Genomic DNA, 72,089 nt, shown 5'->3' with positions numbered 1-72,089 from the left:
CGTTGTCGAAACCCTAGTTTTTTTTATTAATAATCAAATAGGGTTTTTATGTGTTGTTTGTGGTTTTGAAGTAAAGAAGCATTTGAGACCGATTACATGTAAAAGTGATATTCTAGGTAAAATAAATAATACTTTTATTAATATTATAGGTAGAAAATGATATTATAGTTGTATAAATGTGTCGATACTTGGAGTATTGAGTGTTCCCATTTGTTTGAAGGAAATATGGATTAGGTTTTTGGGTTGGTTTGGGGATTTCGAATTGAAGCCAAGAAGGATTTTGGGACTGATTATATAATATTCTAGGTAGAAAATAAATATGGATACCTGTATATAATATTATAGGTAGAAAATGATATTTAGGTTGTATAAATGTGCCGAAACATTTTGTAGTGGCCATTCAAATTCTTTTGAAGAAAACCGTTTTACTCAAGAGTAGTTATCTATATTTGTATATTGAATAAGTGTATGTAACAAGTATTTGATTTGATTTGCGTAAACCGATATGGAAGGAAAAATGGAGTCAATGGGTGGAAATATTGTTGGTGGCGCATATGACTTTGAAATTGAGACCGAGACTCGAAAGCAACCAAATGGTGGATATGCTTCTAGTAAGTATCAATGTCTTTTTGTTATTGTTGAAATGATAATTGTATTAAAGTATTTAAAACTTTAAATTGATGACAAATTTTAAATGTTGACAGTATGACCGAATGCAAAAGGATAAGGAAGATGGCGAACACATCGATTCGGTATGTAAATTGAAATTCACATTGAGTATTATTTAGTATGTATTGATTAAAAATGTTTATGCTTAATATTAGGTGAGAAATGATGTGTTGGGAGAAATGGAATTCGATGAGTGATGCTGAGAAGGAACCTTACATCATACAGTCAAAGATGGATAGTGAGAATACAAAGAATGGAGGAAAACACTGAAAAGAAGGTATTCATTAAACTTGTAAATACGTTGATACAAAATATAAAGAACTATAACATTATATATTGTTAAAAAATGTAGAAGTGTCGACAAGGTGCAACCATTAAAAGTGTGAATTCATTAGTTATACACCTTAAGGAGAAGGGTCAGTTGAATGTGCTGAGAGAAATAAGGTTTGGATCGTTGGTAGGAGTAACATCGACTTATTCGGAGGGAATTGTGTTGATCTTGATGGTGTATTTGATGTCAAACAATGTATTACTGAATATGGTGATTTTTATTTCCTCTCGGGATCCCATGTGTTGCAGCCGTATTGGGGGTAGGAAACGAAGGCAAAAGTGTTGTAGAGTCTCTAAGAAAGACTGGAAAGCACTTGCCTCCAAATATGGTTTGAAGCAGAAGGTGACATATGTTTGAACTTGAAGAGGAATCAAAAGTGGATCTTATGAGGGATGAGCTAAAGGCCCGAGTTCTATTATACCTTGTCGGGATCTTTCTTTGTCCAACGGGTGATACGTCAACGAACAAGGACTATATGAAGCTCATTTACGATGAAGGATTGAAGGGTGAATTCAATTGGCTGAATATGTCCATTCGAAATTGATTCAATCAAATCACCTTTAAAAGGGCAGCCAGAGATACCTCAAAGGGTGCATAACAATCTTAGATGTAAATGAGTTGAAGACATTTTTGTTTTTTATATAAAATAAAATTATATAAAATTATAAATTTTATTATAAATGCAGATTGCACTGTTCGATTTTTGGTCGGGCTGTGAGGCAATGCCAGCTTATGAAAGAACCGGAGTGGCACGCATCCGTGCATGGGGAAGGAAGAAGTTTAGATTAATGGCGAAGTTGAAGTTGGATACCGAGAAAGCAAGAAAGGGAAATAAATGTAATTAAATAATATTAAAAATATAATCAATGTCTTAATATTGTAATTTAATATTGAATGTATTAGCAAGGATGTAGTGGAGGCAGTGGAGAAAAATTGATGGTTGTATTGGGGGATGACAGTGAGGGGGATGACGGTGAGGAAATAGAGTAATTCAACATTTTGATGTCTGAATTGGCTGATATAAAAAATCTAATTTGATATCATGCAAAGACAATCAAGAGTCGAAGAGAAACTTGAGGAGTCGAAGATACACTTGAGAGGCATAATGGGAAGTGGAAGGAAAAATAATGGAGTGGTGAAAGAAGTTGAGGTGTTGAGTGGTGAACTTAAGATGGTGAGGGTGAAAAAATTGATGGAGTTGAAGGATTTGTGGAATTGAGGAGTGAACTTACTGGGGTGAAGGGGGTTTTGATGAATACTTGGATGAAGGGGGAAATTGAATGGTGAAATAAAAGAGATGAAGAGATATGTAGAGCAAAAATACGATAAACTGAAACAATATGAAGAATAAAGAGGAGGAAGAAGAAAAGAGGGAGAAAAAAAAGAGGGAGGAAGAAAAAAGAGAGAGGAAAAGAAGGGATGAAGAAGAAAGATGGAGGAAATGAGGAAGAATGTCGATGTGATCTATACACCGGAGATGTTATAGATGCAGATTTAGATTCAGAATGTTCTGCACCCCAGAAGAAGAAGCAGAAGGTAAGTTGAATAAAGAAAACTTAATTTGATCTTTATCATGTTGTTGTGACAAAATTTGTATGCAAAATTATAGGTTGAAAAAGCGCATATTCCAAGCGGAATTGATGACATCGAAGCTGTAATTTGTGATTATTTATGAATAGTGGGTTAAAATCGGGGTAAGTGAAATATATTACTTTGTGAGTGATATTTAAATATTTCATGACAACAAATTAATCCTAAGATTCATACAGATATTCTGTAATCTCAATTGGAAATCAATTAGCTAATATATCCGACGTTGCAACGTGAAGCCTACGGAATGGGTTGGCGGTGTGTAAGTAGAAAGTACAAATGTTAAAACCTATTGAATATGTTCTGATTATGTAATTAATTTTGTTAGGTTATTGATTTGCTCTCCTAGACAGTATGCTACGGTTCGAAAAAATCACTCCGGAGGATTGGCTACCTTCCACCACTTAGCAGTGAGTTAATTAATAAATGTTGAAAGTAGTGTTATAGACGGTAAATTAATAATGATTATCATGTATTTGCAGCAACAGGCGTTGGATTCCAACAACAAGTAAGTGTTGAGAGTATTGCTACCTTTGGTCTCATATTGTAACTATGTGAATTCACCGACTGTGAGAAGGTAAGACACCATACGAATTGCAATGATGTTTTGGATACAGAATGTTGAATTTTGTCAAATTGGGGTGAAATTTGTTGCAGATCATGATCACAATAAACTACCATATTATTGGTATCTGGTTGGTGTTGGATATGGTAGATCATGTTGCAACAATATATGATAGTCTGTTTACATCTGAATTAGCTAACAGTGAATGATGCTAAGAGATTGGTATATATGAAAGGAATTATGTAAATTATAATGCATATTTTTGTTTGGATCATAACTTCACATTTTTAATGCAGATGAAATTAGATAGTTATAATAAACACAATTGGGTAGAAGTATGGATCTCTAGGAAATTTCCCCTTGAAAAATTTTAAATTTGTAGAGCATAAGAAGAATGAGCAATTGAATGGGTATGAGATGTTATCATAAATAAAAAACTTAATTTATGCAGGTATCATAATTGACATGTGTGGTTTTTAAATTTTTACAGATATGATTGCGGCATGTATGTGATGATGATGTGGATGGAATTGATCGGTTCTACATGGGCAACTTGTTAAAAGTCGTAGATTGATGAGTGGTTTACAATACTTAACGTACTGACAATTTGAATATAGGTTGTTGGAGAGGATCGATCGCGAATATTAAACGTCTCGTAAGCCACAATCAAAATCAACGAAGACAAGAGATAACAAAAGCTATGAGACACAAAAATAACAAAAGTAAGTAATGATATAAATGTAGAGTTAATTTTGTATAAGATTATAATTTTGTATACGATTTATAATTTTGTATATGGATGTAATTATGTATGAGATGAAAAAGTTAGCAGTAGTTTGGTAAAAATAAATGTAGAATGGTCATTCCATATTGAGGGTATGTACAATAACTACAAAATTCAATAACTTTAAAGTAAAAGGTAAATTTACAATGTAGACGCAAAAATAGACTTTTTAAATGAAAAATTAATAACACAAAGATTCGTTTCCAACATTTTGTCCAGTATGGTTCTCAAACGTTAAGTTTCCAAAAATAGGTAAGCATATGTGTCGATACATTTATAAATGTCGATACATTATAAAACGTGTCGATCCCAAAAATATCGAAACAGATAATTATAATGTAAAAGGTAATTTTGTAATATAATCGGTATAAATATACCGGTTTTATGTGAGAATAGGTCTACATAATGTATCGACACTTTTTTATTTTGTGTCGATACTTTTTGTCCAGAATGAATGCCAAAAATGATGAACGAATAAAGTGTCGATACATATATAAAAAGTGTCGATCCCAAAAACATCGAAACAAATAATTATAATATAATAGGTAACTTTATAATATAACCGATATAAATACATCGGTTTTATGTGAGAATATGTCTACATAATGTATCGACACTTTTTTATTTTGTGTCGATACAGTTTTAAAAAGTGTCGATCCTAGAAACATTGAAATCTATATATATAATGTAATAGGTAATTTTGTAATATAACTGGTATAAATATACCGATTTTATGTGAGAATAGATTTACATAATGTAGCGACACTTTTTAATGTTGTGTCAATACTTTTTGTCCAGAATGAATGCCAAAAAATGAACGAATAAGTGTCGATACATTTATAAAAAGTGTCGATCCCAAAACATCGAACAGATAATTATAATGTAATAGGTAATTTTGTAATATAATCGGTATAAATATACCGGTTTTATGTAAGAATATGTCTACATAATGTATTAACACTTTTTTATTTTGTGTCGATACTTTTTGTCTGAAATGAATGCCAAAAATGAAGAACGAATAAAGTGTCGATACATTTAAAAAAAGCGTCGATCCCAAAAACATAGAAACATATAATTATAATGTAATAGGTAATTTTGTAATATAACCGGTATAAATATACCGATTTTATGTAAGAATAGGTATACATAATGTATCGACATTTTTTATTTTGTGTCGATGCTTTTTGTCCAGAATGAATGCCAAAAAAGATAAACGAATAAAGTGTCGATACATTTATAAAAAGTGTTGATCCCAAAAACATCGAAACAAATAATTATAATGTAATAGGTAATTTTGTAATATAACCTATATAAATAGGTTTTTTATGTAAGAATAGGTCTACATAATATATCGATACTTTTTTATTTTGTGTCGATACTTTTTGTCCAGAATGAATTCAAAAAATGATGAACGAATAAAGTGTCGATACATTTATAAAAAGTGTTGATACCAGAAACATCGAAACCCATAAATATAATGTAATAGTAAATTTACAATGTAACCGGTATAACAATACTGGGTTTTATGAGAGAATAGGTCTACAACATGTATCGACACTTGTGGAATTTGTGTCGATACTTTTTTTGTCTAGAAGGAAATCCAAAAGTTGCACGCATAAAGTGTTGATACATTTTTAAAACTGTCGATCACAATAACATCGAACCGATAATTATAATATGTAAATTTTCAATGTAACCGGTATAAATATATCGGTTTTATGAGAAAATAAGTAATCATAAAGTATCGACAATTGTTAAATTTGTGTCGATACCATTTTAAATATTGCGTGTTTTACCATTGCATTATTTATAGATTATTTATAATGGATATAAATTCCAAATCGATAAACCCTAAACATAAAGGCAAAAGAGAACTCTTCCACTCCGACGAATACTAGCGTTATCATAACAGTGACGATCAGATATTCAGGTAAATTTATCGATATTTTATGGGTTGATTGATTTCCACATTGGAGTTTTTTTCCTAAATGTGTTTGTGTTCCAATGTAATAGCATCCATACCCAAAATGGCTCCAAAACGTCAGCGTCAGAAGCGTGGTCTTTCTCAAAGCTTTTCTCAACCCCGTCTTCTCAACAACAACCTCCTTCTCAAACAATCGCTTCTTCTGAGGAAATCAGGTCGTTCGAAACTCTGAACTTTAGATTCGATACGGAGAAAGAGAGATGGCAGACAAATTTTAAAGTAAGGAAGATTCGTCTCGAACGTGTCATTGACATGTGTTTCTTGTTTGATGATAAATATGCGTTTAGTTTTAAATCCATATTTACATCTTGGGGTTGGCTTAAATTCCTTGGTATAGAACCAAAATATTACCCCAACCTAGTTAGAGTCTTCTACAACAATGTTTTCCTTACAACACAAGCCTAATAAGACTAATATAATAGAATTAATACACATGTGGGGAAGGATATATATATATATCTCCGGAAACTATTGCGGAGGGTCTAGGTGTCGAGAATAAAGGGGATTCAAATGAAAATAATTTAGATACTACAATACAGGGTTGCTAGAAATAGCCCAATCACCTAGATGTAGAGTCGAGAGTGTTTCACAAAATGCTCAGTTTGGAATATCCGGCCTACTGGGGGAAAACAATCAACGCTTCGAGACAACGATTATTGTGGATAGCAAAGTATAAATCCAATAAGGCTCCAAACATTGCTAAACTGATATTTAATACAATTGTATATATGGTTACAAAGAGAGCAACAATTTCAACTTCACTACCATATGGATGTGTTATCACCCATCTGTTGAATAAGAAAGAAGTTGATTTTTCGTATGACGCCCATGTTCGATTAACCCGTAAGATTGACATGTTATTTATTAAAAAAGCGCGATATGATTTTTGAAAAGTCGGTTGGAAGCGTATGAAGGATGTCGGATTAGATCAGAGAGGGAGAAATGGACCCCATTAGCTATGACGACCAATCAATTGGAGACGCAATGATGGAAGAAGCTCCGAAGCTCCAGAAGCTCCAGTGGAGAGGATGTCACAATTAAGACGGTATGGAATACATTATCAATTTTCAGGAGAATATTGATTCCCTTGTGAGTGGAATGCAAGTCGATATTTCATCACTGTGCGATGAAGTCTCCATGTTGGTGACGAATTATGTCAACGAAATCAAACGAGTTAGGTAATTAATTATTTAGTTTTCTAACATTATACGTTCTAAAAAGTATTTTATTTTCTTTTAACAGATGTGGACAACCAAGAGGTCAATGAAGATGAAGATGACGATGAAGAAGAAGATGATGATGATGATGATGATCCAAACAAGTATATCGTATCTGCAACGCCGTCTGCAAGAAAACTTATAATTTTTTATGTCAATGATGTCCTTACCTACATCCCAAGAGAGCTAAAGGTTTTAATTTTGTTCTTTGTATCTATTATTTTAATATATAATGTAGAACTTTAATCTCATTTTCTTCATGTTGTAGATGTTTGTCCTCAGAACATGACTATATGAATTTATGTATTTTTGTGTAGACATTTTGTTGTGTCATTTGGTCTTCCAAGATGAGGTTAGAACTGTTGAGCAACTGAATTACTGTAGCCAAAATCGTTAATATACAATTAATTGTTATAATTTAAACTTGATTACAATCTCAGGCATAACATCGACCCTGTACTTGAGAAATTACATTTGTTGTCTGACCATTTTCTATTCACTTGGGTAAGATGAATCTCATTACAGTTTGCTGACTTTTTTGTCTATGATTCCTACAATTTGTTCGACTGTTTGTGAAGGATCAAACAAATGCAAAACATACGATAATGTTACTACTGTAAAGATCTCAATGATGTTTGGAACGCGTTTCCTTATTTTAACGACCTAAATACACTATTGATCGATGATTCACCGGAAAAAATGATTTATAATCCGGTAAGTTGCATTTATGCAATATGTTTTTCCAGTTAAACAAGTGTTCTACTTGATTTATTAACAATTTAGTGTTTATATAGAAATACAATTACATATATCCCATTCCTTTGACGATGCTTCCCATTCGGGCGACAATGCTCTAGGTATGACACAAATTTATCTATGCTTATGCGATTTTAGTAGTAAAATTGCACCACATTAGTTTGATAATTGAAATTATTTATATATGTCCTCAGAAAAAGGCGGTAACGAGAGTATTTGGAAAATTGTTGAAAGAGCCTAAAGTTCCGGACTTCGTTAGAAATAACCCTTTTTAATCAGATTATTTTCGTTGTAGGTACATTATTTAAACATTGTTATGTATAAATTATTTGAACATTATTATGTTTAAATTTCTTGTGTACGTATGTTACTTGAATAGTATGAATCAATTATGCAATTTAATTTATAAGGTAACAACTTACCTTTTTCAAAACTTATTAACTTAGCTAATATGCTTATCATTGATTATTCCATATTTGCTTCTCTGTATATATATACATTTGAGTATTGTTGAAATATCAATAATAGTTATTAATGTATTTTACATATGCGTTCAAATGTATCGAAACATATTATTAAAGAATCGTTTTCTATAATCTCCATAACAAAGTTTTCATACATAAAGTTTCCAAACTTAAAGTTTCTCATAAAGTGTCGATACAGTTTTAAAAAGTATCGATCTCAGAAACATCGAAATCAATAAATATAATGTAATAGATAATTTTGTAATATAACCGGTATAAATATACCGATTTTATGTGAGAATAGGTTTACATAATGTGTCGACACTTGTTAATGTTGTGTCGATACTTTTTGCCATAATGAATGCCCAAAAGGGTCAACGCATAAAGTGTCGATACAATTATAAAAAGTATTGATCCCAAAAATATCGAAACCGATAATTATAATATAATAGTTAAATTTACAATGTAACCGGTACAAATAAACTGGTTTTTTGAGAAAATAGATATACATAATGTATCGACACTTATAGAATTATTGTCGATACTTTTGGTCCACAAGGAAAATCCAAAAAGGGTGCACCCATAAAGTGTCGATACATTTTTAAACAGTATCGATCCCAAAAACATCAAAATCCATAAATATAATATAATAGGTAATTTTGTGATACCGATATAAATATACCGATTTTACGTTAGAATAGTTCTACATAATGTGTCGACACTTTTGAATGGTATGTCAATACTTTTTGCCAGAATGAATGCCCAAAAGGGTGAACGCATAAAGTGTCGATATATTTATAAAAAGTATCGATCCCAAAACATCGAAACCGATAATTATAATGTATAGGTAAATTACAATGTATCAGTATAAATGTACCTGTTTTTTTAGAAAATAGGTGAACATAATGTATCGACACGTTTTAGATTTGTGTCGATACTTTTGGTTCACAAGGAAAATCCAAAAATGTTGCACTCATAAACTGTCGATACATTTTTAAACAATATCGATCCCTAAAACATCGAAACCCATAATTATAATGTAATAGGTAATTTTGTAATATAACCGGTATAAATATACCGATTTTATGTCAGAATAGGTCTACATAATTTGTCGACACTTTTAAATGATGTGTCGATACTTTTTGCCAGAATGAATGCCCAAAAGGGTGAACTCAGAAAGTGTCGATACATTTATAAAAAGTATCGATCCCAAAAACATCGAAACCGATAATTATAATGTAATAGGTAAATTTACAATGTAACCGGTATAAATGTATCGGTTTTGTGAGAAAATAGGTGAACATAATTTATCGACACGTTTTAGATTTGTGTCGATACTTATAAACAAAACGTTTTTTCTTCATTCATTATTTATAATGTAACGCTACAAACCCTAAATCGATAAACCCTCTATTAGAAATACCAGCGTTCATAACAGTTACGATCAGTTATTCATGTGGCAAACACTTTTTTCACTTCTTGTGCTCGATAGGTATGTTGTCGAAACCCTAATTTTTAAAAAAAATCTTCAGAAAGAGGGGTTAGGTTTTAAATTTTGCTATTTGTGAATGGTTATAGGTTGCAAGTTCAATTTTTGTTTGCGAAGATGATGACCTTCAAATGGAGCCCTAGCGTATCAATATTGAAGAAAATCGAAAGCGACCAATAAGTATCAATGTATTCAAGTAATTGTTCTCGAAATGGTAATTGGATTAAAATATTTAGTCAAATTTAATTGATTCAAATCTTTACAGTCTTATTGAATGCGAAATGATAAAGGAAACTCATAATCATGTTGACAACATAGCCAATAAAACCCCTTGCAGGGTCTAAATGGTAAGCTAGGAATTGGTAAGGCAAGCTTCATTTGATGGTTTAGGGTTTAGAGCCCTCCAACGTAAGGAGTTCATGATTGAATATTACATTTAATAGTTGTATTCAGTTGTTGAAGAACTGTTCTTAATTTTATATAAGGATAGTTTTATTGGCTATGCAGTCAACATGAGTAATCTGGATAATCCCAGTTACAGAACTGACTCCGGCCATGATTGCGGGAGACTATAGTCTACATATTGTTTGGCATTTATGTGATGATGCAGATGAAATATTAAACGGTCTCGTAAGCCACAATCAAAATAGACTAAGAGAGGAAATTTTGTTAATGTATGGTTAATTTTGTATAAGTTATATACGATTTATAATTTTATATGTGAATGTAATTATGTATGAGATGAGAAAAGCTAGCAATAGGTTGTTATAAATGTTTCTTATACACAATAGGAGTCATATTGATACTTATGATATATGGAGATCGTTGTCATCATGTGCGGGACTGAATGGCCATTCTATTTCGTCTTCGAAAAAATCAGTTGATCTAGGCTGTGTGCTTGTATTCAAACTGATCTTGACTTGAGGACATGTTAGTTTGTTATGTCCCTCACCGTTGCAGTACCCACATCACCTAATTTTCTTCTCGACCTTGTTCTTCAAAACTTCTTTTTGCTTGCGTTGTTTTCGTTGAGGGTCGCGAACGTTGTTTACTACACTGCTCTGGTTGATTGAATCATTCAAACCAAACGAGTTTTCAAATTCTTGTATTAGTCTTTTCATCTAATCTCTTGCAGTTTTGAAAGACGTGTCTGTCTTTGATGCAATATAGCATAACCTACTTGACGTTGAACGTAGAACATCGAACCTTGCCATTTGCATCACTTCTGGAGGCACATTCAAGTCAACATAACTGGGTGCAGAAGCCTTCGCATCCTTAGTCTACCTACTTTGAATCAAAAGTCCCAGGAAAATATGTGTAATCCAAGTGCTTCAAAATGTGAAGTTGATGGTGACACGGAAGTCCAATGGTCTCGATTTTTTTGCAGGAGTAAATTAGGGTTTTCGTACGAGAATCAAAACTAATTTCAAATGTTGTATTTTGTCAAAATATAATGTTGACATTCATATGATAAGGACTAAATCTCTTCCTCAATCCGGTACAATGTCTCCCGTTGAAGTTCATCTTGGAACGCACAAAAAGATTCGCGGGTAAAAATCTCAGCAGCATGGTTTTCAAGTTCGACCAATTTTGTGATCTGGAAGGACTTCGTCTGGGAACTTAAGTAATCAGCTTTCAACTCGTTCATACGCATTCTATTAATTCCATCTTCAATTGTACGAACAACATCTAAATATGTCTTATTGTGTTTCAGTGCAATCGCTAGTGAAGCATTCATAGACTCGCACCTTTATGTTGAGCGAATATTGGCAAAGAAATGACCAGTTAGATATGCTTGTGCCCATACATGCTGAGTATTTCCCTTCTCAATCACCCATGGATGCTTTTCGACGTTGAATTCTGAAACAACCGAACGCCATTGAATATCGAATTCCTCAGTTATCCACCAGGAAGCCATGCATTTTGAGAATGCTTTTGTAAATTTTGGGTCACCAATGTTAGCTTGTGCATTGCGAGAAAGATGGCAAGAACATAATATGTGCTTAGCATAAGGGATAATAGATTTGATAGCCCTCTGCATTGCCCTATTCCTATCGGTGACAACTGAAATAGGTGATTTATTCATCATGGCTTCTAAAAAATTCTGTAGCACCCACTCGAAAGATTGGAACGTCTCGTCAGCGATTATGACAGTAGCAAACACAATTGTGTTATGGTGATGATTGACACCGACAATAGGCATAATTGGTCGACCATACAAATTATCTTTGTATGTTGTGTCGAACGCAATTACATCACCGAAGCATGTGTAATCTGATCTCGATGTAGAATCCGACCAAATAAGATTATGCAATGCCCCTGATTCTTCTACCAAGTATGTCATAAAAAAAACCCGAGATCATCATGTTTCTTATAATCAAAGTAAGCAATAAGCGCATTCACATCCCCATCGACGATTTCCTTTGCTTTACCTCTTTGAAGTGCATTGTAGAGGTCTTTATGTGTAAATCCAACATTATGATAGCCCCCTACCTGCTGTGTTAAATAGCTCATTACTTGTGACGTGCCAACACCGACCTCTTTCAATATTGTTATCTCATCGATAACAGCCTTACTTATAGCTCTATTAGAACGCATAAATGGTGTCATAGCAGGTGTGCACAATGCATTATTATGTTTATGATAAGACTTACTTATAACCCAGTGATCGTTTGTATTTGTTGTTGTAACTACGACTTTAGCCTTGCATCCTATTCTTGTGACTGGCGTATGAGCACGTTGACGATCAACAATATTGTCTTTTGATACTCGAAACCCTTCTTTGGTACAACAAAATTCTTGTATCTTCAAATTCCATTCCACGTCAAGCCGTGTTGTTCCCTTACGTGCACTAAACCCATATTCCCGTGCGAATCCCTTGTAAAAGTACCAAGTTTGATCACGTGAAGAGTAGAGCTGACCAACCAATCTGTCAGATTCATCAACATTATGTACTTCATGGCATTCCTCGGTTGGCTTAACATTGTCTACATCAGTATGATCCATGGCAAAAATTTTGTTATGCAAGTTCAGTGGTCCCAGAGTTAATGGAGATGTAAGTAAAGGTTCACTCATCATGTTTCAGTCATGCTTTCAATAGGATGTGGTATTGGTAGTGGTAGTTAAAGGGTGGGTACAACATTAAATTCGCGTGACATATTTAGGTGTGTACAATAACTACCTAAATATATGTCGATACATTTTCTAAAAGTATCGACCCAAAAAACTTGGAAACCAATAATTATAATGTAATAGGTAAATTAACAATGTACCCGGTATAAATATACCGGTTAATTAGAAAACATGTCAACATAATATATCGACTCTTGTGTAATTTGTGTTGATACTTATTGTCCAGAATGAATGCCCAAACGGGGTGCACGTATAAAGTGTCGATACAATTATTAAAAGTATCAATCACAATAAAATCGAAACCGATAATTATAATGTAATATGTAAATTTACAATGTAACCAGTATAAATATATCGGTTTTATGAGAAAATAGGTCATCATATAAAATATCGAAACTTATTAAATTTGTGTCGATATATTTTGTCCATAATGAATGCCAGACGGGTGCACTCATAAAGTATCGATACATTTTTAAAAAGTATCGATCCCAAAAACATCGAAACTCATAATTATGATGTAATAGGTAATTTTGTAATATAACCGATATATTTATACCGATTTTATGTGAGAATATGTCTACATAATGTGTCGAAACTTTTTAATGTTGTGTCGATACTTTTTTCCAGAATGAATGCCCAAAAGGGTGAACGCATATATTATCGATACATTTATAAAAAGTATTGATCAAAAAAATATCGAAACCGATAATTATAATGTAATAGGTAAATTTGTAATGTTACCGGTACAAATATACCAGTTTACTTATAAAATAGGTCAATATAAGCGCTACTTATTACATTATATAAGCGCTACCTAATATGTTATTGTACTTGATAATATTTCCGGTTAAATACATATTTTATTATATAAACGCTACCTATTACATTATATAAGCGTTACCTAATATGTTAATGTACTTAATAATATTTCTAGTTAAATAATATAATATAACCGATCTAAATTTTAATCGATTACTTATTTAACCAATCACAACTTATATTAATCGTTTTTTAAACGTTGCATAAATTACTAAAAATATTCATCGTCATTAATTAACCTTAATTATGCGATCCAGCTCATTAGATTCCCACTAATCAATATTCCCTCAACCCATCTTTCGGCACCCACTGCCCTCATCTAACGATCAATATCTATCCAACGTACCCCTTTATCCGCACCGAATCAAATACTTGTTTAGTTCCCTAGAATACCCTCCCAACGTTTAAATGATCGACCGGTTGAGAGTCGCAGTCATTAAATGGAAACAGAAAGGGTATGATCGTAACATCGACGAGGCGCCATGTTTTTAGCTCCCTGCCCTGCTGGAAAAAAAAAGCTGTAAACAAGTGTTTCTTAAAAATAAAAAAAAGGAAAATTGTCTGAGAAACGGCACTGAAGAAAGCTTTAAGCAAAGGACCTTTTCTCGTCTTCTTTAATGGCAGATCTCTCATTTTACTGACTTGCATTATGAGTTTACGGTCTCGTTTTTTAGTTTGCAGTTGAATAAGTGATCGGAGATGCTGGACGGGATCTTTGGCCGTGGTTTTGCCTCCAAATGGTTTTTATAATCTCTTCGAATTAATGGGCTGTTTCTTTTCTTAATTTTTGGAAAATCAAATTGATGAGAATTTTTTTCTCTTTCTTTTTTCATTTGCAGCAAATCATTGATAAAACTGATAAAGAGTCGGATCGAGGTGATAAGGAGGAAGAAGACTGCGACGCTCAAGTTTTTGAAGAAAGATGTAGCCGATCTGCTCGCTAATGGCCTCGATATTAATGCTTATGGCAGGGTAATTACTTTTTAAATTTGTTATTTCTATTTTTAATCCTTTTAGTCAAGTGTGTTTTTCGTTCTTTCAAAAAAAATTTAAAAAAAAATATAGAATGATAATAGCATTAGCGGAAGACTAAGGTTTCAAGTTTGCTTATGTATTTTTGTTCAGACTTTTTTGAATGTTTGAAAATTGTCAAATTTTGTTTTGAAGTAATATAATTGTAGACGTAAAATTATAAGCGACTATTGTGCTAACTTTTTGCGAGGTTGAAACAGGTGGAAGGATATATTGCTGAATTGGATTCTATTTTGTCATACATCGAAATGTAGTGCTAACAACATAATAAGATATTATTAAATTTAATAATCAATTATGAATTTTACCTATAAAAAATATTAATGATTCATATTAATGTATGTTGTTAGCACTACATTTCGATGTATGACAAAATAGAATCTAATAAAAATTTTATCTAATAAAATTTTACCTTTATTTTTTATTAATTTAAGGACTTAACCCAAATGATGTAAATAAAAAATATGATAAAAATAATTATTTTAATCCTCAACGTTTATAAAAAAAAAAACATTTTAATCCTTATTTTTTTTAAAGATTTAGACCCAAAGCGAAAAAGTATTAGTAATACACGATTAATAAAAACTTTTTTAATTTAAAATGAAGACTAAAATGTACTAAAAAGAGGAATAAAAATTAAAATAATTATTTTATCAAATATTAAAATAATTTAACTTAAAATGAAGACTAACAGCGATTGAAGACGAATCATCCTTTCCTTCTGATTTCTCGACTAGATTGAATTTCTTTTTATTCTGCTTGTGATTTGGGGGTTTTGTTGGCGATGTCTACGGGATCTGCAACTGATTGGAGAAAATTGTTTGCGGCGGGCAATGAGCAAGAATTAGATTTCTTCCCTCCAATGGAGATTGAGGGTTCGCTTATTGTGAAACCTCCGAAGCACATATTCGAGGAGGGGATCTTAGAATGGAGGTATGCTCTTGTTGGGCAATTTATAGGCTCAACCCCCAATTTTGGATTATTGCAGAAGACGATTGACCTGATGTGGAACAAGGCTGCTCCGGTGAAGGTGAGCATTGCGGGATCCAATCTTTTTGTTTTTTCTTTTACTGGTTCGTATGCCAGGGATTGGGTTTTAGAGAATGGTCCCTGGCATATTCAACACAAGCCTCTTTTCCTTAGGAAGTGGGAGCCGAATTTGAAGGAGCTGCACTTCGATTTGGATCGCATGCCAATTTGGTTTCAGCTCTTCAATGTCCCCTTGGAATTATTTTCAAATAGCGGTTTAAGCTACATTGCAAGTGCAATTGGTAAGCCTCTTCACATGGACTCTATTACAGCTTCTAGGGAGAGATTGGAGTTTGCTACGGTTTGTATATAAATTTCTGTAAATTCTAAGATTCCAGATTACATAGATGTGTTGCTTTGCGATGATTCTATTGCCCGAATTAAGGTTGTTGTTCCTTGGAGGCCTTCATCTTGTGTGGAGTGTAAGAGATTTGGGCATTCTGTTAAATTCTGCCCTCTGGGGAAGAAGCAAGAATAGAGGGTAAAGCAAACAGTACATGAAGCTAAACTAGATGATACTGTAAATAATAGTATAGTTGAGGCTGAGAAGCAAAATCCTATAGTAGCTCCTGGAGGTAGCATTCAAACTGAGCAGATTGATCTATGTAATTCTGAAGGTGTTGTTGATACTTGTTTAGACAAGGCTCAAGCTGCTTCAGGGGATGGAGCTAAAGATGGCACTAAACAGATCACTAAGGAGGGTCCTCCTGGTAGCAACCCCCCATTGAAGCGTGGAAGAGGTAGGCCAGGTAAAACTACTATGGGGAGCTCCAAGAATAAATTTGAGATTCTGGCCTCCATTGATCCTGAACATTTGCAGCCGGTTGAGGACTCGGGTAAGAAGCAACGAGCAGCTTCGCTTGGGGTGGCTAAACTGGTCCAGGATTTGAAATTAAAGAAGAAGGAGCAGGTTGACAAAGTTATGAAGATGGAGGATAGAGGTTGTGCCTCTTCTTCCCTAAATCCCTTATGTTAATTTGTTACTGGAATGTTCGAGGATTTAATAATCCTCGCAAGCAAGGTAAAGTGATGAGGTGGGCTGCAAATTGCCAAATTGATGTTCTCTGCTTATTGGAAACTCGAGTTAAGGTTGATAGCTCTTTGGCTATTCTAAGTCGAAATTTTAGTGATTGGGAAGCTTGCTGTAATTATAATCATGCTGCCAACGGTCGAATTTGGGTTCTCTGGCGTAGATGTATGGATTGCTCAGTTGTTTCTGTTTTTGACCAATGTATTTCTGTTAGATGTGCTATTGGGGGTAACACTTTTATTCTTACTGTTGTTTATGGTTTGAATGAGGGAAATTGTAGGAGGCAGTTATAGAGTCAACTCAACTCTCTGGAATGTACTGTGGGAGATCTTCCATGGCTTATAGGTGGTGACTTCAACATCATCTTGAATGTCGAGGAAAGCTCGGTTTATGTTAGTTCCTCAACTTTGGTTGACAGTTCTGAATTTCGGAATTGTGTGGATAATTTGGGGATTTTTGATCACCCCTACAATGGTCCTTGCTTCACTTGGTTAAATAAACAACAGGATACTTATTTGGCTCGTAAGCTTGATCGTGTCATGATAAACCCAAGGTGGATCGATGTTTTCCCAGATTCTGCAGTGGAGTTTCAGGCCCCTGGGGACTCGGATCACTGCCCTGCCTTTGTGTGGCTCCACAAGGCAGCCCCTACTGCAAGGCCAAAGCCGTTCAAATTTTTCAACTTTTGGGCCTTGCACCCGGGGTTTTTAAACATTGTAAGAGATTCTTGGCAGCAACCAATGGTTGGAAATCCATCTCAGGTTTTGTTCCAAAAATTGAAGAGGTTGAAGTGCTCTCTCAAGGCTTTAAATAAAGCTCATTTCAATGACATTTCAAATAAGGTGAAACAGAAGCGAGAGGAACTCCTTAGTATTCAGCTTGCTAATCTTCAATGGGGTTCTGCTGGCAGCAGCATTGAGAATGAACTTCAAGTAGAAAGGGAGCTAAAAAATCTTGAAGAGGCTGAGTTACTATTTTACAAACAAAAAGCTAAAGCCAATTGGATCAAAGAGGGTGACCAAGGGACGAAATTCTTCCACTCAGTAGTGGCTAGCAGAACAAAGAGTAATACAATCAGAGTTCTCTATGACCAAGCGGGGAATAGATTGGACTCTTTTGATGGTATTTCGGCTGAGGTGATTAAATTTTTCCAGAATCAGCTGGGTTTGGTAGATGATAATGTCCTGGGCAGCACTGTTTCTACTATTAGGGGTCTTCTTAATTTCTTACTCCCTACAGGCGCTGACGGCAAACTATGCAGAGATGTTTCTGATGCTGAAATTAAAGAAGCCATTTGGGGGCAAGGCAATGATAAATCTCCTGAGCCCGATGGCTTTAATCCATTCTTCTTCAAGAAAGCTTGGTCCATAGTGGGTGTGGATTTTGTTGCTGCTATCAGGTATTGCTTTGACATATCTTTTATTCTCCATGCCTTTAATGCCACTGCTGTAGTCTTGGTTCCTAAAGTGCCAAATCCTAGCCTTGTCAAGGACTTCAAGCCTATATCATGCTGCACAGTGATATATAAGACCATTACAAGGATTTTAGTGAGACGATTGTCTACTGTGTTCCCTAGCATGGTTTTAAAGAATCAAACTGTTTTTGTTAAAGGTAGGAGTATAGTGGATAATACCCTCCTTGCCCAAGAGGTTGTTAGGGGCTATAGTAGAAAGAACATTTCCCCTAGATGTGCCTTAAAGTTGGATCTACAGAAAGCGTTTGATTCTCTCAATTGTGATTTCTTAGTTGTTGTTCTCACTGCTCTTGGCCTTCCTGCTAGATTTATTAGCTGGATTTCTCCTTGTTTTACCAAGCCTAGCTATTCGATTGTAATAAATGGCAGTTTAGTTGGTTATTTTAGGGGGGCTCGTGGTGTTAGGCAAGGTGACCCCCTTTCACCTTATCTCTTTGTGCTTGCCATGAATGTATTATCAAATCTATCAAACCTGGCTGCTCTTAAGGGGATTTTCAATTATCATCCCAAGTGTAAAAGGATTGGTTTAACCCATCTTTGCTTTGCGGATGATCTCCTCATCTTTTGCAAGCCCTCTGTTGACTCTATTAGTGGTGTCAAAGCTGTTCTGGAAGTTTTCTATCTCATGTCTGGGTTGAAGCTCAATATTAACAAAAGTGAGATTTTTGTAGCGGGGTTAACTGTTGCTCAATGCACTGCCATCAGTGAGGGCACTGGTTTTAAATTAGGCAAACTCCCTGCTCGTTACTTAGGAATTCCTTTGGTGACTAAGAAGCTCACGGAGAGAGACTGCCTTAGTCTCATTGATAAAATCAGAGCTAGGTTGACATTGTGGGGAAATAAACATTTGAGTTTTGCTGGCAGGCTCCAGTAAGTGCGTTCTGTTTTGTTCAGCCTAACTAATTATTGGTGTAGGCAAGTTATGCTTCCTCGGGGGTAATCAAGAAAGTTGAGCAGTTATGCTCTCGGTATTTCTGGAAGGGTGCTGATCTTCCTGCTAAGGGAGCTAGGGTGAGCTGGAGACATATCTGTCTTCCAAAGTATGAAGGGGGCCTTGGTGTTATTGATATACAAGGATGGAATAGGGCTTGTTCTGTGAGGTTGATTCAAAACTTATTGACTGATGAGGGTTCCTTGTGGGTGGCTTGGACTCGGTCTTATGTTATTAAAAATACAGATTTTTGGCATATGGTTCCTCCTACTGATGCTAGCTGGAATTTCAAAAAGCTGTTGAAGATGAGACATTCGGTTAATCGTCTCTTTGTTAACCGTGATTGTGCCCTCAGTACTAGACAGATATGGGAGGACTTGCGCATCGTGGCTCCAAAGGTTGCTTGGCATCATCTGGTTTGGTTTTCCGGGCGCATCCCTAAGCATAGCATAATTCTGTGGATGGCCATTTTGGATAGGCTTCCCACCCGGGTTAGACTGATGCGAATGGGACTAGTAATAGAGAATGATCGATGTCTCTTCTGTGATTTGGTGCCTGAGACTAGAAATCACATTTTCTTTGAATGTGATTATGCTAAAAGCCTCTGGAAGGCCATCATTCTGCTCTGTGGAGTTAACCGAAGAGTAAGCCACTGGGAAGGCGAGCTTTCATGGGCTGCTCACTGCCTTAAAGGAAAGTCCCTTCTCACGAGTGTTTAAGCTTGCTTTGACAAACTATGTGTATGTCATATGGAGAGAAAGGAACAACAGACTGTATTGTGTATGTCATATGGAGAGAAAGGAACAACAGACTGTATGGTGGATTGCTTAGGCCGATGAGTGATATCCTGCTGAGCATTAAAACTGATATCCAGATTCGACTCGATGGTTGGCCAATTAACAGAAGTGACTCTAGGAACATTGCCCTTTGTGTTAGCTGTGATAATTTCATAATTGTGATGTTGTTTTCTCTGTTCCTTGTTAGCCTTTGTTTTGCATATGTTCTCTTTGGTAATGCTTTGCTATTAGATGGATGATGTGTTGTAATGAGTTGGTTTTTTTTGTAGCAGAATTCTGCTTTCTTGGGTAATGAAATTGATTATCCAAAAAAATATTCTAAAAAGAAGAATAAAAAAATTATTTTATTAAATATAAAAAAATATTTTAAAATAATTTTTAAAAATGACGAGAATCAAATATTTTAAAAAATAAGGTCAAAACGTTAGAATTAACCCAAATGATAATCATTATGTTATGGTCTTAGCAATCGCTAGCCCATTTAAATAAAGTCAACATCTCTAATATTATGAGATAAATTATTGGTTTTAAAACTAAATATTAATTTTTAAAAACATATTGATTATTAAATTTTGTTGTAGATTGGAAAAATAATAATAATGTAAGTAGTGAGAGATAAAAAAATTAAAATTTTTATCGAAAATATAACTTCAAAAAATTATATAATTCATATAATTTTAAAATAAATATTATCCATTAATTTAATATATATTATAAATATTAAGAATAACTAACCCGACCTTTATTAGCAGATGAAGGTACTGAAACTGGACCTAAAGGCTAAAAGAATTGAAAAGCCATATCTATGCGCTGCAAATAAAGCTAACAGATACACTAATCGGAAACTAAGCTATAGATTGCAAAAGCTTATACATTGAACTCAACCCATTTTCCCATGCCCACCCTCCTTCATCTTTGCGCAATACTCGAACAAGCTACCGTCGAAACATCGTCGTACCGCTTCTTTCGACAGCATGCCTTCCTCGTCCCGTGCTAGGACATATAGAATAGCCCACTCCAACTTGGTCGTAATCCTACATTCGAGGCATTAGACTAGCAATCTCAAAATCAAATTACAAAAAGGGATTACCAAGTAACAAACCATCCGAAGAAGTCGTATGTGATTCGATTCCCCTCCGTCATTGCCATAGTTCTCTCAGTGTGAATTTGTCCGGTACTGTTCGAGCGTATTTGCTGAACATGTTTTCAAGGTTCACAGGAATGTACCTATAATACACATGTTCCAATGCCTCGGTTAATTCAAATAATTTTCCATCGGTTAGCCAAGTGAATGCTTAATTACCTCCCTTCGGTGTCGTAAACGCCCGAGTCGCTACCGTGCTTGGCTTTATGTATGTTGTGAACGTATATCGGCAAGAACGGTGAAGGTATCCACCCCTGCAATCGAAACATTCACCATTTTTATACCGTAAAACATTATAGATGGTTCATCCTTCTTATTTGGATGAAGAGCCACAAAAAGTGGTACAACAATAACTACAGACATAAAAGATAGTTAACAATGAAAACCACCGGAAGTGTAGGATAGCTCATGGCTCCATTAATAAGAACGGATATAGTCAGAGAGGAGATGGGATTAAATCCGATAGCCCGAAAACCTGTCTCGGAATCGAAATTGGAAGATCCTTTTAATTAGTCCAACAAACTAGATTCAAAACCTATAAATATAACATTTGAGAAAGAATTGTACCGGCGTAAGTCTCCCAAGGATAGACGATCCCGTTGTGGTCCTGGTCGAAAAAAGCGACGTGCTGTTGAAGAACAGTCATGCCATTATGGTTGTGGCTCGTCGTTCCATTAGGGTGATCGACATCCGGTGCCGCCAAAGCTCTGGCCATATCTGATTGCTCCAACAATCAACTTTCAAACTGTAAATTCAAAATTCTGGAAAATAATTTGGGACAATAAAGCTTACAAGGTTTGGGAAGTGTATCTTCCAAGTCGTTTCTCACTCTCCTTCCATAAGTGACTGGTGCATAAGGAGCTTCAGTTGCCAATGCATCGTTTTCCATTGCTCTTCGATTTCTCTCCTTTTTTTGGCCTATTTTCCTCTCTATATATAATGGTAAAAGAGCATCTGTTTTTAACATGAGATAGTATAATTACGTGGAAGCCATGCAGGGAAACCTTATTGGGGTGGAGACATTTGCATGCTTTCCATGACGTTTTCTTTCTTCACCCTAACATTTGGCACCTTCCAAGAAAAGGATAAAAACATAGTAATTCATCAAAATAAGATTTTTTTTTTCTTTTTACAAAATTATTGATTAATCTTAACTTTTGGATCCTCCTCTTTAATCATGAGTAAATGATTTTTCGGTATTTAATTAGCGAAATAGCGAGCACGAATTAAGTAATTAAACAGTTTATTATTGTTATCTCTTAAAGTTTTAAGTTTAAATATAACATTTATAAAGATGTATGAATGTTCATTATCAAATGGTTAAAAGTTTTTTGAACATCTATTATCTTATATTCACCCTAAATTAATAAAAATATATATTTCTTAGATAAAAATTGAAAATCAATAATAAAAATAGATTTTGTATACATTCTAATATTTTATAAAACATATTCAACGCAATTAAATTTGTCATTTATTATATTTATATAATATAAAACAAACTTTTGCCAATGTGTTCTTAATGTGCAAACAAATTTCAAAAATATTGAAAATTTCAGATCAAAGATTTAAATAACAGTCCCATAATACCGCAATGTTTTATGTTTTAGTTTGTTTAGTTTATTTTGAACTAGTATTAATTAAATAATTCAATTTTATGATTATTTTTCTTAATAAATGTCATAGAGCTTCATAAACAATAATTACTATGTCCTACAATAATAATAAAAAATAAAAAATACAATAATAATTATATTATTATTTTTAAATATCTAAAAGTTTGAATAAAATAATATTTGATATCCGAAAATACATAGGACTAAGCGTGGACGGGACACTACTTGAAACATGGCAAATTGCATGTTCACAACGTCACGTGTCTTTGAAACAAAACAATAACACAAGCCGAAGACGGTGGCTCTCTTGGAACCTAGAATCAGCGGATGCAAACCTGACAAGGTCATAGCAAAGCATGGCTTTGAGTATTCACCGTCAATTCATACACACGAAAGTTACAGATATCAATATCTCGATCCCCATCTTCGTTTCTTTAGCAAAAACGCAAGGCGTTGAGGAGTGATTTAAGAGGTATTCAAACAGCTAGTGGAACCCCTTGGGTCTTATTCGGAGACTTCAATGCCATCCTATCTAGCTCCGAAAAGGTTGGCGGAGCTCGCAGAGGAACTGGCTGTAAACTCTTTCAAGAATTTCTTCACCCAGCATAATCTTATGGATTTGGGCTTCAAAGGCCCTCAATTTACCTGGATGCGAGGTGGGGTCTTTGAACAACCGGATAAAATGGTGGCAAATGATTGCTGGAACATGATCGCCCCGGTTGTGACTGTTTATCACCTTCCCCGCATTAAATCTGATCATAGACATATGTTACTTCGTTCCTCTGGTAATCCGACCCACGTCCTTTCGAGACGTTTTCGTTTTTTTGCAGGTTGGACAAAGCAACCTCAGTTTAATTATTTTGTCCAAGATAACTGGAATTTCAAGGGTAACATACAACAAGCTATCAACAACTTTACTGAATCTCTTAAAATCTGGAACAAAAACGTCGTTGGTCACATTATCCAAGACAAGAAGAACCTCAAGAACAAAATTTCGGCTATCCAAGCGACCATGGATAAATATGGAAGTGACCATTTACAAGCTGTGCAGATGGATCTTTGAACCAAATGAATAATTTTCTAAACAATAATTTTGTTATCAACAATGTTATGAGTTGACACATAACTAATCTGCTTAAGCATGACATGTAAGGTTTTAAACGAACCTTTGAAACTATCTTACTGCTTAAAAACCTACCTCAGGTACCATAATCCATATAGTTGAACAGTAAAACCAACAAGAAAAAGTTTGGAAATTACTAAAATACAGTTTGTAAGTGAAAATCAGATAGAAAAGATCCTTGAAGTAGCATTTTGAACCTCATTTTCATCTGCATTTTCACCGGTTAATTCCTCAAGTGATTTGCCCTTGGGTTCAGGCACCAGTAGGGTGAACAACGTTCCAAAGAAATTGATGACCCCGAGCATGATAAGTGAATATCGGACACCAATGCCTGTCTGGTAGCCCGCATCGGTCTTGGCTGGATCGGTGCTTTGAGCTGCGTATAAGAACCCAAATGCACCGACGATGGCACCGGCTTTCCCTGCTGCAGCTGATATTCCATGGCAGGTTGACCGTAATCTTGCCGGGAAGATCTCAGCGGGCACAACGAATGTTGTAGTATTGGGTCCAAAATTGGCAAAAAAGAAGGTTAGTGCATACATTATCACAAAGCCGATTCTATTGGGTTCCAATGTCCAATGGTGGTATGGGATTGCAAGAGCAAACATGAACACTGTCATGAAGAAGAATCCCAACAATTGAATAGAGAATCTTCCGATGATATCAATCAATCCCACCGTTAACCAATACCCCGGAACGGTACTGCATAGGGCGATCAACGTTTGAGCTCTTGCAATTTTGTACACTTCATGGATTGCATTCATGCTTGCAGCCGAAGGAATCCATCCAATCGCACTGAAGATGTCCTTTTGGAATAGGTTTTGGCTGTAAAATGCTATGTCTAATAGGAACCAAGTGCTTGTAGTTCCGAGCAAATGAAGTCCGTGGCGTTTCAAAAATTCCTTGGAGAACAAGCCAAAGGAATTCGCTTTACTTCCCGACATCTTTATAACTTTATCTTCCTCTGCTTCAAGATCTACATTCAACACTTTCGACATGTCCGCCGCAGCCTGCTTCGCGTTCTTCGCGACGAGGGCCGTAAACCGAGCCGTTTCGGGCATCTTCATTCGCCAATAATAAGTGAGAGCGGCTGGGAGTGCTCCAAACATCAAAATTATGCGCCAGACATAGTCAGCCTGCGGTACGGTGGAGGCTGCCGCATTCACAGAATAGGGAGGTGCCTTGAATGCATGATCAAATGAAGCAGACACAATTAGACCTACAATACCACCACCTAAAATCCCGAACCCTTGCATCGCAAAGACCGCTGCAATAAATGCTCCGCGGGTCCTTTTGTTGGCGTATTCAGACATAATCGTAGCTGAAAGAGGGTAGTCGCCACCGATGCCGAAACCGAGCCAAAATCGGAAGAAACAAAGGGTAGAGATAACACCCTTTGCATTGCTTCCAAATGACAACCCAGAGGCAATAGAGCAAACAACCATGAGAAGCAAAGTGATACCATAGACCTTTTTCCGGCCCAATTTGTCGCCGAGCCACCCGAAAAACAGTTGTCCTACTAACGTGCCAACTAAAGCGACACCATTGACAGCGGCCGCAACATTCGGAGGTAGGGTTCCGGGCTTGGGTGCACCATCGACATGGTAATATATACGACCGAGTAACTTGGTGACGATGGAGATGCAAAAGAGATCGTAAGCATCGGTGAAAAATCCCATCCCTGCGATAACTATGGCGGTGAAATGATACCATTGAGTCTTGGCTGCATCCAGTGCGCCCAGCACTCCTAACTGTTCTCTAGCCATGCCTGCACCTTGCAAAATGCCATTATTATATCAGTAACTTACAATTATTACATTAAATTTGGCATTATTATATCACTAAATCAAAATTATTAAATTAATTTGGTCCGATAATCTAATTAACCAAATATTACTTGGTTTATATAAGTAAGTTACAATTATTACATTAAATTTGTTTTTTTAATCAATATGTGTATAATCATTCAACAAATACGTAAAAAGAATATTAGTCAAACAATTCAACTATAATATATATATATATATATATATATATATATATGAATGATAATTTCGTTACGTGTGGGTGACTAAACCTAACTAATGGATAATAAATGAATTATCAGGGCAAAATCAACGAGATAATGCGTTGAATTTTTTTTTCACGAGATACTGTTTTCGCCAGATTAATTACTCAGATGTGGTGATATCTACAGTCTCCATATAGGTCGCTAGGTACTCCGGGCGACGTCGGGGTAGGTCGCCATGCAGTCCCCAAAGGTCACCATGCAGTCCATAATAGGTCTGACTTCATTTTTATAGATCCCGTACCTCATCCTGTTAATCCTAATAATCATTGTTCTGTTGTAATTTGCCTGAATATAATATAAACATTTGATTTGTAGCATTTACTTGTTATTGTTCAGTTCTTCTTTTCTTTGGACTATTTCCTTAATATATTTGTTTTGGTTGTTGCTTAATATATTTACAGTGAGATAGCGGATGGGGAACTGGCCATGGGGACTGCATGGCGGCCTACCCAATCTCACCACATCGCGGGGACGTCGCCCGAAGCACCTGACAACCTACATAGGAACTGTAGATATGACCCCATCTGAGCAATTAATCTGGCGAGAATAGTATCTCGTGAAAAAAAAATTCAACGCATAAGAGAACTTGAAGTGAATAAAAAATATATCACTACTTAGGTCAACGCTGAAAGTGACTAGATTTATGTATAATTAGTTGACTTTATATATGTATAAAGACATAAATGGCTGGTTTCGGACACTTACTTAAATATAAATAAAAATATATATCAATTTAAACTTTCCAATGCGATCCACAGATGAGATCAAAAAATTTATAAAATATCTAAAATTTAAATTCATATTTAAGAGATAAAACCGTGAATTTATTGAATGAAAATCGATTTTATAAATTCAATACTTATCTATTACCTAAGTTTCGGACATTATAAAACTTGACCACGTTTGAATTGAAATATTATAGGCAAAGATGTTTATAGTTTAGTGTTTTGGAACACAATAACAGTAGTCAAGAACATAGATAAGATTTTACATAAACGAAAACATATCATCAACATAAAATAGAAATAAAAATTTAAAGCTTTCGGATGGGAAGATGTATTTTGTCAACTCGTGGTTCATCACTAACCTGTGTTATCTTCAAATAGTATGGCAGTGAAGGATGGAAGGAAAGAAAGAAATGATAAAGAGGAAATGGTGGATTAATTGAAAAAGATGGCGGCCTTTTAAACAAAGGTGAGCATTACCGAGTGTATGGCATCTATTGAAGGATATACCCTTTCTATTCTTTTTATTATTTTTTTGGAAGTCAACTTCTCTTCTTTATTTGTCATTGTCACCAATTGTATGGCCTTTTGGATTAACATGAACTCAATTACTATGGGTGCAAGTTTGGTCGAAGGTTTGTGATCCATGTGCCCACCTTAAAAAAAATGAAAACCTCTTCACGTTAGAGTTTTAAGAGTAATAATGATATGGAATTATAACACAAGTTTTAATTTTCGAACTAATCAAGTGATCTCATTGGTTAAAGGGAGAATTATTCTCTTTAGGATACGTGTGTGTTGTCAATGGTTAAGAAAGATTCTAAACAAATATTATATTGTGATCACACCATATTATTCAAAGAAGAGGAAGAAGAGTCTAATAGTCGATCAAAGGATGTCTCGCATAGTCAAACGTGCTAAGTCAGTTGGTTTAACATGTCACATCAATATTTCGTTTACTATAGTAACAGCTGCTAACATCTAGTGATTAATTTGTTATAAATTGATAACGTTAGTGATCAATTTAATGAAACTTCAGTGGAGAAAATGAAAACTTACTCAAACATTAATGATTATTTGCGTTTGTCTATCATATTATTATCAGTAGTAGAGAGGTCTTAGTGTGAGAATATGTAAAGGAAAATAGGGGGAACACTGGTAGATGATTTACCCTTACACAAAATGGTACAAGCCTATTGCTATTATTTAAACCTCGAGACTTTGTTCATGTTATCGGTTTTCAATCCGAAGATCCTAAGAAAAACAATATTTTCTCTTATCATTAAAATCATTTAATAGGTTTAATATTATAATTTTTTTTAATAATTTAACGTGATTATAAGATATTATATTTTCATAATCTTTCTTCGTTATTGACAACGCACACATCTTACAATTACAACTGTTTAGATTCAAGAACTCAAGAGAAAACAACACTCATTTTAGCCGGTAAAACTAATCAATCATATTATCATTTTTAAAAGTTCACATCAAGTAGATTTGAATACTTTCTACGCTCATACAGATGCAAAACTGGGTTTAGAATCTACTAATATTTAAAGATTATTTAAAATATTTTATATAAATTTGAACCCAAACCTTTTTAGTAAGTTAAAATACATTCCTTTCAACTTTTACAAATTTACAAAAATATTATTATTATTTTAATTTTCACATATTTTTATTCTTATTTTCTATAAATCGTTATGAAACATTTTAATCGAACACGTTTTTTAGTGTTTTTTATTTTCTATAAAAACATTTTAAATAAATCATTATTTAGAAAGAAGTATAATAATACCTACAATTTGACATTCATATCTCAATATATTAAGAAGTTAGGATTCTTTCTCTTATCTTCAAAATAAGAATTTTTTTTATAGTGATAAAATAATAAGTCATTTGAAATAAAAAAACGTAATTGAATTAATTCAAATAATTATATTTTTTTGATTAGATAGAAAAAATATTACATTTTCGAGGTAAATATCAAGATTTGAACTCGTACAAAATGAGACAACATGAATATCATTAACCACTTGACCAATTAAATATAATATTAGCTGACCCTTATTCCCATGTGTAATGGGGTAAGGGGGAGGTAGGATAGTAAGCTACCCCCAACACCAGGTTGAGAACAGCTTCCGTAGGAGACCTCCGAATTATGAAATACCCTCCGTGGGACTCGATCCCACGACCCCAAGGTTAAGAGCCTTGTGCTCTACCAACTGAGCTGGAAGGTTAAGAGCCTTATGCTCTAAAAATAATTATCTTTAAAATATTTTTAGTGAATTATCTTAAAATCTCAATATTTATAATTACTTCAATCAGCCTAAATTAAATACTTCTTTTGTACTAAAAATGAATTAAATACTTCAATTGTCTAAAAAGGACATCATCCTCGGCTTGTCTTCTTACATCCAAATTAAGAGTTTTTAAGCATTAAAAAAATCTACTTACAATGGAAGTTTATAGTTGACTTTTGCTTCCCACAACAATCCATTGTTCCAAATGTGAAACAAACTAAATTATGTTGTTCACAATGTGAATTCTAAAAAAAAGCCAACTTGATGAGAATATTAAATTCTAAGATCAAGCAGCTCTTTTAAGGTATAATGATAAAAAAATATCTATTATGTATGACTAAATAATCACTTTGATCATTTTTCTAGAGTCTTTTGATCTCTAACGTTTTATTTTAGAGCAAAAAATCACATTCGTTGATAACGGTCAACATTCTAAAATAGAGCTCTTTTGTCCTAAAATGAAACGTTTGTAACCAAAATACTTTCGAAAAATATGAACAAAAATGATTCTTTAATTAAACTTTTGTAACTTTGGGGATGTGTAGTTAATTACTAGAACCCAAGGTCCATAGTTCATACAACTATCTTTTAGACTTTTTTTTTCTTTTTGCTCCGCAATTATTAGCTTTATTGATAATAAAAGGTAAACTACATGTTTAGTATTTAAATTATTATTTTGGTGTGAGTTTTTATCTTGAAATTTGGGTCAAGTTTCAGATCAAATAATTTTTTCTAAACTCAAGTCAAATCCGATGATGGGTTAAGGAGGACTATACTCGATTCAAGTTCAAACAAGGTCAAAAACCCGACTAATGTTCATCCTTAGAGAAGGCTAAGAAAGCTAAAAATCAAAACATGCATGCATAGAAGCCAATGTCTGCACGTCGACCACCCTAAGGACAACATATCGAGCATTTGCCGCCAGGCAGCAGAAACGCACGCAGCATTACACCAGCACCAAATGGATAACTTCCATAGTAGAAAAACACCAACTCGACCATGCTAGATCACTTGAAACCACTTTTCAGAGATTTTTTTTTTTGTATTTTTTATTTTTAAAATATAGGTTTTTATAGTTCTAAATAATGTTTTTTAAGTTTCATGGCAATTTCTTAATATTTTTGTTCTAAAATTTTGAAATATTTATTGAATTTTTAGTATTTTTAATGCGTTGTTAGATTGTTTTAATAATTATTTGAATATTATGCAAATTTATCAACTTTTAAAATTTATTCAGTTACAATTGTACATAGTCATTTATTAATAAAAAAAATATGGCATGGGTTGCGTGCTTTACTTCTTATTTTGGCTTTTGATTTATCAAAAAGGTTTTACTTTAATTAAGTTATTACAAATTTAGTACCTTACTGCATAGACATGACTCAGACATTTTCATAATAAAGTAATTGAAGAAGCATGCTGATAATGAAACCTGCAATCACTTATCAACAACTGTTCTTTCCTGCAAATTGATTAGCTTAAACGGAGAAGCATGCTGTCACCTATCAAACATGTTGTTAGTTTTTATTCATAAAATGATATCACACATTAAAATTAATTGCTAATATCTCATTTGATCCATCAATAATTGCTAATAATATATATATATATATATATATATATATATATATATATATATAAAGTTTTAGTTTTCAAATTGGATATAATATTTTTTTTATTTTTTTAGAGTTTTCTAAACTATAGTAAAATAATATTGTTAATGACTAAAATAATATTTTAATTATAATTTAAGAGTCAAATTGGATATTAACTCATTTTTGTCGTACCACATTATTAACTTAACAGAAGCTAATAATTTTGTGATAAAGGACCACATTAGTTATTTTTTTAAGAAAAACTATATCACTATTGATCAATATATAAATTTTGAAACTTCAACGATAAAAGAAATTTATATAAATATTAAAATTATAAATGTAATTTATCGACAATTGTGAATTTAAAAATATTTTTGGGGGTGACAATCAACAAAACAAGTGCAATTAGGTTGATAAGTTTTAGAAAATATCTCTACTTTTGTATTAAAAAAAGTAAAATAAGTGTAATTTATCAACAAATAAAAATTTAAGACGGAGACCAACAACAAAATAAATAACGAACAAGAAAATTTAAATTTCAATGTAAACACGTATCTACTTTTAAGTTTATTTTAGAAAGCTTATAGTTTACCAAAAAGATAAAACCATATTATATAAAAGAGTTAATTACGGCATATATATCTAACCATAACCTTTATTTTAATTTGGTTTTTAAACTTTTGAATATTTTAATTTCATCCTCAAAATATGACTCTCATTCAAAATTAGTCATTAAACATTTGAACATTTTAATTTCATCGTTAAATTGTGACACTCTTTCTAAATTGGTCCCTAAACTTTTGAATCTTCCAATTTTATCCCTAAATCTATCCAAATATGTAATTAGTATCAACCATAGTTCAACCTAAATTTCATTTTTTTAACATATAACAATATAACTTCTCCTAACAATTTTATTAACAAGAGATGTGATAAGTATATATATATAGTTTGGGATGAAATTGGAATGTTCAAAAAGTTTAGGGATCAGTTTAGAATGAATGTCATAGTTTGGGGATGAAATTAAAATGTTCAATATTTGAGGACTAATTTAAAATAATAGTCAAATGTTAGGGATGAAATTGGAATATTTAAACGTTTAGAGACTAGATTAAAATGGGAATCATACTTTGAGGATATGGAATGTAATAAACTGTAAATAAAATTACATATGTTTAAACCAAACATATTCATCTCTCATCCCAAAATTGAACGCTATTTTAGTTCTCTACGTCTCAACTTCATTACTAAAGCTCCAATATCAAAGGCCGAAGCGACTGTAAGACGTAAGAGAAAGAACTGCTAGCCATGAAGATAATGGTAGCCGTAAAGCGAGTCGTGGATTACGCCGTTAAGATCAGAGTCAGACCCGATAAGGTAAAAACAGTGAAAGCCAATGCTTTGAATCTTACAAAATGGGTCATTTTTCATTTTTATTTTGGTAGAGTGGAGTTGAAACCCAGAATGTGAAGATGTCAATGAATCCTTTTTGCGAGATAGCTTTAGAGGAGGCTTTGAAAATTAAAGAATCTGGGTTGGCTAAGGAGGTCGTTGCGGTCTCCATGGGGCCTTCGAACTGCGTCGATACGCTTCGGACGGGTCTGGCTATGGGTGCTGATAGAGCGATCCTTGTTGAAGCTTCTCGGGATTTGGTTCCTCTAACAGTTGCAAAGCTTTTGAAGAAGCTTGTTGAGGTTGAGAATCCTGGGTTGCTCATTCTTGGAAAGCAGGTTTGGTTTTCATATTAGATCTCATTGATCTTTAAGGCTGTTTTTGGTTAAAGATTCTTAAATGTTTGATTTTGGAGTAATTTAATGGTGTTGGTTGCTTGATATCGTTTTATAGTTGGGGGAAAACTTGTCTTCCCCTTAGTTTTCATTGCATTTAAGGATGTTTTTGCTTAAAAATTCTGAAATGCCTGGTTTTGTGTGTAGTTCAAAGGTAGTGACTACTTGGGATTGTTCTATATTTGGCTGAAAGTTTGTTTTTCCCATGGTTCTTGTTTTTAATGATGCTTTTTGCTTATAGATTCTGAAATGTTTTGTTTTGTGCGTACTTTAAAGGTCATGTTACTCGGATTCAAGTGTGAGAATTAGATATTTATGTATCCGGTATGAGTATGTTTTTTTTTTTCCGTAAGTTTTTCCATGGAGGATCCTTGGAGAGTGTATCCTCGTACCCATGTCCAAAAATGTGTCAAACTCAAGTGCCAGACACTAGCAGGAAAAGAAAAATAAAGAGTTTGTGCAATGTAATATGAAGGTTTTGGTTACTTTGGATTGTCTTATAATTGGGGAAAAGTTTTGCTCTTCTAAGTGTTCTGATTTATTGTTTATACAACACTGTAGTTGTCCATTTTGTATTAGAAATGAGCTGCAAGATAGTGATGACTGATTTTGTGAACACAGTTATTTTTAATCTTTAATGGAAGTTAGAGATTCTGGAATGCTATTGTAGATTCAGAGGATGTAGGGCTGGCTATATTAGTCGAACTTGAGTGTGCATGTCTAATACTAGTATATGTGAAATAGGGATTTGTTTAATATTTAAAGGTTTTTCATGTATTTGGAGGGTCATATCCACCCGTTTCCAAAAATGGAACGGACACATACTTTAGGAAAAAGGAAAAAGGAAAATGAAGTGTCGGAGTAACATAGGTTTAGGGTGTATGAACTATGAACCATTTGTTGAAGTACAAGGATTATGTTGCTTAGACTTTTTATTTTTCCTGAAGTACTTATCCATCTCCTACATTGACACTCGAGTATGAGTAACATAGATTTAGATGGTTCTTTTCCTATTTCAAATGATGGATCCAGATCACAAGTGCAGGAACTGATTAAGGATTAAATTATTTTCACTGAATTCACGAAAAAACAATGCATTTACATTTTTTAAATAAAAAAACCTATGGTTAACATATCCTTCAAATGAGAGAATATGGAGTAAACTGAATACAAATGATGTTTCCTGTTTTAAAATATTGCCCTTTTTCCTCCTGATAAGTCTGGTCATAAGCTCAGTTAAGTTGAAGTATTCAAAATGGTCTTTTCTGATTGGAGCTGTTCTCTGGAAAAGATTCCGAATTACATCTTATGATCATCACATTTAGCTATTTGACTTTTTTCAAAGTCTTCTTACTTGAAAAGAGGCAGGTTTAGGTTTCTATAATTCTATTTCATTGACAAGAGAGTTTGATGGGGAAGTTTTTCTCCACGTTTGAGCCTTCAATGAATATGGTGCTGTTAAATTTACCTGATTTTCAGCATTTTTTCTTCCATTGTATTTTTATTGTTTTCAAGTGTATCTGGCTTCATCCTTCTTTTTCTACTACCTCTTTGGTGGAACTTATAAAATCACCGATTCTTATTATCCTGATTCTGTGTAGGCAATTGATGATGACTGTAATCAGACAGGGCAAATGATAGCCGGGCTGCTTGGATGGCCTCAAGGAACATTTGCTTCAAAGGTCAGTCAACAGTCAACTTATTTGGGAACTACTCTTCTATTGCTTCAATGCTTCTTATCTGTTCTTTTGGTTCATAACATTTGTCTTCATAGCCCATATAAAGCTTTAACATAACTAGTAGTCTTGTTCTTGGATGAAAAACTATATTTTGTTTAATTAGAAGGTAAAACCCATGTCTGATTCTTCATTTTTTTCTTGAAGCACCTATGTCTAACACATATCCGAATATCGAAAATATAATCATCCAAGTACAAGGAAAAACTTGGGGAAAAAATAATATTACCTATGTTGGACATACATCCATATCCAATGCTCACACTTGAGTCCAAGTAACATAAGCTAGAGTTGACCAAATGTCAAAGGAGGAAGTTTTGAGATTGATTGTTAGTTGTATTAGATTTCAAGGTGAAAGTGCTGTAGAATTTTAGCATGTACATAAAATAAAGTATCGATTAAATTTGGGATGATATCCAAGCAAGTAACTCTCATTTTGCTGCAGTTTGTGTTTTTTACCTTTTGTATCTATGTTAATTGGGCTCAGGTGTGGTTGTCAGACACATTATGTTCAATTTTTTCCAAGATTTCCAGGTATTTGGAGGTGACCTTGGAGGATCATATTTCCGTATTCACTTCCAAGTACGAGACAAATATGGGTTATTTAAAATAAATGAATGTATAAAGAGTTGGAGCAACATAGGTATCAAATATCTATGGTAGCATGTCCATTGTGTCTGTCATCTTGACTGCTGAATCTTAGTAGGTTGTGTTGGACAAGGAGAAACAGGCGGTATCCGTTGATAGAGAGGTGGATGGTGGTCTTGAAACACTCTGTTTAGGCTTACCTGTTGTGATCACGTAAGTTCCTAATCTGATCAACTTTTTGTGTTCATTATAAGTTATCACTAATCTCTAGTTTGATTGAACACGAACAATTGCTTTGGATACTCTATTCGACAGTAGATAATAGTCAGTCTTCCGCAATTTTCATTTCAAGTTGTGAATATGCAGCACTGATTTAAGATTGAACCAGCCAAGGTATGCAACTCTTCCCAACATAATGAAGGCCAAATCAAAGCCGATAAAGAAGTATACTCCTGAAGAGTTGAATGTCGAAATCAAATCAGATTTAGAGGTTGTTCAAGTCACTGAACCGCCCAAGAGGAACGCCGGAGTGATCCTCTCGTCTGTTGATGAACTGATCGACAAGCTTAATAATGAAGCTCATGTAATTTGAACATTTCCTCACCTCTGGTAAATGGTGTAAAGCTGATAAAAGCTTTTCCAAGTAAATGATCTTCAGAAGTTTACAGAAATGGAAGTCTAAACTTCCTGTTGAATAAACTCTACCTTTTATGGAGTTCAGCAAAAACCGAGCAAAATAGAAACTGATTTGAACCGTAGTGTTTAATTTGCTTTGGTTTTTTCTCTAAAAAATTGGGTAAACTACATGTTAGCATTAACATTAAATTTTTAACGATCGGTGACTAAAATGAAATCAAACTAAAGGTAAAATATAGTTTTAAAAAATAATTAAATTATCAAAATAAAAAAAATAGTAATTGGGGGTATTAAACTTGCAGTTTACCCCAAATAAATGGATCCATTTAGTATGAATCTATGACCAAGGGTCTAGAAAATGACTGAAAATTAATTTGATCAATCGAAAATAACTTATAAGTTAATGAAAAATAAAACTATTTTCTTATAAATTGTCTCACGAAATTTAAAATCATAAAAAAACATTTTATAAGTAAATAAAATATTTAGATCGAAATACAATTTAAAAATATAATTTAAATCAATTTAGATGTACTATGATTATAGCAAGTTTAATTTTATTTTTTTTTAAATATTAAGTAATATATATAATATAATTTTCAATATTATTAAATATACTTAACTATATTATAATAATGCATAATAGTATATTTTTTATTAATAATAATGTATAAACAAGAAATATTCTCAGACTTAACTCAAACTCAATTTCAAACATAAACTTTAAATACATAAAAGTTTTATATTGTATTTTTTAAAAAAAAGATAATAACGTATAAATATTAATATTATTAATAATATAATTTAAAAATTCTAAAAATTTAATATATTATTTTTTCGAGTTATGCACGAGCTTTTCGAGTCTGGTATCAAGTATTTCATTTCGGCTCATTGAGAATTCGAGTTGAATTCGAACTCGAGTCAAGTTCATTTGATTCGAAAGTTGATCAAAATTTCAACCGAATCGATCTCGATTAACTCGTAAATTGTTTATCTCGTTTACAGCTAAAATTCTGCTGTCTTGCAAGTATAATGGTCCTTTCTTTGCGATGAAAGAATGGTTTGATAAAAAAAATTACAATATATACATATAAGATATTTAAACTTTTAAGCTGCGAGAAGTTGGAAAGGGAAACTAGAAAAAAGAAATGCAGGATACAAAGCATAAAGACGTATATGTAGTTAAATTGAATAATTTCGGCTGCAAACTATCCTAATAAGAGGGTGTTTGGTTCAGAGTATATTAATAATATTATCAGGAATAGAATGTCATTCATTCGTTTAGTTAGTAAACATTTCCAACTCCTGATAATAAGTTATTTCTAAGAGTGGTATTTTGGAGGTATATTATCGAGAATATGATTACCCATTCCCTTAGGTATTATTACATTCCTGACGTATTAGATTGAAATGCCCTTACCTTTTTTTTCAAAAATATTCATCTTCTGCGTTGAATAAAAAAATTTACGAATGTTAAATTACAAATTTATCCTTAAATTATTTTAGATTTTAAAAACAATAATAATTAAAATTTTATATGAAGTTCAAAGGTTAAAAATAAAATTTTACAATTTCATTAAACATATTTATCTTTTCAATTTTATAAAAAAAAATATAAATTTTATGAATTTAAATTTTTTAAATAAAATATATAAATTAATTATTGTAGAATTTAACTTGTTAAAAAAATAAATATATAATAAAGATAATTTAGTAAAATATAGATTTCAATAATCTTTTATTCCTTTAATTAAACATTATAATTTTACATTCCTGCTAAACGAACAAAATTCAAAATACAACATACGAAATAATCTTATTCCCGTCAGTAAAACGCACCTTAAATGTATTTCCTTGTAATCTAGAATCACCATGACATCACCAATCCATCGTTTAAAGTTACATGAAAATGGCAAAACCCAGAAAAGGAAAACAGAACTTCAAATAACAACAAAGCATTCAGGAAACAGATTCCTTTGTTCAAACCGTTTTTGTTTTTGGGGTCTTTTTCTTGAGTTGTCTCCTGGGGATTGAGTTCTTCATGTCAATGAAGAACAACAATGCCCCTAACAGCGCCAAGTTCTAACAACAAAACCAAATTTCATTTACAAACAATTAAAGGAAATTTTATCCAAATTATGGAAATATAAATACACCAACCTGCGAGAACTTTGCGAAAAGTAGACCAAATTCCTCCTTTTCCGTGTCGTAGTTGTAGAAGTCATACAATACGGGAGTGAGAATCACCTGGTGCAAAACCTACACATGAACAGTGTCGTTGGCAATTGGACCTCCAAAATTAATATAAAGTATCTGTATATGAAAAAAAAATAGTGCGGATTCCAATATTATATGGATATTCAATTTAGCATCTGAGGAAAATTTAGCATAAAAACTTACCAGGAGATAAGCTCCGATAGTGCTGCCAAAGGTAAACAGTATACCACCAACACCTTTAAATGCTATAGCAGCAGCAACTGCATACTTTATCTGTAAATAACATCCCAAAGAGTCACGCCGTTTGAAAAATTGTATATACTCGGAAAATAATGAGTTAATTGCATCATACGTCTTCAAATCATGACATATTTTTAAATTAGTCCCTAAATTTTTAAATATTTATTTTTATTTCTAAACTATTACTATCATTCTAAATTAGTCATCAAACTTTTAAGCATTTTATTTTCATTCCCAAACTAAATCCTTCATTCTACATTGGTCCCCAAAATTTTTCAACATTTCAATTTCATCTCAAACTATATGTATATACTAATCACATCCCATATTAATAAAATTGTTAGGTCAAACTATATTATTATACGTTTGAAAGAAAAAAAATTAAATTAAACTATGGTTGAAACTAAAAACATATTCGGATCAATGTGGGTATAAAATTGGAAGATATAAAAGTTTGGAGGTTAATTTAGAATGAGGGTCATAGTTTGAGGATAAAATTGAAATGTTCAAAAGTTTAAGAACTAATTTAGAATAAGAATGATAGTTTGAGAATGAAATTAAAATATTCAAAAGATTAAGGACTAATTTAGAATAGAGATCATAGTTTAGAAACACATGATATAATTAACTCAAAAATAATCAAGGTTTATTTTAAAGGTGATAACGCATCAAATTTTGAGCAGAGTTGCAATGAATGTTCACTAACAAAATTTTTAAAATAACAAAGATATCTGAGGATAGATCGAGGAGAGTAGGTCGGGCAATCGATCGCTTGACAATTTTTAAATTATCATATAATTTAGATATTTTTATATTTTCTATTGATAATCTATTTCTTTCTCTCTGAAATTTTATAAATTCATTCCTTAAAACTTTATACATTCGTCATCTCACATGAAATTTTACATCCATCCATAAAGATATCCAAATCAATTCAAACTAATATTTTTTTTTCTAACTTGTCTTAGAGCCGAAATATAGCAATTCTTACATCGAATTCCGGCACTTGAAACCCTGCGTGAGATGACACAGTCTTTGAGAAGACGTCGAGTTTTGGTCTTAGCTCCTTCGCCGCTTTCCCTCCATCAACGCCGAATTCATTGAATCTACATCGAATGAACACATTTATCATAACGATTGGGGGGAAATGTTATTTTTAAGATATATCTTAACCATTAAATCTTTCCGTATTTAAAAAACAACTGGGCATTTTTAATATAACCAAAAATCAATAAACATGCTCTACTTGTAAAAAAAAAAGTGAGTAGAATATCGCATTTCAAATAAAAAAAGTGTAGAAATAGGTATATTTGCTAATTCTTCCAAATGTAAAAATCAAAATTCAATAAACATGATCTACTCTTAAATTGCACTAATTTTTCAAACAAGAACTATTCATTAATTAAAGTAAAAATCAACTTCAAACAGTTCAGAAAATATTGGTTAAGATCTAAACTCAAGAGAACCAAACCCTAAAATAAGTTTGCAGATCTGAAATGAGACTTACTCTTGCCAAGCAGAGAGGATGAACACTGAAGCGAAAAGTACTCTCCCGATGAAAGAAACCAACGCCATTTTCCGATTGAAAATCCTTTAAAAAATCAAAGAAAAAACGTTTTCGAAAACGAGAAGAAATTGCTGTTCGAAAGCGATACAATATAGTGAAGACAAATCAGAAGCCGGAGATTTTTTATAGAGAGGAGAGGAAGATCATGCGAAGTGAAGACGTACTCGCGCGAGTATGGTAGTGTTGAAAAACTCGCGGAGAATACATTGAGAAACACGTCGATCTAACCAATCAGACAAGAAAGGAGTGAGGTGGACGCAAGTGGAGAGCGAGTTGAGGTCCCTTGTCACGGAAATATCCTTTGGAGTTTGCTTTAATTTACGATCGTTGCCATCACAAGATCCGTGTTTTTAATTTAAAAAAAAAATTGCCGGTCTTTTGGTCCAACCATTTGAAATTTGAATGCCGAGTGTGGTTTGGTAATGTTCAAAAAGTTGCCTTCAAAAGCAAAAGGAAATTTACCAAACTTACAATTTTATCACTAAAGTATACTTAAAATAGATTTATAATTTTTGAACAATTAATTAGTCATTATGAAGTATTAACTTTTTTTTAAATAATGTCAAGTATTTGAATCATATAAGAACATAAAATTTTATGTTAGAGTGAATTTATAAATGAACAAAAATATATTATTGATAAAAAATATATAAAGAAAATATATTAATTATATAAGAATTTAAAATTTTCATTGTCTCTATCAACTCTTCTCGATCTATCCCTGATTTAAATTATGTTATTATAAATGAAAAAAAATTAGATTAAAAAATCACGTATATATCAAACATTTGTAATAAGAGATCAGGATTTGTAATATAGACTTTTACGTTTTTATGTTTTTAACACAAATATGTATCATCTTACACATTCAGTAAATGTTCAAAACCCAACTCATTAAATGATTTCAGTGACAAAAGGGAATGTTGTTCTTTCTGGAGGTCTTAAGTTTAAGTAGTTGTATATGCATGATGTGTGAAGTCAGATATGTCTCAAAAGATTGACAGACCTTGTGTTACTTTTTAAAATAATACATCTAAAATATTTTTTAAAAAATATTAATTTGTTAAATTTAAAATTATGAGGAATCGCATCACAGAACTTCTTTCGGATAACAGTGGATAACTTCCATTGCGTTGCAGATATAGTTTCCACTAGAGTATACAAGTTCCGTCATAAAAATGTAAAGTATATCATATGTTATCAAAGTAGGTTTAAACAATAGTTTTAATCATTCATATTTCAAAAATTATAAAAGAATAGTTAAATTTATTAAATTATAATAAAATTATATTGAAATATTACAATGATCGTTAAATCTATCAAATGTTTACACTTATTTTATAATGATAACTTTAGTGATCATATTATAACTTTTGAAAGTAAAGTAACCAAACGGATCATTTGAGCATAGTTTGCCGATCTCTCTGATGCAGTTTATCTAAAAAAATATCTAATGATACAAATTTTGGGTAAACTACATCTGTGAGGAGGGATTCCAATTTGACCATTAATATTTTAATTTTGTCAATTAAATCACTTAATTATTTAAATGATGCCAATTAATTTTTTATCTTTAACATTTAGGTTGTGTTTGTTTTTGAAGAGGTAAAAGGTCTGCCGTCTGCGGACCACATCTGCAGCAGAAGAGGTGGACCAAAAGTGTACAGTCTACAAGAAGAAGACTATTTGTTTTTTAACGTCTGCATACTACTAAAATAAACTGAAATATAAAATAAACTGATTTTTTAAACTTAAAAGAGTTTTGCAATACTGAAATTTAAATAATTTTAGTTTTATAATACTGAAATTTAAATAATTCATACAACTACAATAATAATTTTTTTAAAGTAAATCAATTCATATTTTAAAATAAATCAATCCATATTTTAAAATAAATCAATGCTTATTTTAAAATAAAATTTTTCATATTTTAAAATAAATCAATCCATATTTTAAAATAAATTTTTTCTATATTTTAAAATAAATCAATTCATATTTTAAAATAAATCAATCTATATTTTAAAATAAATTTTAAAATAGATTTAAATGATTTTAATTTTCCCGCAGACTTTTGAAGACCTTTGAAAACATAAAATCATGTCTACACCAAGAAGAGCTCGTGCAGACGTTTGAAGAGCTTCTGTCTTCTAAAAAACAAACGGTCTGCGAAGCCCAATGTATGCGTGTGGTCTGCGCGGCACAGACATAAGAGCTTTGCAGACTTTACACAGTAAAAACAAACACCACCTTAATGAAAGAGTTGAAGTGAGAATTAAAAAATTAATAAAAATATATAAAATATTTTCAGGTAAAGAGTTGAAGGGTGTGCTTAATCCTCCCGGAAGTTCTATGTTTCAATTCTCCTTAATACTATTCTTCTTCAACTTATTAAAACATAATAATATTTAAATAAGAATCTCATCATAATTAAGTGATTATGAAAATAATATTCAAATTGAATATGGATTTGGGTGATTTTATAAATCTAAGGTAATATCTTCCCTCAGATAACGATATTAGTTAGAGATTTGAAAGTTTATTAATAATCATAATAATAAATCAACACTAGTTGGACAATTGCTTACACGTTCTTATTTATGCTCAATATTCAAGTGTGCTCAGGAACGGCTGACTTTAATTATTAATTTAAAAAAAAATAGTTTAATCTTCAATTGTAATAGAATATTTAACTCCCATCTGACCTGAAATAATATTATAGTTCCTTTTTATATATTTAAAGATAATACTAATATATATATATATTTAATAATCTTTTTATTTTAACTAATAAAAAATATTTATATAAAAATTACTTTAACAACATCCAAAACATTTATTAAAACAACTTTGCAACTCAACAAAAATTTTAACTATCAACATTTGGATCAAAACGACTTTAACTACAAATAATAATCATTAAAATTATTAGACAAAAATTATCATAAAAAATAAAATAATTTAACACAAAAGTTTATACTGAAATTAAGATAAAACTTACTTATTAATACTCCGAAAGCTTCAAATCCTGCTGTTTTTTTAACCAATTGCTTCAAATTTGGTTGTTTCTTCAACCAAATCCCTCAACTCTCACTGTTTTTTTCAACCAAGATGATACTACTTTTTTTCTCTACCCGTTGGGGTTAAAAACTGAGTACACGAGTATGATTAAATCGATATAATGTAGAAGTTCCGAGGATTAAATATAAAATTATATTAATTTTATTAACTTATATTAATTTTTCTATTATTTATTAACTATAAATTACTTGATTGATATAATTTACAAAACATCAAAATTAAGGATTTTATTCATAGATTGTAGGACGAGAAATTTGTCATACCTGATTTCTATAATTAAAAAACTCTTCCAATGGAAAACCATTACCACAAATCAAAGGAAAGTAATCTAACTCTCGTTCAACATTAGAATCAAAGAGCCTCAAAATCCTTTTATAATAGAGGTATAAATAAATAAAGCGTTCGACGAATTATTCGTCTTTCGTATAATATTTATTTATTAAACTAAATAAATATGTACATAATGTTTATGTTCATTTAATAAACGAATAAACACAAATAAAAATATATTTGATTTATTTATTTTCTCAAAAATAGATGTGTTTATAAGCTAGTTTACTCAGTTTTTTTAAACATTTTAAATATTAGTGAAGATAAATACTAACTTTAACATAAGGTGAACTTTGGAGTCATACTGTGAAACATTGGGAGCTTAAAGACTAATTCTAATTTCATCATTTTTCTTTAACTTGCAAATAAAAGAGTAAAAAGTGAGCATGTTCATGAATATTAAATGAACATGTTCGCAAATACTAAATGAACATGTTCGTAAACACTAAACATATAAACATGAACACTTTAAAAATTAAATAAACGAACACAAATAAGATATTAAAAATTTAAAGAACGCGTAATAAACATGAACATATTCAAAAATAAATATACGAACATAAAAATAATTTTGTTCATTCAAATTCTATTCATCTACACTCCTAACCGCAACCAATCGAAAATAATACTAAGGAAAAAATCGGAAAAAAGCACCAAAATCCAGCAATACTGATAAACTCACTATTATGCGTCGAGAAAATTCTGGATTTTAGTGGGTGGTGAAAGTAAAAATTATGCTAATATTTTTTCTTACTTTTATTAACATAATTATTATTATAATATATAAAAATGTAAATTCGAATATATTTAAGTATATAATATATTTCAATTTAAAGGTTTGAAAAAAAATAATTTATAAATATTATATCAAAAAATTAATAATAAAATTAAATATTTGAATCTCAATTAATAATTTAATTAACATGTTAAATTTTTTTAACTTTTTATTGATTAAATTCATATGTTGAACTGTTATGTATGGCTCATAAAAAGTCTCGTTGTGGGGTTACGAATTATGTGGGTTAGGGGTGTGGGGGCGCAGCCCCCGCGGTACGGTACAGGGTTGATTTTGTAATTATGTACCAGGGTTTTCTATTATAAATAGAGATGTAACCTAGACCTAAAATATCATTGAATAAAACTTCTAGCGCCGCCTAGGCACCGAGGACGTAAGCACATTGCCGAACCTCATAAAATTCTCGTGTTCTTTCGTTTTCTTTACCCGTTTTCGTCAACAATTGGTATCAGATGTCAGGAGCAAAATTCGAAGTCGCGAAATTCGATGGTCAGGGTAACTTCGGATTATGGCAAACGAGGGTGAAGGATCTATTGGCGCAGCAAGGGATCTTGAAGGCTTTGCGACCTACAAAGCCGGCGTCGATGGATGAGGAAGATTGGGAAGAATTGCAGCAACGAGCGGCAGGAACCATACGATTATGCTTGGCGGACGAGGTCATGTATCACGTCATGCATCTATCGTCTCCAGACGAAATTTGGAGGAAGTTGGAAAGTCAGTTTATGTCCAAATCCTTAACGACAAAACTGTATCTGAAGCAGCGGCTGTATGGGCTGAAGATGCAGGACGATCACGATTTGGCGCAACACGTGAATGTCTTCAATCAAATCGTTTCTGATCTGGCTCGGCTTGATGTGAAAATTGAGGATGAAGACAGAGCGATGATTCTGTTGTGTTCGTTGCCTTCCTCTTACGAACACATGGTGACTACTCTTACATATGGGAAAGAGACTATCAACGTTGAGGAGATTACTGCAGCCTTGTTGGCTCACAACCAGCGGAAGCAGAATGCAGGGGAAAGCTCTCAAGCCGATAGCTTATATGTCAAGGGTAATCGAGATCGTGGACGGAAGCCAGAGAAGGCAGGGTCGGGAAGCGGAATTCCAGATCCAAATCCAGGGATAAGAAGACGATTCACTGTTACAAGTGCAAGGAGGCGGGACATATGAAGCGAGACTGTCCGAAGTTGAAAAAGCAGACTGATGAGAAGCGTGATGGCTCATCCAAGTCTGTGAACGTGGTCGAGGATGATAATTCTGATTGCAGTGAGGGTGATATGCTTTCTATTTCAACGACACAATTGACGGATGCTTGGATTCTTGATTCTGGATGTTCTATCACATCACGCCAAATAGGGAATGGTTTTCGACATACAGGCCGGTTAATTCTGGTTCGGTTTATTTGGGTGATGATCGATGTTGCAATATTGTGGTATTGGTGATGTCAGAATTAAGATGCACGATGGCTTCGTTCGGACGTTGAGTGGTGTTCGACATATCCCAGACTTGAAGAAGAATTTGATTTCCTTGGGCACTTTGCACAAGAATGGTTTATCCCTAAGGCTGACGAGGATAGGGAAACCATTCGGATTGTTAAAGGAGCATTGACTGTGATGAAAGGCAAGATGACTGCAGGGAATATCTACAGATTGTTAGGGAGTACCGTTGCAGGTGGAGTTCACTCTGTTGAGTCCTGTGATGATACGACAAAATTGTGGCATATGCGCCTTGCTCATCTTAGTGAACGTGGTATGGCAGAATTACACAAGAGAAACTTGTTGCATGGTGTCAAAAGCTGTAAGCTCGACTTTTGCAAGTATTGTGTTCTTGGTAAACAGACTAAAGTCCGTTTCAAGACTGCGAAGCACACAACTCAAGGGATTCTTGATTATGTGCATTCTGATGTATGGGGGCCTTCCACGACATCGTCTTTGGGTGGATCTAGGTACTATGTTACTTTTATTGATGATTTTTCACGGAAAGTTTGGGTGTATTTTTTGAAACAGAAATCTGAAGTTTTTGAGAAGTTCAAGCTGTGGAAAGCTGAGGTAGAAAACCAAACAGGACGAAAAATCAAGTGTTTGCGGTCTGACAATGGTACGGAGTACACAGATTCACAGTTCCTACAATTCTGTAAGGAACATAGGATTCAGAGGCATTTTACAGTGCGCAATACACCACAACAGAATGGTGTTGCGGAACGAATGAACAGGTCGTTGAATGAAAGAGCCAGATGTTTGCGGTTGAATGCGGGGCTTCCCAAACACTTCTGGGCTGAGGCTGTTAACATGGCGTGTTACCTTATCAACAGATCGCCAAGGGCATCGCTGGCTGGGAAAGTTGCAGAAGAGGTATGGACTGGTCATGATGTTAGTTTTGATAACTTACGGATTTTTGGTTGTCCTGCTTATGTGCATGTACCTGCTGATGAGAGATCCAAACTTGATGCAAAATCGAAGGAGTGCATTTTTCTGGGTTACAAGAAAGGTGTCAAAGGATTCAAGTTCTGGGATCCAGTTGCGAAGAAAGTTGTGATTAGTAGAGATGTCGTTTTTGATGAACAATCCATGTTGCAGCAGAAGCAAGACACGACAGTGGTGGATTTCGAGCAGTTTCCAGTTGAGAAACCAGAAACTTCTCAACCGACTTCTGGTGGTTCCACTACGGATGATTTGCAGGATTATAGTCTCGCCAGAGACAGGGTGAGACGGACGAATATAAAGCCTCCGAACAGATTGGGTTTTGAAGACTTGGTATCTTTTGCACTTACTGTTAGCAGTGATGATCCAGTTACTTTCATGATGCCGTTACTAGTCAGGAAAACGACAAGTGGATGGCAGCCATGGTTGAGGAGATGGAGTCTTTGAATCACAATCGCACATGGGAGTTAGTTCCCCTTCCTGAGGGTAAGAAGCCGATTGGTTGCAAATGGGTGTATAAGAAGAAACCAGCAGTAACAGAAAAAGAGGGGGAGAAGTTCAAGGCTCGTTTGGTAGCGAAGGGTTTTTCACAGCAGAAAGGAGTTGATTATGATGAAATCTTTTCTCCTGTGGTCAGGCACACTTCAATCCCAGCAGTACTTGCATTGGTGGCTAGTTGGGATTTGCATTTAGAGCAGATGGATGTTAAAACTGCTTTTTTGCATGGTGATTTAGAGGAGCAGATCTACATGCGGCAACCTGAAGGTTTCACTCAACCTGGAAACGAGCATTTAGTTTGCAGATTGAAGAAATCTTTGTACGGGTTAAAACAGTCTCCGAGACAGTGGTATAAACGGTTTGACTCCTATATGATCAAGATTGGCTACAACCGATGTGAGTATGATTGTTGTGTCTATGTTAAGAGCCTTGATGATGGTTCTTTTATTTTTCTATTACTGTATGTTGATGATATGTTGATTGCTGCGAAGAACATGGATGATGTTATCGGTTTGAAAACTTTATTGAGTCAGGAATTTGATATGAAAGATTTAGGTGCTGCAAAGAAAATTCTTGGAATGGAAATTTGCAGGGACAGAGACTCAAGGAAACTGCGGCTATCTCAACGGGGTTATGTTGAGAAAATGCTAGAAAGGTTTGCGATGAGCAGCGCAAAACCAGTTAGCACTCCATTGGCGAATCACTTTAAGCTCTCATCAGAACAGTGCCCCAAGACAGATAAGGAAGCTGAAGATATGGCAAAGGTTCCATATTCTAATGCTGTTGGCTGCTTGATGTATGTGATGGTATGTACTCGTCCTGATTTAGCTCATGCTGTTAGTCAAGTTTGTAAGTACATGTCTAAACCTGGTAAGCAACATTGGGAAGCAGTCAAGTGGATCTTTCGGTACTTAAAGGGTACTGTGGGACATGGAATTGTTTTTGGGAGTCAGCGGGATAATCCTTTGGTTGTAGGATATGTGGATTCAGACTATGCATGTGACTTGGATAATAGAAGATCTACGACAGGGTATATCTTTACTCTTGGTGGAGGGCCTATTTGTTGGAAGTCTACTGTTCAATCTATTGTGGCTCTATCTACAACTGAAGCTGAGTACATGGCAGCGGCTGAAGCTGCAAAAGAAGCTTTATGGCTTACTGGTTTAGTGAAGGAGTTGGGTGTTCAACAAGGTGGAGTTCAGTTGCTTTGTGATAATCAAAGTGCTATTCACTTGGCTAAGAATCAGGTGTATCGTGCTAGAACTAAACATATTGATGTAAGGTTCCACAAGATCAGAGAGTTGGTTGCATCTGGAGAGGTTTTGTTTCAGAAGGTACATACTGATGAAAATGCCGCTGATATGTTCACTAAGCCAGTTACGACAGACAAGTTCAAGCATTGCTTGGACTTGTTGAATGTTTCGAGTTGTTAAAGAAGCAAGGTAACCCAACCCACATTGAAGTTTCCAAGGGGCAGGATATTCGCCAAGGTGGAGATTTGTTATGTATGGCTCATAAAAAGTCTCGTTGTGGGGTTACGAATTATGTGGGTTGGGGGTGTGGAGGCGCAGCCTCCGCGGTACGGTACAGGGTTGATTTTGTAATTATGTACCAGGGTTTTCTATTATAAATAGAGATGTAACCTAGACCTAAAATATCATTGAATAAAACTTCTAGCGCTGCCTAGGCACCGAGGACGTAAGCACATTGCCGAACCTCGTAAAATTCTCGTGTTCTTTCGTTTTCTTTACCCGTTTTCGTCAACATGAACAAATTCATATATCCAACAAAAAAATATTTAATTCAAATAAAAATAAACAATAACACTTGAATTTATTAGAGAATAACTATTTATTCTAATTTAAATGTTATAAAAAGGCTTAATACAAAAATAAGTGATCAAATTATACCAAAAATTAACTTTAAGTGCCTAAAGATTTTTTCGTTTAAAATAGGTACCTATCATTTCTAATATTATACATATAGGTGTCTACATCATAACGGTCGTAAAAAAATCGTTTAGTGACACGTGTCATGTTTATATTTTTTAAATAAGAGAAAATAACCTCAGTGACCAAAAATCCTAGATAATATACGATTTTGACCAACTTTTTTTGGATTTGCGAAAATGACCAACAAAATCGCAATGCGATCTCTAATTCGCATTGCAATCTCCACTATTGCAAATTCGCGTTGCATTTCGGGTCGGGTCGTGGTCGTGGTAATACGTGTCTTCGACACATCCGCGCGGATACTATCTTTTTAGAGAAAATTCTTTAAAAACAAAATCTTTTTTTTTTGAACTATCACAACGAATTTTCGCAACGAATTTGGAAAATCGCAACGACAACTGTAGACTATCGCAACGCGAAATGAAAAATCGCAACGCGATTTTCAACTATCGCAACGCGAAATGCAACGCGAATTTGCGATAGTGTAGATCGCAATGCGAATTAGAGATCGTATTACGATTTTGTGGTCATTTTCGCAAATCCAAAAAAAGTTGATCAAAATCGTATATTATCTGAGATTTTTGGTCACTGAGGTTATTTTCTCTTTAAATAAAACTTAAGAATATTATTAATTTAAAAGAAACTCAATTTTTTTTTTGAAATTATAAAAGAACCCCATAAAATCTTCAACTACCGTCACTGAACGTCCACCCACCTGTCGCCCCACTAACCTATCATCGCCCTTATTATTACCCCGAACCCCTTAAATTTCAAAACTGATAAATCTTAACCCTATATTTAATTCTAAATTTTAACTTTTAACTTCATCGAAGATTTTTTGTGTGGTGTCGTCGGGATTCAACTTTGTCGGGGTTGTTTGTTCGCGTTCACACTTCGGAGATTCAACTTTTGGAGCCTGTCGTGTTTACACTCGGGGGTGGTTTCAATTTTTACGTCGACAAACGAGCGAGGGTGGGGGTTACTAATTTACTATGTCAATGTTATGGATTGAGACTTAAGAGAAGAAATTATCGAAGATGAGGTTTTAGAAGAAGGAAAGAAAGGAGATTACAGAAAATGAATATTCAGTCATTTCTTTTCATAATCATTCGTCTGTTTACATTGCCTTTATTTACATACAATCCTGATAGATTCTGTTATGCCAGCTGGACATCTCTCTAACCAATTCTGTTATGATAACAGGAATTGGGCTTCTGCTGGGCTTCCTTTGCTCCACCCGTATCTGCTGGACCAATTGCCCCCGTGATCCTCACGTGCCTTGCTCCCAGGTAATTACTTCCCAATTCTATCTCAATCCCTAACCCTTGATTATTCATTTCCCCCAATTCTCCCCATTCTCCTTCGATACTCTTCTTTCGTCCTCCATCTTCTCCCTCTCGTCTTCCCTCTCTAATCGTGACAATACCCACCCCATCAGACGATCCTTGTCCCCAAGGATCAAATGACGGAAACTGCCCTCGCAGCACTAAATAGTCTTCCCAAGTGTCATGCATCTCGTCCAGGTTAGTCCACCGAACCAGCAACTGTGTAATCGGTTTACTGTGTCGATTAACAATCCTTCTGGCTAATATTTTGTTGGGTTCTATCCGAAACTGACCCTCATCATCCATCGTATGAGGATTTGTGGAGGTTGCTGCATCAGGCCCAACATGCTTCTTCAATAAACTGACATGAAATACTGGGTGCAACCTCGAAGAATCTGGTAAGTCAAGTTTGTAGGCTACTTCCCCAATTTTTTCAATAATCTTGTAAGGGCCAAAAAACCTTGCTGCTAATTTCAAAAAATTTTTCAGGGCGATAGAAGTCTGTCGATACGGCTGCAGTTTCAGGTAAACAAAATCCCCAATTTGAAATACTCTTTCTGATCTGTTTTTATCAGCTTTCTGTTTCATTCTATTACTGGCTTGCTATAATTGAATTTTCACCAATTGTCGAATGTCTTCCCTGTTTCTCATTAACTCTACTACTGCATGTACTTGAGTGTCTGTATACCAAACCATGGTAGGGGCTTGTAGCCATAGAGAGCCTGAAAAGGTGTTAGTTTTAAGGCAGTATGGTAGGTAGAATTGTACCACCACTCAGCATGTGACAACCATTTAGCCCATTGCTTTGGTTGGTAAAAACACAACCCTCTTAGGTATTGCTCTAAGCACTGATTTACCCTCTCTGTTTGTCCATCCGTTTCAGGATGATAAGTAGTGCTAAAGAGGGTCTTAGTCCCTAAGAGCTTCATTAGTTCTCTCCAAAAGAGGCTGGTAAAGGTCTTGTCTCTGTCTGAAATGGCCATTTTAGGCTGGCCATGAAGCTTATATATGTGATCCAAATATAATTTAGCCACCTCAGCTGCTGAGTAAGGGTGTGATAGAGCTAAAAAGTGACTATATTTAGTAAACTTGTCAACCACCACAAGAATACAATTCTTCCTGAAAGATGTAGGCAAGCCTTCAACAAAATCCATAGTGATAACTTCCCAAGCTTGCTGAGGTATAGGTAATGGTTGTAGTAGTCATGGTTTAGCAATATGTTCCACCTTAGTTTGTTGGCAGACGGCACAAAGTTTAACATAATTGACCACCATAGTTTTAAGTCTAGGCCAATAGAAGTAAGATTTAATTCTCTGATAAGTTGCTTGACTTCCAGAATGACCCCCATGAGGTGAGTCATGTAATGTCTGAAGAATATGTAGTCTAAGAGATCCAACCTCCCCAATATAAACTCTATCCTTATATCTAAGGATTCCTTTTGAATATCTCCATTTATTATCAGCAGTAGCATGAACAGCCAATTTGGTGATCCAATCAGTAGCCAATAAATCTCCCTTATAACTAGCCTCCACCTCCTGCACCCAACTCGGAATAATTATAGTTGTGCCCATAACCAAACACTGTCCCTGATCCTCCCACTGTCTAGATAATGCATCTGCCACCACATTTGATTTCCCTTTTCTGTACTGTATAGTATAATCGCCCCAAAAGCTTGGTCAATCATCTCTTTTGAATTGTAGTGGTCAACTTCTGCTCCAAAAGATACTTTAGAGGTTCATGGTCAGTCTTAATGACAAAAGGATTACCCTCTAAGTAATGTCTCCATTTAGATATTACTAATAGGATAGCCAAATATTCTCTTTCATAAATAGAAAGAGTAGCATTTCTTGGACTAAGGGCCTTACTCAAAAATGCTATAGGTCTACCATTTTGAGATAAAACAACACCTATACCTCCTGAACTTGCATCTGTCTCCAAATAAAAATTCTGAGTAAAATTTGGAAGAGCCAAAACAGGAGCAGTGGACATGGCTCTTTTAAGATCTTCAAAAGCAGTCAAAGCTGCAGTAGTCCACTTAAAATTGTCTGCTTTAAGCATTTGTGTTAGTGGCCTGCTTATAGCACCATAATCTTTAATAAATCTTCTATAATAGCCTGTTAATCCCAAAAATCCCCTCAAAGACTTCAAAGATTTAGGGAGAGGCCAATTCTTCATTGCTTCCACTTTACTGGGATCAATAGCAACACCTGCTGCTGAAATAATATGTCCCAAGTATTCCACTTGGGTCTTAAATTCATAGTGGCCTTGATGAGTTCTGAATGCAGTTTTGTGAATATCTGCATCCTTAATTCTGATTTGCCAATAACCTGATCTGAGGTCAATCTTTGAAAAGTACACAGCACCATATAATTCATCTAATAAGTCCTCCACAACAGGAATAGGAAATTTATCCTTAATAGTCATGTTGTTTAGTTGCCTGTAATCCACACAGAACCTCCAAGAGCCATCTTTCTTCTTAATTAGGAGGCATGGAGAAGCAAATGGACTCCTACTAGGCTGAATAATAGAAGAAGATAACATAGTAGCAATTTGTCTTTCCACCTCAGCCTTCTGGTTGTGGGGAAATCTGTAGGGCCTGAGATTGACAGGAATTGAATCAGGTTTAAGGGGAATACCATGGTCCTGGTTTCTTACTGGTGGAAGACCTCTTGGCTCCTCAAAAATAGCCTTGTAGCTTTCTAGGAGAGATTGAATAGCTGCAGGAATAGGTTTAGAAGCTTCTGTCATAGATAATAATACCATATGTCCCAAAATAACAGAATCTGAAGCTGTCATTTTCAATAAAGAAGCTCCTGAAATTTGCTGCAAACATGAAGATGGTTGTTGACCATGTATAACAATTTGTCCATCTTGATGAACAAAACTGAGAGTCATTTTGTTGAAATCCATCAAAATTGGACTAAATAATTTCATCCAATCTACTCCCAATACCATATCACTCCCTCCCATCTGTAAAAGTCTGAAATCATGAACAAAAGAGTGTCCTTGCATTTGCCATCCAACTTTATTACACCTTGCTGTACTATATAGTTGTTGACCATTTGCCACTGTAATAGCCAAAGGGTAAGGTGTATTTACCTGTATACCAGCCTTAGCCCACTGTGGTGTTAAAAAACTGTGGGTACTACCACTTTCAATTAGAATATTCATTAGTTTGCCTAGGATACTGCCCTGAATTCTTAAGGTGTTATGACCAATACACCCAGTGATAGCATTCATAGATATTTCTAGGCTCTCTTCCTCCTGTATAACTTGCTGTTCTGAATCAGTAGGTAGAGTATCTGAAGGCAGAATAATATCTTCTTCAATCATCATGTTCAATTGTTTTGCTTTACATTGATGGCCTGGAACAAATTTCTCACCACACTTAAAGCACATATTATTTTGTCTTCTGTACTCTATTAAATTCTGTTTTGGTGGCAAGGTGGGTGAACTCTTTTGTGGAATTGGTAACTGAGTTGGTTTAGAAATAGGTAGGGAATTTGGGTAGGATGGGTTTCTAAAAGTTGGCCTCATTCTCTTACTTTCAAATTCAACAGACAATTCATACAGTTTAGCTTGCCTGTATGCTTCAGATAGTGTCTTATGGTCTAGTGCCTTGACTCTATGTTTAATATCATCTCTTAATCCACTAAGAAATAGAGAGACAAAGAATTCCTCACCTAGTGTAGGATTCTGTAAGAGCATATGAGGCTGCAGTTCTTCAAATATGTCCTGATACTCCTCCACAGAACCTTTCTGTACCAGCTTAGTAAACTCTTCCACTATATCAGCAAACGCCTTATCACAGAACCTATGACATAGGTCTGCCTCAAACTCATGCCATGTAACATGATGTTTTTGCATGATGTAGCCATCAAACCAAATTTCTGCTTTACCTGTTAAGTACATTGTAGCTATTTCTACTCTTTGTTCCTCAACAATACTACATAATGAGAAGTACTTTAGGCATTTATGTATCCACCCTCTTGGATTACTACCCTAAAAAAAAGGTAACTCTATTTTAGGCCTGTGCATCATAATCCCTGAAGTATTACAAGACCCCCCTGTGCCTCTTCTATCCATATCTAAACCCACTGTATTGTTCTTAACAGCACTGTTCTCCCCCACTTGAATATCATTTTTGTAGCTGGTTATGTGAGTAGGCAACTCATTTGGCTTAGATTTTAGAATTCCAGGCTCATCAGGTTTATAAGTAAACCTATTTTTGTCATTAACCACTGTAACCTGTACAGCATGTTTCCCACTCGTGTTAGATAAATTAGGGGTCTGTACCTGTTCCTCATCAGGCTGATTTTGATCCCCTTTTCGGCCAGTCAAAATCTTCAAAAGCTCTTCCACGTACCCTTGATTTGTAGCCATTCTAGACTCCAAGGCAGTGATACGCTCCTCTTGATTCTCCCACCATTTAGGGGTCTTGGTTTCATCCTGAGTCTGCTTGACCAAAGCAGTCAATTCCTCCAATTGTTTCTGTAGTGCTGTAAAATCTGCTGATTCAGTCATGGTCTGGTTTTTCTTTGGCATTACAACGTCAATAGCCAGGAAAATTCAGGCTCTCGATACCAATTTGCTATGGATTGAGACTTAAGAGAAGAAATTATCGAAGATGAGGTTTTAGAAGAAGGAAAGAAAGGAGATTACAGAAAATGAATATTCAGTCATTTCTTTTCATAATCATTCGTCTGTTTACATTGCCTTTATTTACATACAATCCTGATAGATTCTGTTATGCCAGCTGGACATCTCTCTAACCAATTATGTTATGATAACAGGAATTGGGCTTCTGCTGAGCTTCCTTTGCTCCACCCGTATCTGCTAGACCAATTGCCCCCGTGCTCCTCACGTGCCTTGCTCCCAGGTAATTACTTCCCAATTCTATCTCAATCCCTAACCCTTGATTATTCATTTCCCCCAATTCTCCCCATTCTCCTTCGATACTCTTCTTTCGTCCTCCATCTTCTCCCTCTCGTCTTCCCTCTCCAATCGTGACAGTCAACTACATTTTTAGGGTAAATTAAATTTGGACCCCATTCTTAAATTTTTGGATCCACTACTTGTTCTGCTCTATTTGGCCTTTGGTCGATAACATCAACTGTGACTAACAGCGATGGCGGGGACGTTGACAATGGCCGTGACGTCCCCTAAATTGTCGTCTTTTTTGCCGGTTAAGACATGAACGGGAGCCGGAAGGAAAGACTATAAGTAGTTAAGCTAACGTTTAATGTATTATTTATATTTATTTATTATTTGTATATTGTATTAATAAATTATTTTATTATATGTAGGTGTACTTTTTTTTACCAAGTTTTATGTTTCTTGTTTGGAGACTGAGAAAATGAGTGAGATTGAAAGAAAACAAAGGTAACACTACCTTGACATTCTCGATAGTTTTCAATGATAAGGAATCTGATTGTTTGATAGTGAAAACTCGTTTTTTTATGCAACATAATTTTTTATTTTACTCTCTATACTTTTGTTATGTTAGAAAGGTTTACAATATAATATTTATTTAGATTTTTTTAGTTTATTTTTTGTTGTTGAAGAAAGACAGAACGGAGTAGTTTATGCTATTCTACAGCTCTCCTTGTGAATTTTAGCTTTCAATTCATCTGGTGCCTGGTGGAATTCATGCAGGCCACGAGGTAAGTTCCATGCAAGCTTGGCTAGGGAATGAGCTACCTTATTGCTTTCTCACGGGACGTGCTTGACTTGAACGTCCCGGTCCTTCTCGAGCATAATGCAGATATGTTGGACAGTGGTTAGTCTCTTGTTGCTTCCCGGTCTCTCCCTTATTAGATTGATAGCTTCTCTGCTGTCAGTTTCAAGCTGGATTTGTCTAGTTCCAAGCTTCCACGCAGTCTAGAGCCCCTCGTAGATTCCTCAAAGCTCTGCTTCCAAGGCCGAGCAGATGCCGATTATCTTTGTATAGCCTAATATCCAGTTTAATTTCGTCATGGTCTCTCATGATGCCTCCACATGCAGTTTTATCCGAGGAGTTTTTTCGTGTACCATCTGTGTTAATCTTTACCCATGGAGCACTAGGTGCCTGCTATTTCTCTTCCTTCCGAACCTGACCCTTTTGCGTGGTTGTAAGTTTCCTAGAATTCAAAAACTCCTGGGTCATTCTTATTCCCCTTTCGAGTGTCGACTCTATTTCCTCTGCCTCAAGATCAAATATAGTTTTGTTTCTCCTGTCCCATAGCGCCCATAGGAGGGAGCCAAAGAAGGTTGGCCAATCACCACCTTCATTTGTTTTCGTTGATTTCTCCAGGTTTTCCATGAGCCAGGTTTTTAAGGTCGCTAGTAAGGATATTTGGGTACTAAACGTGGTCAAAACGAAACTAGAACGATTTAAAAAAAATAGTTAGATGACTGAAATAGAATAAAAGTGATAGTTGAAATATTAAATACGTAGTTTATCATAAAATTTAATTATATAAAAATAATATTTTAATTGAATATTTTAAAAGTTGGAACGCTTTATAGCATGTTAAGCCTAATTTATATAATTTCTCATTATTTTAAACTTATTTTAGTAACCAAGAAAAACAAAACATCAATTATAACAAGCTTATCAAATTATAAAGAAATTCCGAGCACAAAAAAATTGTCTAGGTACCCACTGTTCTTCCTCTTCTTCCTTTGTTCCTCGCCTTTGATCTTAACTCAAAACAATGACGACCCAACAATCAAAACCATGCACGATTTCTCTGGGTACCCACTTGATGAGCCATCTAGTCCTTTTAGTTCATCAGAATCGAATTCAAACTCACTTTCAGTTGATGCTCAAGCACTTCAGAAGCAGGTTCTTTTAATCCACCCATCTTTTGTTTTTTTGTGTTTTAGGGTTTAATTTTGTGAAATGGTTTTTTTTAGATTGATGAGCTATCAACTTTCTCGGATACCCCCGCCCCATCAGTTACTAGGATTCTCTACACTGAGAATGATGTATTGGCTCGCAGGTAATTCTTGTTGTGTTTGTATATTTTTCTGTTTGTAATCGTGTAGGTTTATATAATTTAGTATTGTAATGATTCTGAAATAGTGGTGTATTTATGTGATTTTTTTTTGGGTGTAGTGTTTTTTTATTGGGTTTTAGTTATAATAAGAATCGAATTTTACATTGCAGGTGATGAATAGACATATTCGTTTATAATCTATTTTGATCCAACTCTTCATTTTTGTTGAATTAACCATAGCCGACGCTCCTGTTTAATTTATGGGAGATACGGATATCATCTCAAGGATCCTCCAAATATAGACTTAGAAAAATCGGACCATGTTTTGCCCAACATCTACATATATCGACATTGACACATGAGTTCGAGTAACATGGCTTGTAATGAAAAATTATCTTTTTCTTAACGAAACAAATAAAAGAGAGAGAAAAACGGAAACTTAGTTAAGTTGTATTTACAATTATATTCCTACATCCCGGTAATCCTTGATGCAGTTGCAATGTCTCAATTCTGGGTGTCGTAAATATATGCAGTTGTGGATGTGCATGTGGTATCGTTATAAGGAATTTGGTTGTGTCATAGATGTTACATGATGGGAAAAGGGCGATGCAAAAATTACAATTTCCATTGTTTCATGTCCCTTTACATTACATAATGACTTCATTTTAGAACTATGTATACGGTCCAGGTTGGATGAAGTTAAAAGGAGCATGGAACTTGGAACAATGTTTTCCCGTGCGTGTTTACTGTGAATTCTATCAAATTTTGTTTTGTGTTTTTCATGAAATTTCCCTGTAACATTTAATTACAGGTACATAAAAAATTTAATAGGGCTTGCTGGGCTTTCCGTGAGAGAGGATGCTGTGGGTAACATTTTTGGTCGGTGATGGGTTTGTTCTTCATTTTCTATTGTCAATTTTCCCATCTTAAAGATTGTTCTCATTATTGTTGATTTCTCATAATTTTCCCATCTCTTCATTGTTTTTCTTTTAATTATTCATATCCGATACATGTAGGGACATGGATATGGGATATAAATATAACCTTCTAAGGACCCTCCAAATACCCAGAAAAACTTGAAAATTTACACGTGTTTTCTATTCATTTGTTTGTTTGATTCGCTCTACAGATATAACTATTATGGTTCAACTGTCAAATATGCTTTATCTTGATTATTCATTACACTAGGTTGATGATTTGTACCAGTTTCATGTTGTTAATTATCAATGGAGGCTATACAAGTTTGAAGAATAGCTGGTCGTGTTTGTGTTTTGCTGAGAGCTTGATGATTGATTTTTCTTTACACTTAGTTTCCTCATGCTGTTGTCATGCAACTGTTGTAATATCTGCTACTGCTCTCGTCATATTTCCAATTTGCATTTAATCTTCAAGCTTACATTAATATCAAGACCTTCAATATTTTGGATGATGTGTTCTTTGCTTTGTTTCAATTCTTTGAATGCTTTTTACGATACAGGGATGGCTATGAACCGGAGCTTACTGCAGTGGCAACAGGTTCTTACATCGATGCCATTCCATATTCTGGGAAATATGATGGTGTTTTAGGTGCAATAGAAGCCATTAATGCACTAAAGAGGTTCATAAGTTTTCACTGATGTGAATTTTTACCTTTACAATTCAACCCTAATTTAAATGTCACTTTTTGAAGTATTTGATTCATTAACTAGCAAAACGAAACAATCTTTATTTCAATGAATGTATATCCTTTTCTATGATCTTTTTATTGGGATTACTGCAGGTCTGGGTTCAAACCTAAAAGGTCATTAGAGAGAATTTTATTTACTTCTGAAGAGCCGACACGCTTTGGGATTGGCTGTTTGGAAAGGTTAGCATGACCAAGTAATAGGCTTTTCAGTTTTGCAGATTTAAGTAGCTCAAACTATGCTTATGTGACTTTTCAGTTATTTTTTGAAGTACCCATGCCCGACACCTATATTGACAATTTTTTTTAGATATATATTGACAAATTTTCATATATGGATGTGGGGGCCATGAGCCTCCAAAGACTCTCCAAATACATAAAAAAGTATAGAAAAATTGAGCATACTTGTGTCGGAAATGTATCTGGCACTCACATATGAGTCTGAGTGACATAGAACTTCAACATATGCCTCATAGCTAGGGGTTACTTCCTGGCTTATGTTTGAAGTCTCTGATATGTTTTGTCAACACGCAGCCGTTTATTGGCAGGTGGTGAAATACTTGCTGAAGCTTTAAAGACGATGGTTGATGGTCAAAACATATCATTTTTGGAAGCCGCAAGATCTTCTGGTTATGCGAGAGGTGAAGGTGATTTATCCAGTGTGTTTCTGAAGAAAGACAGTTACTCTGCATTTGTTGAGTTGCATATATAGCAAGGGCCGATTCTCGAGGAAGAAGGTATCTTGCTTTCGAATTTTAAGGTTTTCTCTTTCATACGGTATATCAGAATTGGCTAATCCGTATTATTCCTAAATTCAGGTATATCTATCGGTATAGTTACTAACATTGCAGCCCCTGCAAGTATAAAAGTAGATTTTGAAGGCAATGGTGGTCATGCAGGTGGCGTCTTGATACCGAACAGGTTAATATTATCAATACTGGCATTTATACTGCACCGTATCTTAAAAGGCCTTTGAAGTACTAGTGTCTGACACATATTAGGAATTAGTACTGGGATATGACCCTTCAAGAACCTTCTAAATACATGGAAAAACTCGGGAAAAAATTGAACATACCCGGATTAGACACTTAGTCCAAGTAACTTAGAGTGACATTCTTATAACACTTGCAGCTTTTGCGTTTCATTGATGCTGATTGTTAAAGCATATGTCATATATATTTATATGCATGTGTCTGAGTAATTTGGTTGAATTAGATTTGGATTTTGTTAGATCATCCATATTATACTTTTTTCTAGAATTCTTATTAAGTTGAAAATATCCATAACCTGTAAATATACCATTAAGCGCAGAAATGATGCTGGACTGGCAGCTGCTGAGCTGATGCTGGCTGTTGAGAATCATGTATTGGGTTCTGGATCAATTGATACTGTTGGTACAGTAGGTAAGTCCGAATATAATATTTTCATTTTGGTTGTTTGATCTTGTACAAAATTCTTTTGCGCTAAATGAAGCTTCTGATTTTGTTGAACTTATCTATTGTTTCCCAGGGATTTTGGAGCTTCACCCAGGAGCAATCAACAGCATCCCTAGTAAAGCACACCTTGAAATCAGTATGTACTCGAATTCGGTTGTGTCAAAGACAGACACATGTTTGCTCATATTTTTTTCTAAGTTTTTTGTTGTATTTGGAGAATCCTTAGAGGGTCATATCTCTATACTTGTATCTAATTATGCATTGGATATGGGTGTCCATGTGAGCAAGCATTTTTCTGGATATAGGCATAATATGACCCTCCTAATACATGAAAAAAACTTCAAAAGAAATTAAACATATTTGCGTTAGGCGTACTTCTGTACTTACATTCGTATCATTGTCCAAATTAGAGATGTAATAGAGTCGGACCTATCCAGAAATGTTCCAAACTTGAGCTTGATTAAAACTCGAGACTCACTCGAGCATCATCTTCTAAGCTTGAAATAATTGAAAAGCAAGACATGAAATAATCATTTAAACATCAAACGAATAACACAAAGACGAAAAGTTTAATTGACCAAAACCCAACAATTAAGGAGATTGAAACTTGTAAAACCTGAAGGCGGTCAGTGGAGGTGCAAGATTTAACTTTGTGAGAGGTTAGATAGAAGATGAGAAAAGCAGATGATGAGTATAGGGGAGGCAGATAAAAAACGACTTTTAAGGTTTTAACTGTGTATATATATATATATTATAATAGTAAAGTAATATTAAAAGTATTTATTATAAAGAATAAGCTCGATTAAGCTTGCAAGCTACTCGAACCAAGTACAATGGCTCTTGGCTCAAATAATAGCTTGAGCTCGGCTTAATAATGACTGGATCAAATTCGATTTTTTCTTAGTTTAATCCAAGTTGAGTTCGTGTCATATTTACACCCTAGTCCAAGTAACATAAGATAGAACCTTTGTTAATTTGTATTTACTAATTCATATGCATAAGGTCTGACCTTGCTCTTAAACAATCTGGGAGGTATCTAGATTACTCTCTGATAATCCATTATGTTTTTGCTTCTTATTAGATGTGCGAGATATTCATGAAGACCGCAGAAATGCTGTTATTAAGAAAATCCATAATTCTGCAAAATCAATTGCCAAAAAGCGCAATGTCACCTTATCAGAATTCAAGATCATAAATCAGGACCCACCAGCTCATTCTGAAAAATCAATAATCAAAGCAATGGAAGCCGCATCTAAAGAGCTGAAGCTAACACAAAAGCATATGGTGAGCAGAGTTTACCATGACACGCTGTTTATGGCAAGGTAAGGGAATGATACGTAGCAACTAAGTCTTTTGCTAGCTTGAAAACTATATGTTTAACACAGAAGTGATGTTCCGGTGCCTGATACTTTGAAGAATTATACAAACATGTAAACTATTCAGTTTTGATATCTTTTAGATAGTAAACTTTAGGAGAATAACTTGAGTGAACACTCAATCTTAGGAATCGTTTTGAATACTAGGCTTGATGAATTTTGCTAGACAAAATTATCTTTAGATTGCTCTTGGGAATTCATGTCCTCCCAAAAAGGTGTTGGGATTCTCATTAGGCATGAGTGTAAACGAGCCAAGTCGACCTCAAGCTCAGACTGGAACTCAAGTTTTGAAGTGCTCAGTTTGAATTTGGTTCTGGATAAAAAGTGAATTGTTCAAGCTAGCTCTATTAGGCCTGTTTACCTAGTAAAAAACTTCTTTATATTATCATGCATCGCTTCAATTTCGATTCTTTGTGCTCGAACTCTAATTGATATTCTTCAACACTAATTAAATAGTGTGATTAGGTTTGCCAGCTATTTGAGTAAACATTAGGATAGTAAAATTTGGCTTGGCTTGTTCAATAGCTAGAGCTTGACTTGATAATTTCGAAGCCAGATTTGAGTTTTTTTTTATCTGGGAGTTGAATTCGAGTAGCTTGCAAGTCGAGATTTCTCTATTATCCTCTTAGTTCCAATGATCCAGCCCTTCCTCCTAATCATGAATGTCTGCATAGAGAAGAAAAGCTATCAATTCCAGATTTCAGAACCATTACCTGAGTATTAGCTTTCGTTTTAAGGGAAAGCCATGGTTGAAGGATTAGTCATAATATGAACAATTTTACTATGAATACACATTAAACATGTCGATGGATTCACAATTTCACATCCATCATGATTATATACTGTAATTTGATGCTGATATTTGAATGTTATATTTTTCCAGGATATCTCCGATGGGCATGATATTTATTCCGTGTTACAAAGGTAAGATCCACGTTCTCTCACGTCTAAATCCTTATAACTTAACTCGTTTTACTTAATTACAGTGTCAACTAATTATGTTATTAGGACTTGAATGTGAGTGTCTGATACGAATATACCTAAAAACGAGAGTGCTCAATTTTCTTTCCGAAAAAATATCATGTATTTGGAGGGGTTTTGGCTTTTTATTTTTCTTTTAGAAAAGTATATCATGTATTCGGCACTCGCATTCAAGTCCGATTAACACGTCTTTTACATGGGCTGCCTAGATTCTTGAACTGCGTTCGAGCATATGAATGATCGGAAAAAAAAACGGACAATAAACATATTACAATGGGTTGCTATTTGCAGGATACAGTCATAAGCCTGAAGGACATGCTTCACCTGAGGATATAGAAAATGGAGTGAAGGTATTAGCGTTGACATTGGCCAAGTTGTCTCTGAGTTGATATGTTGTAACGTAGTTTTTTATAGGTTAATGCCTACTTGTCGTCAATAGTTCCAATAAATGGCTTTGTTATGAACAATTGCATTTTATTTTCAAAACTTTGTATCATGTTTCAGAATCCATTTTCAATGATATGGACAACTCTTTTAATTTGGTTTTATTGGTGCAGAGAGCATAATATAGTACAGAAACTCCATGTAACAAGTAGAGTTGAGCATGACTCGAGTGGAAAAATTAATCTTTTCCACTCGATTTGAAAAAAAACTCAACTAGAATTAACTCGATTCATAATTTTATCTACTCGAAAAAATTTCAGATTTGAGTCGAGTTATAAAATACGACTTGAATAACTTGAAATTTTTAAAAATTAGTGGATTGGCTTTCAAGTTTGAATCGAATCTCTCAATTCTGTATGATATATGTATATTACATATGAAAAAATTATAAAGGAATATATATGTATTATATATGGTTATAGAAAATCATTTAAATTATAATTAAATAATATCATAATATAATAAATATTTACAATTAAATGTAAGCATAAACTTGAATAACTTGAATTGAAATTTTTCTAAATAAAATTTAAAATAATCGTATATTCCTCCAACAATGTACGCATTCTTATATTCTTGTCAAATAAATCAAATAATTATAGTACAACATTTCAATAATATATAAAATAATATTATAATTCGATAATACTATTTTTAAAGTTTTCTTACATCTTATAAAGCAAACATCCCCCGAGATGAAAAGATTAAGAAGATGCAGCCATGCATATAGATGTCTTTTGATAGAAACAATTAGTTTTATTAAGAGATGTAAAACACTTAAGCACAATGAATATTTACAATCAAATTAAACATATAATTATGATATTTTTTATAAATATTAACACAAAAATAGTCATTTAGAATTATGCAATGATCATAAATGGAAAAGATTGTAAATCCAATTAAAAATTCGAACAAAAGATAGATACGAATAAATTTGATTGTATCATCAAACAAACTATAAATAGAGATCAAAATCACTGAAAGACCATCGATAATAAAAAATCAGAATCAAATATCGTAAAAAAACTATTCACGAATGTAAATTATGTATCCAAATTTAATTTAAAAATTCAAAAAAAATCAACAAGATAATAAATAGATGAGATATCCATGTAATCATAATAATGAACATGCACCTACACTTGTGAACAAACCGTAAACTCAAATTTCTAAAGTGTGAAAGAAACCCTAATTGAACTCGATCACTCATTACAAAACGTGCCAACTCAGCTTAAAAATGACATGCAATGAAAACTGGAGGACGAGGCCACGACAAAGGTAGTAAACGATTTAAGTCGACTTATTAAATTTGATTTAATTTAAAAAATTCAAGTTAAGTTTGATTTGATTTAAAATTTTATGAGTTTAAAATTATGGAATTAAATTCAAATTGTGATAGGCGAAAGTACCACCTACCTTCACGACAGTGAGAAGCAACGTAATAATTTATTCTTCTTCTCACCCCAAACAAACAATAATATCCCAACCACCTCCAACTGTAAGTCTTAAGTAACTAAAAATATCTGCATTTGTACCGTTCCCTTCTCACTCTCCACCCGCTGCCACACTTAACACGAACCATCAACCGCTGCCGCCGCCGCCACCTTTACGTCCAGCAGAATGTAAATTTTAATATTCGAGCTTAGTTAATTCAACGACCATTATTTTTATATTAAAATTTTAAAATTTATTCTTGATGGTTAGATTCCAATTAAATTTTAAAAGAGATTTTTAATATTAATTAAAAACAATAAAATATAATCAATTCAGTTGAATAATACAATTTTTTTAAAAAATATATTCTTTTTATTTTAAAATAATTCTTAAACTAAACCAAATTAAAAATTAATATCTAAATTTTGAATAAAAATTAATATATCTAAATATACATTATTTATTAATATTATATATATATTGTATAAAATAAATTAATTATCATATTGAAATTAAGGCAATAACTCGGTTCCACCAAACCTACCATTTTTATTTTAAGTAAACTATATGTTTAGTATCTAAACTATTACTTTTATTTTGTTTTAGTATCTAAACTTTTATTTTTTCATAATCATACCTAATATTTAGTCAAGTTTCAATTTTATAACCACCATTAAAAATTAACAGAACTGTTGATTTAATATTTTTTTATTTTTTCAATGATTACATAATATCTTATGGTCAAGGTCATAGTTTTATTAATTTTTTAATGATAATTTACCAAATTAAAATTTAAGCTAAATATTAAGTATGATTTTGGAAAAAATAAAATTTGTATATTAAATCAGAATAAAAGTTTAGGTACTAAGGTGCATTTTTTTTGCTTTTATTTTTTATCTTTTAAAAATAGAAGGAAAATAATGAAAAAACAAAAACGTGTTTGTTTTTCTCCTTTCTTCTGCAAAAATTTGGAAGATGTCCGCTGGATCGTCGGTTAAGGCTGGTTGATCGATCTCCATTATCTCGCCGATCCAAATTTGAAAAAAAAATCCATTTTTTATTTTCTCACGACACAATGGATGAAACGTTTTTCGATCTAATGCAGTTCTTGAAGAAACCTACGATAACCGAAACATTCGTCGACATTTTGCTATGCGCGGTGCCTATATGGCTTGCCGTGATGATCGGGCTCGTCATCGGCTGGGCTTGGCGGCCTAGGTGGACCAGCTTGGTTTTTCTAGGTCTCCGGTCTAAGTTCCGGTTCATTTGGACCGCTCCTCCTGGATTCGGTGCTCGTCGTCTCTGGCTCGTCTTCACTGCTCCTCCTGGGTTCGGTGCTCGCCGTCTCTGGCTCGCCTGCACCGCTCTCTCCGTTTTCTCCATTTGCCGCTCAGTTTTCTCTAACTTCATCAAATGGAGAGCCAGAAAATCGACTGCTGGAGCTTCAAATTCGACCGTTCCCTTGCAACCGCAGTCGCCTACGGTGAGAGTTTCGCCGGAAGGAGCCGCTGGTACTGTTAGGTTAGTGTTATTTATACTGTTTTAGGTTTTTGTATTTATGTGATTGAAAATATCCTTTTTTGCAATTTTTTTCTTAGGTAAATAATATGGTGGTTGGTTCGTTTATTAATTCCATATTATATGAATTAAGGTAAATAAGAATCAAGCTTTCCGATGGAACTTCGCATTTTGATCATTAATATAGAAGCTTTTGGAATCTCCTTGATAGTTCTTATGTTTAGTAACCAGGATAGTTGTTGAAGAAATCGGCTGGCTGTTCATCCAGGGATACTTTCCTTCAGCTTATGCCATTTTTCTCTTAAAGCTTACTCTAAGAGGTGCATGGTTCATCGAGTATTACTTAGCAATATGGGGATATCTTAAAGTTTAGCAATGGATATTGAAGTTCATGGAGCTCTTCTATTAAACTTTAAAACTTTGTATTTTCATTTTTGTTACAAAAATCTAAATCTTGTGTTTAAGATGGTATTATTATAATTAGCACGAACCTTTATTCCATTATTTGAATATATCAATCTCGATCTTTTTACTACGAAATTTTCTTTTTATTAAAATATATTTTAGATATTTTTTAATTTGGTTAATATATTATATATTTATATGAAATATGATAACTAATAATTTTATCTATTTTTCATTAATGTATTTAGTTAAAATAGTATATTATAATAATTATAATAAATAGATATGCTTAATATATAAAAAATATCATAAAATGAAGGGATAAAATTGACAAAAATTATTAAAAAGAAGCGTAGAATTCTTATAAAAAAAAAGAACGTAGAATTTGAAACTGTCATAAATGAATATTACCTTGGTAATCATACGGTATCTAAGGAATTGATGTATTGATATTACACTCTATATACTAAATGTGGTAATCTTTTTCCGTAATCTAACATTTCCCCTAGAAATGTAAGCTAATCTGAATCAAATGACCCCTAATGGTCGGACAGGTGATTTTTAGTTCAAGTAACTAATGTCAAATTGTTCTTAAAAAGCTTAGCTAATGAATAGAATTTAGTATGGTTTAACTGTACCATTTGGGGCTAGTTTATTGAGAACACTGTCTATTATGTATCAGTATTTAGTATGCAGTGTAGTATTTAGCATGCAGCAAAATCGTTGCATTAAATTCGTCAAAATGTAGGATTGTTAAGACTTTAAGAGAGAGTGAAAAACTAGTGATTGGTTTTATGTTAAATATTTTAGGGTCACTCTCTTTCCGTTTGGTTCTTAGGCAGGCTGATGTCCTGGTACTGGGTAAGGGGGACTGGGGTCTAGAATCCCGTCTTTCTAGGACCTGGGTGAACAAGCCTTAGATTCATTTAAACATAGTCCTTAAGGTATAAGGGAGTGAGCAAACTGAGCTTGTCAGGAAATAATTGGGAAAAAAGCTTATATATGGGTCGGATTATACCAGATGAAACTAATTGTGGGATTGATGTGGAAGACCTTAGAATTATTGAAAAAATTTGTTTGGTAGGCATGTTAGGGTCAAAAGAATTTTTAATGTTGTTACCATGTCTCATGATTTGCTACAACAGGGTTGAACTGAGATATCTTAGGTACATCTATTTAATGCTGAAGGCGAATATTTCTATGTAGATAAGCTTTAAATGCCAAAAGATTTAAATAATAAAGCTGTTATCAGATGTCATTTGTAGCAATTATTTGCTGAATGGAAAATATCCTAACATGTTTTTGGCTATATGATTAAAGAGATTTTCCCTCTTCCAGTGTTATTGCCAGTGCAGGCATGTTTAACTTTCTTTTTCTTAAAGGTCATTGTAATTTTGACATAAAACCTTTTTTTGTGTGTGCTTTAATAATTTTACTGTTTTAATGTCACTGGTGGAAGCATATTAGTTGCTGCAGTAATTATAATCTTGTTGTGTTACTACTGGCATTTTTTTTGGATAGAAACTACTGGCATGGTTAATATTGTTTATTGCATGAGTTTGCTCATGATTGATACCTATTTCTTTACAGATCCAGCAGTATAGCAGAAGAAAGACAACAGGACTTTGTCACCGAGAATGACTTAGCTCACCTCTTACATTTACTCAAAGGGAAGGAAGGTGAGATGGAATGGCAACATATGATGGAAAAGACTACCCCAAATATGTCATACCAAGCATGGCGCCATGAGCCTGAGGTAGGTTTCTGATTATTGATGTGGTCCAATATTGGGTTGTCATGGTACTCGTAGGATCCGTCTTACTCTAATAAGTTAAACTTGCCACATAAAACATTATAGTTTTAGGAAGACGTTACTGATATTTTTGATATTTTTTTGGTTCTCTCCTATAAGATAAAACTTACTTATAAATACTCCAAAATCTTCAAATCCTGCTATCTTTTTTTTTCTTCTCTTTTTAACCAAGTGCTTCAAATTTGGTTGTTTCTTTTGCATCAAATGCATTAAATTTACATGTTATTTTGCACCAAGTCCTTCAACTCTCAGTTTTTTTTTCAACCAAGATGATATAATTTTTTCTCTACCCGTTGGGGTTAAAAACTGAGTACATGAGTATGATTAAATCGATATAATCACTAATTCTTCGTCATATTTTGAGCATCATATTCCATTAATTGCTTTGATATCTTGAGAGTTGCTATGAAACTCATAGGATCTTACTCTAATAAGTCTAACTTGCGATATAAAAAAATTTACTTTTTAGAAAGAACGTTAGTGATTTTTTCCCTCTCCTAGGAAAGAGAACGAAAGCAGGGGTGCAATTTAGGAGACCCCTGCAGTTTACTTTCCTGTTATATTGAATGGTTTCCGCCTTTCTGCATCATTTTGAGATCTTATGATATCACATTTTGTTATTCATGTGGCATTTCATTTATGGCGGAATTTTAAGTTTTTTTTTTTCCTTCAAATTTTCAGAGGTTTATTAGAGCAATGCTAAATGCCTAATGGCTTTACATGATACTTTATTATTTCTTTGTGTTTGTTTCTCTTAGATGGAATTCCATGTTTGATCATGTGCATACATGATGATCAGATAGTCACAACGTGTATTACTTACAGTGGTTTTATTTACAGAATGCCCCTGCAATTTACCGTAGTAGAACTGTCTTTGAGGATGCAACTCCGGAGTTGGTCAGAGATTTCTTCTGGGATGATGAGTTTCGGCCACAGTGGGACACCATGCTTTCATATGTTAAAATCTTACAGGAGTGCCCTCGTACAGGGACAATGATTGTCCACTGGATAAAAAAGGTAGAGGAAATGAGTGGTTTGTTTAATTTTTCTACTGATGGTTGAGTTATGAGCTTCAAAGTGTGTTTCTTATTTTAGACTATATATGAACTCATTCCTTGGCTTGTTTCTTCTTTGCAGTTCCCCTTTTTCTGCAGTGATCGAGAGTACGTAATCACCCGAAGAATATGGGAGGGTGGAAATGCTTACTATTGTGTGACCAAGGTACAAGCTATAGCTGTGTTGCTCCAACCTTTTATTTTTCCAGAAATGCTCATGTCTAACACTTTTGTCCAACATATAGGTATAGGGATATTACCTCCAAGCATCCTCCAAATACATTGAAAAAAAATCTGACCATATTCACATCGATATATACCCGCATTCAACACTTACACCCAAGTCCAAGTAGCATAAAACTGTAATGCTATGTTTAGTTTGACCTGAGTTAACTTTCAGTAAATCTATATTCCTGAGATGCTGTGAAGGGTCTGGTATTATTACTGTATAAAGGGGCGTTGGAGGAGGGTGGAGGTTGGGAAGAGGTGTGGTGAATGGTGGTGTTAACTGGTGATAGGAATATGCCAGTAGCTAGTGCGTATTTGATGCTATGACTAATTTTTACGTAGAATTCACTCTGCATCTCATCTATCTTCTAGCATACCTAACGAACTTTTTGCTCCAGCTTTTCATTTATCGAGTAATTTTATCTGATACCCTCCTCCAATGTATTTCCAATCATGTCTATGGGTATATGATCCTCAAATTTCATTCCAGATGTATGAAAATTTTGGGGAAAAATTGAACATACCTTTGTCAGATTCAAATTCGACATTTGCACCAGGGTCCTGGTAAAATGGCTTCTAAAGATGCTTGAGCCTGTTTTAATGTCATGTGTGTATCATGGTTCAAGCTGTGTTCTCTTGTATGAGGGGGCTAAAACAAGCTATAAAACGTTTTCAGGGGGTGCCATATCCTGGTTTCCAGAAGCGCGACAAACCAAGACGTGTGGAGCTTTATTTTTCGAGTTGGGTTATCAGGGCCGGTAAGACCTTTTCAGTCAACCTCTCTGATTTTCGAGCAGCATAATCTCGGACACTGTTGGCAATGGTCTCATATTGTCATCTGATTTGTGATGCAGTGGAGTCCCGGAAAGGAGAGGGGCGATGACTGCTTGTGAGGTAGATCTTGTACATTACGAAGACATGGGGATCCCGAAAGATGTGGCGAAATTGGGTGTTCGCCATGGGATGTGGGGAACTGTTAAGAAATTGCACTATGGCTTGAGGGCATACCAGAATGTGAGGAAAACTGACACTTCCTTGTCGAGATGTGCTCTGATGGCAAGAATTACCACAAAAACTTCTCCCGATGACAGCACGGATTCTGTTGGACCTGTTTCCGGGGAAAGTGAAAAGAATGGAGCAATGGTTATGAGGAGGCAACATGATTGGAAATGGATTGCCGTTGGTGGAACTATAGCTTTGGTTTTAGGACTCCACTCAGGTATTATTGGGAAGGCACTGTTACTTGGAGCAGGGAAGAGAATCGGCCGACGCTGAGAGTTGTTTTCCGGTGAGGAACTTAAGACTTTTATGTAGTTTTTAAAGAGCCTATTTTGAAAATGATTCAGATAATTATTCCCTGTTTATTATGTACCGTAGTCTCATATATTGAAATGCTTTAGCTTCGAAGCATTTTACGTGGCCCTAATTTGCTTAAAACTTTCTTGAATGATCGCGCAATATTATTATACAACCAAATTATTATTAAAATAGATCATAATATATATATAGTACGAGATGATTACAAGATAGTATATGTTTATAGGTTTTTTTAACTATTGATAATGTGTACACATCTTGTAGATACAGTTAACCTCAAAGAATAGTAACACTCATCGATCAATGATGCAATTCAATGATATTTTAGGCATAATATTTTTTAAGTTTTATAAAATGATATGTGAAGACAATATTTTTGATGTATTAAAATTAATATATATATATATAATAAGCGTTAAAAATGATTATGATACTTTGAACATGAATCAAATGGAATCTGGCTTGATAACAGTGTGTATAATATTTGGAGTTTTATTTCAGTGGCCAACAGTCGGTTCTAGATGATATATATATATTTCAATAGCGTGAGGAGTGGTGAATATCAAGATGTCATTAAACTATTTCTTTTATAAATTATTATTTAATCATGATGTAAAATTTCTTTTATATAATTTATTTAATTAATTCTAAATTTTAAAATTTAATTCTGAAGTTTGAATATTAAGTCCTAAAATCTAAAGTCCTAAATTCTAAATCTTAAAAAGGATAATAGATGTGAGAAATAATTTTACACCATTTATGTATTGATTTTTCTTCTATTTAGATGCCTGACTAGTGTATTTTTATTTTGGACACCGGAATATAAAAAATATTAATTTGATCATTTATTTTTTTTAAATTATTCTTTTCAAGTCGCTCAATCTTTTAATTTTTTAGTATCATTTTAAATTTATACGAAAACTCTGAACACTTTGTTGTAAACTTATACAAAAACCATTTAAAGTTATTTCCCTCATAGTTTCAAGCTTAGATTTTTGATTCCCTTTAATTAATAGGTATCAATGTATCCTTTTCTATATTCCAACGATAGAAAAGTCGAGAAGAGAAAAAAAATGATATATTTTGATTTCATATTGATTAGACCATAAAGATTGTAGATTACATTAAGACATGACCAAAATCTTGTTTGAATTTTATCAATTTTGACGAAGTTAAAAATTTTAAATTGAAAAAAAAAAGAAAATGAAAACATTTCAAATGCTGTAATTTACCCATAAAAAGTGCTATATACAACATTTCCGATAAATTTTTAAAGACAATGTACCAAAACGAAACAAAAAGTAAACATTATATATGATTTTGAAAAAAAATGAAAGTTAGGTACCAAAACAGGACAAAAGTAATAATTTGCGAATACAAATATCTAATTTACACGCGTAATGCTTATTTTTCTCAATCTGCTACAAATCCCAAAAGCTTCATTTCCTCATTGATCAAATACAAGGTTAAATATATTCTTTCAGAATCAAAATGCAAAGCATGTGCAGTGACAAATTCATGAACAACAGACCCCAATTCAATCCAACTAGAAGCTCTATTTTTCCTAACTTCATTTTTCCTAATCGTTTCT

The 72,089-nt window shown here is 33.9% G+C and overlaps 6 protein-coding genes, 1 long non-coding RNA gene and 3 pseudogenes across 8 annotated transcripts; 5 read left to right on the top strand and 5 right to left on the bottom strand.

Moving 5' to 3' along the window:
- The first annotated feature begins 14,215 nt into the window (after positions 1 to 14,215).
- LOC120151176 lies at positions 14,216 to 15,058 on the top strand. The gene is made up of 3 exons (XR_005518597.1): positions 14,216 to 14,540; positions 14,640 to 14,772; positions 15,033 to 15,058. It is a non-coding gene; the product is annotated as an uncharacterized LOC120151176 (long non-coding RNA).
- A 5,901-nt stretch (positions 15,059 to 20,959) lies between these two features.
- On the bottom strand, positions 20,960 to 22,155 carry LOC120151168 (peroxygenase-like). Its single transcript, XM_039163705.1, is given in 7 exon segments — positions 20,960 to 21,127; positions 21,196 to 21,238; positions 21,241 to 21,320; positions 21,397 to 21,491; positions 21,627 to 21,712; positions 21,805 to 21,954; positions 22,030 to 22,155. Coding segments are annotated over 7 exon segments (705 nt in total). The 5' UTR covers positions 22,127 to 22,155; the 3' UTR covers positions 20,960 to 20,973.
- Positions 22,156 to 23,373: 1,218 nt separating this feature from the next.
- Positions 23,374 to 23,916, top strand: LOC120151189. Its single transcript, XM_039163718.1, has one exon. The coding sequence runs from the start codon at positions 23,374 to 23,376 to the stop codon at positions 23,914 to 23,916; it is 543 nt and encodes a 180-aa protein (XP_039019649.1).
- A 197-nt stretch (positions 23,917 to 24,113) lies between these two features.
- LOC120151167 (probable inorganic phosphate transporter 1-3) lies at positions 24,114 to 27,210 on the bottom strand. Of its 2 annotated transcripts, none has more exons than XM_039163703.1 (2): positions 27,135 to 27,210; positions 24,114 to 25,750 (listed from the first exon to the last, which is right to left on the bottom strand). In XM_039163703.1, the coding sequence occupies exon 2, from the start codon at positions 25,740 to 25,742 to the stop codon at positions 24,138 to 24,140; it is 1,605 nt and encodes a 534-aa protein (XP_039019634.1). In that variant the 5' UTR covers positions 25,743 to 25,750; positions 27,135 to 27,210; the 3' UTR covers positions 24,114 to 24,137. The 2 variants fall into 2 exon arrangements, with proteins under 2 accessions (XP_039019634.1, XP_039019635.1); XM_039163704.1 differs by having other exon boundaries at positions 24,114 to 25,744; positions 27,135 to 27,191.
- Positions 27,211 to 31,895: 4,685 nt separating this feature from the next.
- Positions 31,896 to 35,412, top strand: LOC120151164 (electron transfer flavoprotein subunit beta, mitochondrial-like). The gene is made up of 5 exons (XM_039163701.1): positions 31,896 to 32,053; positions 32,122 to 32,406; positions 34,065 to 34,145; positions 34,906 to 35,000; positions 35,154 to 35,412. The coding sequence occupies exons 1-5, from the start codon at positions 31,985 to 31,987 to the stop codon at positions 35,377 to 35,379; spliced, it is 756 nt and encodes a 251-aa protein (XP_039019632.1). The 5' UTR covers positions 31,896 to 31,984; the 3' UTR covers positions 35,380 to 35,412.
- A 1,830-nt stretch (positions 35,413 to 37,242) lies between these two features.
- LOC120151165 lies at positions 37,243 to 39,688 on the bottom strand. The gene is made up of 5 exons (XM_039163702.1): positions 39,388 to 39,688; positions 38,872 to 38,986; positions 37,824 to 37,913; positions 37,584 to 37,682; positions 37,243 to 37,505 (listed from the first exon to the last, which is right to left on the bottom strand). The coding sequence occupies exons 1-5, from the start codon at positions 39,453 to 39,455 to the stop codon at positions 37,404 to 37,406; spliced, it is 474 nt and encodes a 157-aa protein (XP_039019633.1). The 5' UTR covers positions 39,456 to 39,688; the 3' UTR covers positions 37,243 to 37,403.
- An 11,359-nt stretch (positions 39,689 to 51,047) lies between these two features.
- On the bottom strand, positions 51,048 to 54,369 carry LOC120151187. Its single transcript, XM_039163717.1, has 3 exons — positions 53,909 to 54,369; positions 51,572 to 53,791; positions 51,048 to 51,486 (listed from the first exon to the last, which is right to left on the bottom strand). Exons 1-3 carry the CDS (start codon positions 54,367 to 54,369, stop codon positions 51,048 to 51,050), a joined length of 3,120 nt encoding a protein of 1,039 aa, XP_039019648.1.
- A 604-nt stretch (positions 54,370 to 54,973) lies between these two features.
- Positions 54,974 to 62,751, top strand: LOC120151186 (annotated as a pseudogene).
- Positions 62,752 to 65,058: 2,307 nt separating this feature from the next.
- LOC120151158 lies at positions 65,059 to 70,604 on the top strand (annotated as a pseudogene).
- A 1,298-nt stretch (positions 70,605 to 71,902) lies between these two features.
- The window catches only part of LOC120151166, a 1,929-nt pseudogene continuing 1,742 nt past the window's right edge, over positions 71,903 to 72,089 (bottom strand).

The sequence above is a fragment of the Hibiscus syriacus genome, unplaced genomic scaffold, assembly GCF_006381635.1.
Source record: "Hibiscus syriacus cultivar Baekdansim isolate YM2019G1 unplaced genomic scaffold, ASM638163v2 tig00111028_pilon, whole genome shotgun sequence".
Taxonomy (NCBI): Eukaryota; Viridiplantae; Streptophyta; class Magnoliopsida; order Malvales; family Malvaceae; genus Hibiscus; species Hibiscus syriacus.
This window is presented reverse-complemented; position numbering and strand designations above follow the sequence as displayed.

What these genes read in the sequence shown, in the direction of transcription:
- LOC120151167 (XM_039163703.1), bottom strand. Translation starts at nt 25,742, where the DNA reads ATGGCTAGAGAACAGTTAGGAGTGCTGGGCGCACTGGATGCAGCCAAG.
- LOC120151164 (XM_039163701.1), top strand. Translation starts at nt 31,985, where the DNA reads ATGAAGATAATGGTAGCCGTAAAGCGAGTCGTGGATTACGCCGTTAAG. An exon ending in TGCTCATTCTTGGAAAGCAG is followed by an intron (nt 32,407 to 34,064) that starts GTTTGGTTTTCA and finishes GATTCTGTGTAG; the next exon opens with GCAATTGATGATGACTGTAA. An exon ending in AAGGAACATTTGCTTCAAAG is followed by an intron (nt 34,146 to 34,905) that starts GTCAGTCAACAG and finishes GAATCTTAGTAG; the next exon opens with GTTGTGTTGGACAAGGAGAA.
- LOC120151165 (XM_039163702.1), bottom strand. Translation starts at nt 39,455, where the DNA reads ATGGCGTTGGTTTCTTTCATCGGGAGAGTACTTTTCGCTTCAGTGTTC. An exon ending in CTATCGGAGCTTATCTCCTG is followed by an intron (nt 37,683 to 37,823) that starts GTAAGTTTTTAT and finishes GTTCATGTGTAG; the next exon opens with GTTTTGCACCAGGTGATTCT. An exon ending in TTTTCGCAAAGTTCTCGCAG is followed by an intron (nt 37,506 to 37,583) that starts GTTGGTGTATTT and finishes TTTTGTTGTTAG; the next exon opens with AACTTGGCGCTGTTAGGGGC.
- LOC120151187 (XM_039163717.1), bottom strand. Translation starts at nt 54,369, where the DNA reads ATGACTGAATCAGCAGATTTTACAGCACTACAGAAACAATTGGAGGAA. An exon ending in GATAGAAGAGGCACAGGGGG is followed by an intron (nt 53,792 to 53,908) that starts GTCTTGTAATAC and finishes CTCATTATGTAG; the next exon opens with TATTGTTGAGGAACAAAGAG. An exon ending in ACTGACCATGAACCTCTAAA is followed by an intron (nt 51,487 to 51,571) that starts GTATCTTTTGGA and finishes TATACAGTACAG; the next exon opens with AAAAGGGAAATCAAATGTGG.
- LOC120151189 (XM_039163718.1), top strand. Translation starts at nt 23,374, where the DNA reads ATGCCATCCTATCTAGCTCCGAAAAGGTTGGCGGAGCTCGCAGAGGAA.